This window comes from Notechis scutatus, chromosome 5 (genome assembly GCF_049901735.1).
Source record: "Notechis scutatus isolate UNSWTSFEM ecotype Mainland chromosome 5, rNotScu1.2, whole genome shotgun sequence".
NCBI lineage: Eukaryota > Metazoa > Chordata > Lepidosauria > Squamata > Elapidae > Notechis > Notechis scutatus.
The window spans coordinates 9,349,709-9,418,537 of record NC_142013.1 but is presented as its reverse complement, the minus strand read 5'-3'; the positions used below and the strand labels follow the sequence as shown (position 1 = coordinate 9,418,537).

Sequence of the window (68,829 nt, the reverse complement as noted above, 5' to 3'; positions counted from 1 at the left end):
TTGCCGTTAGGAAGTACTTTTGTTGCACACCCGGATATGGTGCTGCCTGCGTTGACCCTGATACTAAGTGCCTCACCCACGCCGAGGTCAACATCCAAGCTGTCGCCGCCCGACTGCCCAAAGATGCAAGGGCGGGGGGGGATTAAGTCACCCCCGAAAAGACGGCCTAGCCATTTTTTCGGGGCTCAAAAAAAAAAAAAGACCCGGCCTTATTATATGAGAAACACGGTATTACCGTCTGGCAGACGGTACAGGATAATAAAAACAAGGACAAATAGGCTGAGAAACAGCTTCTATCCCAGGGCAGTAGCCCTGTTGAATTCTACTGTATAGTGCAGTGTTGGTGCGGTGTTGGGGGTTTTCAATTCAATGTGTGGAGTGTGAAGGATGTGTGTTCTGGCCCTTAGCAAGCTTGTCAGTGCATTTAATCATGAATCATCTGTAGCCCTACAGGTGCCCACCCACACAGGTAGAAAATTTTCACTTAAGAAGAACTCTGCCTTGGCCAACTGCTGGCAGCTGCTTTGCAGACCAAATGGCTTGTGAGAAAGCTCCGGAGGAGCAGTGGGTGTAAAGTGGGGAGCAAATTGTGGCTTAATGCAACTCAACAATTCCCTCCCACACTGTGGAGGTTGTGCTTTGAAGCTCAGCCTGGATTGCTTGGCCTAATTACCCTGAATTCCTCTTGGCAGCTGAAATTTGTGCTCAGGCGGCGTGCCAGCACTTCTCCTGAAAGTTTGGACAGCTAAGGAGAGCTTTCTTTACAAAAAAAAAAAAAAGAAGAAGTCAGAATTTTAGCACATAAATGTATTTATAGCACTTAGACCTCCATATCTTATGGTTCTCCACATTCCAAGACGGCCCACCAGCCATACTTGGCAGCAGTGGTGGGATTCAATTTTTTTTTACTACCAGTTCTGTGGGTGTGGCTTGGTGGGCGTGGTGTAGGTTGGTGGGCGTGGCCTGGTGGGTGTGGCAGGGGAAGGTTACTGCAAAATCCCCATCCCCTCCCCACTCCACTAACCTGCTTTCCAGCTCCTTTCTCCTGTGTAGGGCAACCAAAGAAGACCCAGCCGATCAGCTGAGATTCGGGAGGCGGAGAATAGATGAGGGCGGGGCCAGTCAGAGGTGGTATTTGCTGGTTCTCCAAACTACGCAAAATTTCCCCTACCAGTTCTCCAGAACTGGTCAGAACCAGCTGAATACCACCATCTACTTGGCCGCTGATGTGAAGATCATCTACTCTAAGGCTGGTCTAGGACTTGTTATAACATACCTTCCTCGTACAGTGTGCAGAAAAGAGAGAGGATAACCTAAAATCGTAGGGGGTCTGTAGAGATTCTTAGTCATCCAGGTCATGGTTTCCCCAAAGGTGCTTTTATGGGAGGCAACTGGACTTTCTTGTTTTTCCTTTGAAGATGTTTTGCTTCTTATTCAAGAAGCTTCTTCAGCCCTCACTGGATGGTGGGGAATGAAAGGATTTATACTCCTTGAAGACAGCTGGTCATTTGCATCCTTTTTGAGGGTTGTTGAAGCACTTGGAGGTTTATCTGTGTCCTCAGGGTCAGCCGAATAGTGCTAATGATTCTGTAGTCTGCCATTTTTCTGGAAATCTGTTCATACACACCATTTGAAGGGTGTTCTTATCCCAACTTGCATAGCTAAAAGTGTTTCGAACACCCTTTGAATGGTATGTATGAATGGATTTCCAGAAAAATGGCAGACTACAAAAACCATTAGTATTACTTGGGTGGTCCTGAGTAGTGCTAATCCTGGTCCTCAGTTTACGACACAACTGAGCTGAACGTTTCTGTTGCCAAGCGAGACAGTTAACTTTTAGGATCCAATCTGGTTTGGTCACCAAGGCCAGAGGTTTTTCTTCCGTGCTTGTGATGGGGCCCATCTTCAGGGAACTTCTCTCTCAGTTAAGTGAATTTAGTTAAGTGAATGTTGTCCCATTTCACAACCGTTCTTGCCACAGTTCTTAAGTGAATCATTACAATTGTTAAATTAGTAACACACGGTTGTTAATGTCAACTCATAAAATCTTTCTATGGTCTTTTTAGGGTTGCCAACAGAAAGGGAAGGGGGAGCAGTGGGCAGCTTGCATTCCATAAATGTTTTCAAAGATAGTTGCTAGGTGACCGAAGTTTCTACTGTGCAAAATTCTAACTGGAGAGTATGATTGATGACTTTTGGCTATGGATGTGTCCCATTGGAGAATATGAATTACGATACATCCAGGTGGTGGGGGAAATCCAGGGTCAAGGGTGACAATGAATTATGTGTCTCAGAGTCGGCTACACCCAGGCAGCGCCGGCATGTTTACTCCTAATAAATCTTTAAGTTTGGAAGTTCGGCTAGAGACTCATGATTTAAATGAGGGTAACTGCCGGAGCCGTGACAGTTAAGTGAATTTTGATCACATGACCATGGGGATGCTGCAATGGTCATACATGTGAAAAACGGTCATAGGCCACTTCTTTCAGTGCTGGTGTAACTTGGAACAGTTGCTAAATTAACTGGTGATGACCCGGGGTGTGACACAAAAATAACTAAGCCACAAAAATAGAATAAAGTTCCTTTAATGTCTCCAACTTGGCCCCAATGTCCAATTATCCTCGGCTGGAAATCAAACTTTTAAAGAAAACAGTTTACGGAGGGAGTAAATGCAGTCTGCACCCAAAGTAAAGTTAATTCGAAATTAAAAAACCAAACACAAACCACACTGAAGGAATTACTACAGCAGGCAAGGATGATTAATTGCAGACTTCTACCAGATAACGCAGCCACCACAGTTGGGAGGAAGCCAAAACACAGATAAGCTCTGACAAGAATAATACACACTTTGCTTCCAGCACTGGGCTATGCGCAGTTTGTCCTTTAAAACAGTCCCCATAGCTGCAGCCCATGAAGGGGATCAGGGCCCCTTCCTCCCCCCGTAGACCACACCATTCACGTTTCTCCCTTATCCTCTCCACCCTGCAAGCCCTAGGATGAAGAGGGGATGGGCCTGGGTCTTTCTCTGACTGCCTGTGCCCTTCCCCAGTTTCCTCCACAACCTCCAGAGCCACACTTCCACTCCCTGTTGGCTGTTCCTCCTCTCCCTCGGAGTCAGACTCCAACAGGGGCATGACTGAACGGTTGTAACTCGAGGACTAATAATATCTGAAAATAATGTGTTCCATCAGCTGCTTTTTCCAAGGGTATGAGAATAGAGACAGACAGGGAGAACCCATCTCTTCCACGGTTACTGAACATACCTGCATAAAACATTACATTTTTTCCTTGCAAAATCTTTCCGGATTCAGTACCATCCTCCTGAAAAATTCAAACATGTACAAGTACAATTGCTGTGTTTATCCCAATTACCCTAATTGCTACACTGTGGGGTTTGGAAACAATAGCAAACTCTAATGCCACCTAATTATACCTGTTACATTAATTGCAAATGGCCCTGGACTTTAGATTTCTTCCTATTGCAAACCTGTCTATCTGAATCTGTTTTCTTCCTACTCTTCTCCAAAGGTCAAGAGTCCATACTAAAATTAGTATCAGAACTTCAGAATTTTGGAATGGACCAGCGCTTGGTGCAATAAATTAATCTAACAGGGCTTAATGGATGAGGGTGGTGTTGGAATTTTCTCTGACTTAATCGGGGGCATAACCTCCAAGTGACAGGAGGCAATTTTAGAAAGACAGGAGTTCAAAGGCAATTTTAGAAAGTATGAGTTCATACTTCAAGTGGTGGAAAGGAGTTGCCAACTTCGAGCGGAAGTTGTGGGTCAATCCTCAGTAACTGAGTTTACACATGCTTGGGATAAGCACACGCCCATCCTCCGACAAATATTAAAAATAATAAATACCTAAATTACAAAGAAAACAACCAAGGACAGATTCAGTGGATCACTAGATCTTTTTCTGTTATCACTTTTCTACGTTTCTAATCCTACCAAGACCAGGTGGGTGGAACGTTTGGTCTATCCAGATCTAGGGCTATTCCACCTCTGACCTTGGGTGGAGTATCATTTCTCCCTCCAAAGTTGATATGAAATCCTGCACTTTATATATAGGTAAAGGTTCTCCTAGCACATATGTGCTAGTCGTTTCTGGCTCTAGGGAGCGGTGTGCATCTCTGTTACAAAGCTAAAGAGCCAGCGCTGTCCGAAGACGTCTCCGTTGTCATGTGGCCGGCATGACTAAATGCTGAAGGCGCAGGGAGGCGCTGGGTTACCTTCCCACCAAAGTGGTCCCTATTTTTCTACTTGCATTTTTTACGTGCTTTTGAACTGCTAGGTTGGCAGAAGCTGAAACAAGTAACGGGATCTCACTTCGTTACGCGGCACCAGGGATTCGAACCGCCAAACTGCCGACCTTCCTGATCGACAAGCTCAGCATCTTAGTCCCTGAGCTTATATAACCTACAAAAAATCAGCATTTTCTCCTGATCTTCTGAAAGCCGGCTGGCTCACTTTGAACCAATGAGACAGTGAATTCTAGTCCTGCCTCAGGCATGAAAGCTGGGCCAATCACCAGGAGACTGTGAGTTCTAGTTTCATCATTGGCATGAAAGCCAACCGGGTGACTTTGGGCCAATCACTCTGTCTCAGCCCAACCACCTCACAGGGTTGTTGTTGTGGGGAAAAAAGGGCAGAAAGAAATATTAAACACATTGAGTTATTTTTAAAGTAATAAAGACAGGATAAATCAAATCAAATAAATATTTCTATCCAAACTGTCCAGTGACAAATCCTGCTCAGTAGAGTTACCACATCTAAGCTACACAAGTTCCCAAGGGCCTTTTAATCCGTCTCTTTGCTGAATGAAGAAAAGCCCCAACTGAGGTTATTCCTGCCTTAAAAGTATCTGAAAATACTAGTCAAGACACTAGAGTTATGAAGTTAAAAGTTGGCAAAACTTGCATATTTACGAAGCAAAAACTGGTTTTAAAAAGGCTACAGCTCTTCTTAAAGAAGATTGAAGAAGTATCTATTGAACATAGATCAGCCAAGCTCAATAAGCACATCATTTTTCCATTTTAAAAAAAAAATCCCTCGTTGTTTAGAATAGCTCTATAGAAAGGCCATTGAAAATTACATTTTTCCTCCCTGGCCACTTTCTTCACATAGAATTATTACTCTGTATTAAACTGCTTCTGGGCTAATGAAATTTGTACATTGGTTTTAATTATCCTCCATTTGTAGTGGTGATTTGCCAATCTGGCTGTTTACAAGCTTGCTGGAAATATTGGTTTCCAATCAGCGTTCAGCACACATCATCATTTTGGCGCCCTGGGCAACCTGCAATTTACGAGAGAAAAATGATGCTTTTTTAATATGTTATATAAAACGTGAGAGGCAGAAGAATAGCAATAGCACCTAGACTTATATATGCTGCTTCGCAGTGCTTTACAGCCCTATCTAAGCAGTTTATAGAGTCAGCCTGTTGCCCCCAACAATTTGGGTCCTCATTTTACCCACCTTGGAAGAATGAAAGGCTGAGTCAACCTGGAGCCAGTTAGGATCGAACTCCTGGCAGTCGGCAGAGTCAGCCTGCAACGCTGCATTCTAATGACTGCACCACCACAGCTCCTTCCTTCCTTCCTTCCTTCCTTCCTTCCTTCCTTCCTTCCTTCCTTCCTTCCTTCCTTCCTTCCTTCCTTCCTTCCTCCCTCCCTCCCTCCCTCCCTCCACTCCCCTCTTTTTTTCCTTTCTTCCACCCTCCCTCCCACTTTTCCTTCCTTCCACCTTTCCTTCCTTCCCTCTTCCCCCCTTCCTTCACAAGAGCACTTAGACTTATATATCACTTCCCAGTGCTTTTACAGAGGCCTATCTAAGCTGTTTACAGAGTCAGCCTATTGCCCCCAACAATCTGGGTCCTCACTTTACGCACCTCGGAAAAGATGGAAGGCTGAGTCAATTTTGAGCCTGGTGAGATCTGAACTGCCAAATTGCAGACAGCCGGCAGTCAGCAGAAGTAACTGTGGGAATTATTACCCTTTGTTCCTTGCGTATGTGCAAGGGCAACGGGCTTTTTAGTAGTTGCCTGTAACACGAAGCAAGGAACAAGGTCAGAATGTTGCCATTTCTTACCCAGGATTGTAGCAAACTTAGACTATACAGCTTTGTATTCTTATATGGCATGTTGTGTGATGTAATGCGTTTGTAAAAACACACTAACAAAAAATTGCAACGTTAACAAAGATTGCTTCTAATAAAAGGGGGTGTCAGAGTATGTTCTGTGCTCTCATCCCGATCTGGCTTCAAGACAACTGTCTCGGTGTATTTATTCATGAGAGACCACCACAAGTAACCTGCAGTACTGCACTCTAACCACTGCACCACTGAGGCTCTTAATTGAATACCGGGGAGGGGGATTTATTATATGCCACCACAGGATGGAAGTTTGGAGTCTCCCACAAGGGAACAATATCCTCGACTTACGACCACAATTGATTCCCCCAAATCTCCATTTGCTAAGCGAGACAGTTGTAAAATGAGTTTTGCCCCATTTTATGACCTTTCTTGCCACAGTTGTTAAGTGAATCGCTGCAGTTAAGTTGGTAACACGATTGTCAAGTGAATCTGGCTTCCCCTTTTGGACTTTGCTTGTCAGAAGTTCGCAAAAGAGAATCACGTGACCCCGGGACATTGCAACTGTGACAAATACATGCCAGTTGCCAAGTGTCCAAATTTTGATCACATGACTACGGGAATGCTGCAATGATCATTGTGTAAAAAACAGTCCTAAGTCACTTTTTTCAGTATCTTTGTAACTTTGTAATAAACAAATTGTCATGCCCCTTTTGGAATCTGATTCCAAGGGGGAGGTTGAGCAGCTGACAGGGAGTGGGAGTGTGGCTCCAGTGGCTGTGGAAGAAACTGGCGAAGGGCACAGTCCGGCTGGGCATTCAGAGGAAGACCCAGGCCCACCCCCTCTTCATCCTAGGGCACAAAGGGAGGAATGGAGATGGGAGCAACATGAGTTACGGGGTTTACGGGGGAGAAAAGGGCCCTGATTCCCTTCATTAGCTGCAGCTGGAAAACAGGATTTTAAAAGGGTGTTTGCACACAGCACCTTGCTGGAAGCAAAGCATGCATTATCTTTGTTTGTCAAGTCTTATCTGGGTTCTGGCGTCCTCCCAACTGTATGTGTTTCATTATTTTTTAAAGTCTGCAATGCCTTATCCTGCCCTGTCTCGTTAATTCCTGCAGCGTGGTTTGTGTTGGTTTTTATTTATAATTTATATGTACTTTGGGTTCGGACTGAATTTCTTCCCTTTATAAACTGTTCTTGCGAGAGCTTTTTCTCCAGCCGATGATAACTGGACATTGGGGGCCAAGTTGGAGGAATTAAAGGGACTTTACCTACTTTTGGGACTTTGTTGCTTTTGTGCCACGCCCCGGGTCATCACACAAATAGTTGAAAGTCACAAACTGGGCTTTTGTGGGCTGCAACTGGTTTAACAACCGTGTCAGGACTCCAGTATTCACCCACATTTAAATTATGAGCCTTTTAGAGCTTAAAGATTTATTAGGAGTGAACATGCCAGTGCTACTTGAGTATAGCTGACTCTGAGACACATAATTCATTGTCACCCTTGACCCTGGTTTTCCCCCACCCCCTGGATGTATCATAATTCATATTCTCCAATGGGACACATCCATAGACAAGAGTCATCAATCATGCTCTCCAGTTAGAATTTTGCGGTCGCCTAGAAATTATCTGTGAAAGCATTTAAGGAATGCACTACTACTGATCGTTGTTCGTCCCGGTTTGCTAGAACCGGTCCAAACCAGCACAGCCCACCCCTGATCTGTATGCTCCTCTGTTTTCAAAGGAAGACTAACCTAGAATCCACATGGCCAATTGCATTATGGTTTCATGTGTTCCATGCTAAACCAGGGAACTGGGTTAATTTAGAAAACTATGGTTTAAATAAGGATGAGTTAATTAAGAATGCCATTTAAGCCATTCTACCTTAATCTTGTGTTCTCAAAATGAGTTGAAAGTCCCAACATCTGGAAAACATCAGGGTTGCCATAAGGAAAAAAGTATCTACCTCTGTTCATCCATTTTGGATTCAGAAATGAATATTAAACTGCTGTTAATAATGATTCTAAAATTGAGCTTTTATTTTTTTCAGATATGATAAGAGTGCCACAGAATGCCCATATCTGGTCATGCTATATTAAATGTACTCAAACATTTAACTTTAATAGGTCCTATAAAATTTCTTTCCTGCAAGGCATCATGGATATTCATCTGTGCATTAGAAGTGGAAATCTACATAATTAATTTTCAGGTTTCCCAAGACTCCCTGTGGATGATGCAAGCCTGGGATTATTATTGCTGATGTTGTTATTTGAAGGGTGTGTGAGGAAACTGAATTTACTCAGAGAATGGTTGACGTTAGAGTCCAAACTTTAAGGAACAAAAGGCCCCCTGACCTTGTCAATATTTTCTTCCAACAAGAAAACAGTCTGCGTAAGACAAAAATAAATCATGTAAAGTGTGGATTTTATTTTCTCTAGAGAAAATATGCAAAGGATCAGCTACTTATGTATTTTTGCTCAGCATAGATGTTGCTCTGGGTGACAACGTCATTTTTTTGACTCCATCTTAATGTTATAAAGCCAGCCAATAGTGGCTTATTAATAAACGACAACTAAACACACCACGCTTGAATGTGAATTGAAGGCAGTGACCACGTCCTTCCATTTATGCTTTCTCTACAACCCCCAAATGCTCCTTGGTGTCATCAGGATCGTCTGTAGCAAGTGTGGTCAAAACAAGAATATAATGGGATTTTTTTAAAATGTCACTTTTAAAACTTTCCCTGTTGTTCCCCTTCCCCACTTTTCCTGTAATTTTATGTTTCAACTATTTTATTTTTGGGAATTTAATACAAGATTATTATTTTTTTAAAGTTACAATGCCAGCCACACCCATGCTGCTGACCCCTTGCTCCATTTTAATGTATGATGCACACAATCCCTGACCTAAAGTTTGTTAAAGCTGTATCTGATGAGTTGAATGCTAAAAAAAAAAAAAAAAAATCAACTGGCAAAGATGTTTGTAGGAATTGTACTTACATAAGTCCAGCTTCCTGGGCATTAATCTATTACTTTGTATTTATTTATTTATATTCCATTTTTCTATACAACTCAAGGTACCAATAATATATAATACTCTTCCTACAAGAACCCAGGTTGAGCTGAGAGAAAGGGACTGGCTCAAAGTCACCACGCTGGCTTTTCATACCTAGGGCAGTATTAGAACTCGTGGCTCTCCCAGTTTATTAGAGTTTCAATCAATCAAAATAGAGCTAAAAGGGATCTTCTAGTCCAACCACCTATTCAAGCAAGAGACCTATACCATTCCAGACAAATGGTTGTCCAATCTCTTCTTAAAAGCTTCCAGTGTTGGAGCATTCACAACTTCTAGAGGCAAGTAGTTCCACTGATTAATTGTTCTCACTGTCAGGAAATTGCTCCCTAGTTCTAGGTTGCTTCTCTCCTTGATTAGTTTCCATCTATAGTTTCTTGTCCTGCCCTCAGGTGCTTTGGAGCAGTGGTCGCCAACCAGTGGGCCGGGGACCACTGGTAGTCCCTGAGAAAATTTTGGTGGGTCACAGAGAAATGTCACACCCCCCAAAGCAATTAATCCAGGCTGCATGGGAACACAAGGCTGCGCCGCCCACATGGCCCACGGGAACACAAGGGTTGTGTCGCTTGCATTGCGACACAACATGAGGTAGTGAGGAGAGGGGGAAGGGCGAAGGGGGGGAACTTGCCCCACTCAACCCACATGCCTCGCCTGGCCACCGGACTGCTTCTTTCCGCTTCTTTCTTCTTCTGCTTTTGGCTGCACATAAGGAAAGCAGCAAAAGTCTTTCTTTGTCTCCCCCAAACTCCGCCAGAAATGAGTCTGGGACCCTGCAAGGCATCCTGCTCCAAGAGGCTATGCAGGCAAAGACTCATTTCTGGAGGAGTTTGGGGGAGAGAAAGAAAGACTTCTGCTGCTTCTGCTGCTTTCCTTGCATGAAGCCAAAAGTCTCTCTCTCTCTCTCTTTCCACCCCCCCACCCCCAAGAACGGAGCTGGAGACGATATCCTGCGATCCCAAATAAAGAATGATCGATTGGTAGAAAAACAGGGTGGGGAATTTTCCTGTAGACTTTTTTTAGGATTTTCCCGGGGTCTCTGCTGCTTTCTGCAGAGACCCTGGGAAAATGTCAGCAAGCCACCGTCAGTCAAAATTCATATTAGTGGTCCGCAGGATTTAAAATTATGAGTTTGGTGGTCCCTGAGGTCCAAAAGGTTGGCGACCCCTGTTTGGAGAATAGCTTGAGTCCCTCTTCTTTGTGGCAGCCCCCTGTGAGATACAATATAATGTTGTAATTTTCCACAATGTATATGCATTCTACTTTTCATCACAGATTATCTTGACCCCATTATCTGTAAGAACTGAAGTGACTAACAAAAAGACAACAAGGTCTTACGTCTAATGGTAAATCCAATTGTTAAACTTCCCCCATCTTTATCAACCTCCCATATTTCTCTGCCTTGGCAAGTTTAAGACGTGTGTGGACTTCAACTTCTAGCAAGCTTTGCTGGTTGGGCGATTCTTGGGAGTTGAAATCCACCCATCTTCAAGCTGTCAAGGTTGAAAAGCGCTGCTCTAAATAGAGAAACCTTTGCCTAATTTGAGTTCAAATATAGCTTGGCAACATTTCCCTGCAGCCACTGGGTCCCACTTATATCTTCAACTCATTCTTAACTGTACAAACTCTTCACAAATTATTTCCCCCCCCTAATTCAAGGACGCCATTTAAGGGCACCAAAATTGCCTGGAAACCCGGGTTTTGACAGTGATTAAGAGTTAAAAACATAACAACGGTGAGTAATTCAGACAGCTAATTTCATATACAGCTTTCTTGCCAGAGCAATTCAACCCAGCCCTGGCCAAAGGCTCTTAAAAGCTTTTTGCTCTTTTTATTTCTCCCATAATTTCAGATGCACTTTTCTGCTTTTATAGCTCTTGACCCTTTTCCTTTCCTACTGACAGTGCAGGTAATCCTCGACTTACAACCACACAACTGAGCCCAAACTTTTCTGATGTTAAATGAGTTTTGTCCCATTTTACGATCTTTCTTGTTGTTAAGTGAATCACGGCAGTTGTTAACTTAGTAACATGGCTGCCAAGGGAATCTGATTTCTCCATTGATTCTGCTTGTCAGAAGGTCACAAAAGGGGATTATATGACCCCAGGACACTGTACCCGTTGTAAATATGAGTCAGTTGCCAAGCTCCTGAATTTTGACTGTGGGGAGGGGGGAAATGCTGCAATGGTCATAAGTGTAAAAAACTGTCAGTGTGAAAAACAATCCTAAGTCACTTTTATCAGCACCGTTGTAACTTTGAACGGGTCACTAAATGAACCATTGTAAATTGAAGACTCCCTATACCCTCTCCTGGTGACTCTCTGATTCCCGCCGCTGTTGCAAACCAACTTGGGAAACCGATTTGAAGACGGATTGTCCCACTTCGCATCCCCATCGGCTGAAGCATCAAGAATGCTAGAGAGCCACAAGGACGCACCTACAGAGGAGAGTATAGATAGAAAAAACGTTAGACTGTGCAGAGATGGATAGATTAACATTCATTATAAAGAATAAGGAAGAAACAGAATACTTTTTAACATGGGGTATGTTTTATCAATGGTTGGATAAAAGAGGTGGAAACTAGATGAAAGATTAATACTATATATAAGAAAAGAATGCAAGAAGTTGTATTACATATAAGCAAACATTAATATTACAGTTCTTGTTATTATTATAAACTTTGATTCATTAAAAATTGATTCATTAAAGTCAACTGAACATTTAAAAATATCACAGAGACTGGCTCTGATGGTTGATAGGGGTTGCTGCCAGCATCCTAGATATCAACCAAGTATCTTCTTAAAATCTACGGTTATTATTAATATTATCTCTTTTACATATGAATATATGATCCGTATCAACCATCAGCACCAGTCAATAATATTTGTGATACATTTTTAAATGGTCAGTTGACTGTGTTTCATGTTTAATGAATAAGTTGTTGTTGTTGTTGTTGTTATCATTATTATAATTATTATTATTATTATATTCACAGACTTTGGGGCTGGTTGGTAGCTCAACAGCTCGAGTCCTAACCAAGGACCTAGGAACTGTTCAGGTAGAGTTGGAAGATATTAAGCTGTTCCAAGTAGGGTGGTTTTTTTGTGGAATCAGGGTATTCAAGTCTGATAAATTCAAGATTTCCAAATAGCGAGGCAGCCCTTTAGGTATTGTTCCAAGGGCTCCAATTACAATTGGGATAACACACAATTTCTTTTTCCAAAGTCGCTCAACTTGAATTTGTAAGTCCCGATACGTTGTTGTTGTTGTTGTTGTTATCATCAGCATTATAATTATTGCATATTAGCAAGTAAATGATGTAAGAATCACATTACAAAGAAGTAATTATTAGTATTTAAAATATGGTTGTTATTATTAATATCACTCTCACTATCAGTTTATTAACACTTTGTATGAACAAATGGATCCAGACTGCTCATTATGCATTTATGGAATTTAAAGAAGGAAAAATGTACAAATAAACAATTTCAAAAGAAGAATGCAAGAGAGCCAAACTCTCCAGCGGAAAGCAAACAGCCAGCTGGAAAAAAAAATATATCACCGGATCGATTCCGGGCAACCACGTGCAAAGTAGATCTCTGTTCCGGGAATCCACCCCGCAGTAGGCGAATAGTAGACTCACGCTGCAGCCGAGGCGCCATGCCAAACTTCTCAGAGCCCGGGGAGGGGAAGAAACAACCTCAGCCCTTTCACATGTGACACGCAAGGGCGGGCCTAGCCGAGCCCCGCTGTTCCGGTGACACGGAGCCCGCCGGTTGCAGACGACTCGGCAGGAACCCTCCGTGCCCGCCTCTCCCTCTCTCCTCTCTCCACCGTGCGCGGTGCCATGGCGCGCTTGGCAGCCTGGCTCTCCTTCTTCCTGGCCCTCCTGCTGCAATTCGGCCCGTGCACGGCCGACACTCCGGCCAACTGCACCTTTGAAGACCTGGAGGGCACCTGGGTATTCCAGGTGAGAAGCGGGCAGGGGCCCCCGACCCGGGAGATCGATTGTTCCGACGTGGGTAAGTCGCGCGTCTTTCTGCTCGCCGCCTTTTGACTTTTCCCTCCCTCCCTCCCTTCTATTCTTCAGGAAACAAAAAAGAAGAATGAAAACTTTCCAAAGGGAAACAAACACGCAAGTTCAACGATTCCCAATGGAGTTCCCATTTTTCCAAATGGCAACTGGATTTTCTTGGAGGGTTTTGTTTTGTTTCAAACGAAACTTTGTTTCCAAGTTTTTCTTTTTTTTGTTCTTTTTCTCTGGTCCAAGAAGCTTCTCACTTCACTTCACTTCACTTCACTTCATTTCACTTCACTTCACTATTTCTCACTTCACTTCATTTCTTGAGAAGGGAAGGATTTTTCAAAGAAAAAAAGCCAAAGAAAGTCCGCTTGCCTTTTGGAAAAATCACCTTTAGGACAATCATGACCTGGATGATTGAGAATCTCCATAGACAATCGACTTAATCTATCCTAATTCCTCCCCCACCCCCAATAATCAGCTCATTGAACACAACTAGAGAGGGGTAGTCATCTAATCTGACTCTCCCCACTGAATTACAAATCCCATCATCCCCAATTTGTATGAACATTGCTGGTTGGAAGTTGGTAACTAAACACAGTTCGGTGATGCCAAGCTGGGGCTTTTATCCATCCTGCTCAACCAAGTTAAAATGAGATTGGGGTAATTTGCAATTCAGCATTGTAGAAACTCAATGATCATCTTTAAGATGAAGTCAGCCACCCCCTTGTGACTCATACGGTTGATTGGTTTGGATTTTGCAGACTACGCAAACAGAAGAATTGTTTTGACAGTCTGGGTTGTGCAAACAGTTTTTCCTCCATTCCGACTCACTGCCCCCTAACTCACATTTTTCCACTTCAACTGAAGTGATATACAAACTTGGCAAATACGTTTAGGTATCAAACCACAAACCTGTTGCTTTTGAGAAATATTTCTAGAGCGGCCTTGCTTCAGCAGAGATGCTACTCTGAAAAGTTTTGTAGTTCCCTGTTTGGGAAGGAAAACTTAAAGTCGCTTGATAGTGAGATGGGCAGCATATAAATTTAGAATAGAATAGAATAGAATAGAATAGAATAGAATAGAATAGAATAGAATAGCAGAGTTGGAAGGGACCTTGGAGATCTTCTAGTCCAACCCCCTGCCTAGGCAGGAAACCCTACACCACTTCAGACAAATGGTTATCCAACATCTTTTTAAAAACTTCCAGTTTTGGAGCATTCAAAACTTCTGGAGGCAAGTTGTTCCACTGATTAACTGTTCTAACTATCAGAAAATTTCTCCTTAGTTCTATTTTGCTTCTCTCCTTGATTAGTTTCCATCCATTGCTTCTTGTCCTGCCCTCAGGGGCTTTGGAGAGTAGCTTGACTCCCTCACTTTTTTTTTAAAGGAATTTCTCAGGATATTGCAGGGCAAATATGACAGAGTTAATAAATATGTCTACACCATCACTCACACTGTTGCCACCACCCACCCCTCCTCTTCCTATCACTTTTCTTAATCTGCTTCCTTACCCCACCCCCAGTTAATGGCCTTGGCTTGGTTAATACTTGGCTTGCCAATCTTTAACTAGAGCAAAATCTTCCCTTTTTCAATACCCTAGCCAAACTAATCCCATCTTCAGGGATGTCCAATCTTGGCTACCTCAAGACCTATGGACTTCAACTCCCAGAATTCCTCAGCCAGCCATGCTGGCTGGGGGGAATTCTGGGAGTTGAAGTCCACTGGTTTTTAAATGGCCAAGGCTCAGCTCATGTTTCAATGCTAGTTCAGCACACACACACAAACACACAAACATACCAAAATCAGCTACCCATACGGTTTGTGTGCATAAGGCCGAATAGCTAATAATGTGCAACAGCACCTAACTCTCCGGTAAAGCCACATTTAACTCATTGTAAAACCAATGCCTTTTCTATGGCTCAAAACTTTTGCAACTGATATCCTGTCCCCAACTAACTTTTCTTTTAATTAGCATAGTCCACCTAAAGTCTGAATTTGGGGAATATTTACAACCAGGGGACAATTGCTTTGCAGTTTTTATTATCAGAGGTATGTTGCTAGTTCCAGAGTCACAGTTAAGAGCTGTGGTTTCTCTCGTAGTAGGATATCTCAAGCAGACATTTCAGTGGTTTTTGAATCAGTGTCATGCCTCTTAAACTTCCTCTTCTTCATACCTGCTTTTGCTATTTTTTTGTTTTGTGTTTGAACCTCCTTTCTGGATGTCTGTGCCCTTATTTGGTGCTTATTTGCAAAAATCAGCTTCTCAAGTCCCTAAAAATGACAGTTATCGCTTATAGCTATGAGAAGTGCATCCCCATTAATGCAAAATGAGTTAGCTTTGTATTTTTTGCAGGTTATTTTCCTCCAGAAGATGATGGGAGAAGGCAGTCCTTGGAGAGGAATATAAAAATAAATAGTATTTTCTTTTATTGCCACTCTACTGCCCTAAAAATAATAATAATTGAGATCAGCGGGGAGGAAAACATTTCCATTGAACAGAACTGTGAATTCTTTTTCTTGTATTTCTCAACTCTTTTTGGTTTTTAACCAATGCTCCTTATGGAAGTGTAGAGATAGTCTTCCATTTACAAGGACAATTGGGATCACAGTTTCTGCTGCTAAGCAAGGAGGTTTTTAAGTGAGTTCTGCACAATTTTATAACCTTTTGGGCCTTGGTTGTTAAATGAGTCACTGTGGTAAGTGAATCATATGGTTGTTAAGTGAATCCAGCTTTCTCCACTGACTGCTTATCACAAGGTGGCTGGAAAGGATGCTGCAATTATTGTAAATACAGGTGTCCTCGACTTACAACAGTTCATTTAGTGACCATTCAAAGTTACGACACTGAGAAAAGTGACTTATGACCATTTTCACACTTACGACCGTTGCTGCATCCTCATGGCCCTATTGATCAAAATTCAGAGGCTTGGCAACTGACTCATATTTATGACGATTGCAGCGTCCCCGGATTTACGTGATCGCCTTTTGCGTCCATTTGCCACGGCATGTCCGTGGGGAAGCCAGATTCACTTAACAGTTGTGTTACTCACTTAACAAACTGCAGCGATTCACTTAACAACGGTGGCCAGAAAGATTGTAAAACGGGACAAAATTCACTTAACAAAAATGTTTCGCTTAGCAACAGAAATGTTGGGCTCAGTTGTGGTTTGTAAATCGAAGGTACATGCCGGTCACCAAGCATCCAAATTTTAATCACATGAGTATGGGGATACAGTGGTAGTCGTAAGTTTGAGGGCCAGTCATAAGTCAGTCATATAAGCCGCTTTTTCAATGGCATTGGTTCAATGGCATTAAATGGTCCCTAAACAAACAATTGTAAGGTGAGGACTACCTGTATGAGCTATTACAGCAATATTTTATGAAAATAGTTCTTCAAAAAACATGAAAGATCGCCATTTACGGGTATGGAAAAATTTATTGTGGCTGCCTTCACTTTCTCTGCTAATTTTTGTTTCTAATAAAGAGAAAAATGCAAAGTAAAAACATAATATACCTCAGATGCAAACAGTTGTCTGTAACTCCTAAACCAAGTGTGACTTTTTTTGGGATTATGCTAAATTTGCAGGAGGCAACTATATAATCTCAGGTGGGGAAAAACACTGCTGCTTTAAGGAACAGACATTTAGAAACATTTTGTCTTCCTGCTGCGGGTTGCTCAACCAGACTTTCAAAAGAGGACAAAGAGGGAAATAAATGGTGGTATCGTTTAGGAACTGAACTGATTTTACATTTTTCCTTTGTAAAGTTTTTTCTTAAATTTGTGATCGCATGCCCTTTAACCAAGAGATCTAGGCAGTGGGATTTCCTCACCCTCAGAGGGCTTTATGAGGTGCAGTCAGCCAGCTGTTTCCATAAAAGAAAAAAATAAAAGAAAATAAAGTTGTACTCTGCAGCTTTAAGTAACAGAAATGGAACTTGCCTTGTTGAGCCTGAAACTTAACTATTGAGTCAGCTGGAATTTCAATCATGTGAATGTTTTTCTTTTCTTTTAAGGAAATGTAAGCAGATTTTTGTGCTTGCCTTTTCCTCTCTCTCTCTCTTTCTCTTTCTCTTTTTTCTTTCTCTTCTTTCTCTTTCTTTTTTTCTCATTCACTCTTTTTTCTCTCCTCCTCTCTCTTTCTCTTTTTTCTTTCTCTTCTTTCTCTTTCTTTTTCTCTCATTCACTCTTTTTTCTCCCCTCCTCTCTCTTTCTCTCTCTCTCTCTTTCTTTTTTCTTTCTCTTCTTTCTCTTTCTTTTTCTCTCATTCACTCTCTTTTTTCTCTTCTCCTATCTCTCTCTCTCTTTCTCTGTCTCTCTTTCTCTTTTTTCTTTCTCTTCTTTTTCTTTCTCTTTTTTCTTTCTCTTCTTTCTCTTTCTTTTTTTCTCATTCACTCTTTTTTCTCTCCTCCTCTCTCTCTCTTTCTCTTTTTTCTTTCTCTTCTTTCTCTTTCTTTTTCTCTCATTCACTCTTTTTTCTCACCTCCTCTCTCTCTTTCTCTCTCTCTCTTTCTTTTTCTTTCTCTTCTTTCTCTTTCTCTCATTCACTCTCTTTTTCTCTTCTCCTCTCTCTCTCTTTCTCTCTCTTTCTCTTTTTCTTTCTCTTCTTTCTCTTTCTTTTTCTCCCATTCACTCTCTTTTTCTCTCCTCCTCCTCTCTCTCTCTCTTTCTCTTTTTTCTTTCTCTTCTCTTTCTTTTTCTCTCATTCACTCTTTTTTCTCTCCTCTTCTCTCTCTTTTCTTTCTCTTCTTTCTCTTTCTTTTTCTCTCATTCACTCTCTTTTTTCTCTCCTCCTCCTCTCTCTCTCTCTCTTTCTCGCTCTCTCTCTCTTTACCTCTGTCCATTCCAATGGATCTGGCAGAAAAGGCTTGCTGTAGTTATCGTCCATTTTAGGCACTTACTTTTGGCGAGTCCCAGGTGGCAGGCCTTCTCTACTGTGGCACCTGCCTTCTGGAATTTTCTTCCCCCAGAAGTGAGATTGTTACCCTTAGAATTTGAAATTGGAGCATTAATACAACTCAGCCACTAACCATATTTAATTGGCATGGTTGATCTTAAACCAAGCTAAGCACGGTGATCTTGATAAATTCCCAGATTGAGAGATTATGGTCAATTTCTAGATATTAATCCAGAAAACAATCTGGGTTTAGATCAGGGGTGTCAAACACAAGGCTCATGGGATGGATCCGGCCAGTGGGATGCTTAGATCTGGCCCATGGAGCCACCCTGGAAACAATAAATGACCAGCCCGCAGTGCCTCTGCCAGTGAAAACAGAGGCTGTGCACGTCCCTCCCAGTCTCCATTTTTGGCTGCGACGGCCTCCTGCAGCTTCCACCAGCAAAACTAAGCTCGGGGCATATGCAGCTCCCCCGTGCTCCATTTTCACTGCAGGAGGGCTGCAGGAGGCCGTCGCGGCCAAAAACAGAGCTTGGGAGCCCATTTTCGCTGGCAGAGCGCTCTGACCACCACAGGCACCCCCTGACATTAGTGATATCCAGCTGGCCACACCCACCCCGGCCCTCCGAGGTCAAACACAACCCTAATGCAGCTCTCAGTGAAATCGAATTTGCTACCTACCCGTGGTTTAGGTGTTTGAGCAATAGAAGACAATATTGTAGCTCCCGGTTGAGCTGTGAAGTTCTTGGTGCGCTTGCTTTGAGACATTTATTTATTCTCTTTATTAAATTTAGAGGCTGTCCCTTTCGCTCACAGAGCAATTTCATTGCCCCACACTCATTTGCACTGACGATCCCAAAGTACTTTTTCAAGAGGCAACTGGACTTTTAGAGAGTCGTTGAGACCACTTGGAGGTTTATCTATGTTCTCAAGGTCACCCAAATAGTGCAAATGGGTGTGGAGCCTTGTTGGAATTGCTGAAAGTAGAAGGCTATCAAGAAGGCTCCACACCCATTTACACTACCCAGGTGACCTTGAGGACACAGATAAACCTCCAGGTGGCCTTAACAACTTGCTAAAAGAATGCAAATGACCAGCTGTCTGCAAGGAATATAAATCCTTCCATTCCCCACCATCCAGTCAGAGCTGAAGAAGCTTCTTGGATAAGAAGCTAAACGCCAAGGAAAAACAAAGAAAGTCCAGTTGCTTCTTGAAAAAGCACCTTTGGGATAACCATGACCTGGATGACTGAAAATCTCCATAGACTCCATTGATGATGTTATCTAGTTGGGTAATGAAACATCTGCAAGCAAACAATCAAGCTTGCAGAATACCAAGAACTGCATAAAATGTTGAGCATTTCAGCTCAACTAGAAAGGAGGTTTTATCTTTTTTTTTAAATGCCAAATTACATTTTAAAGCTTTGTTTAAAAAATAAAGAAAAGAAGACAATGTTAGTAGCATAATCTTTTTTTAAAAAAAACATCCTTTATAGATTGTAGGCGTCATTTAAAATAACACTGCAATATTAACTTCTAAAGACATCATCAAAAAGAAATATGATCAGAGCAAAAAGAAGTAAAATGAATAAAAGAAACATTTGATGTAAGGTCAAACTGAAAAGATGGTAATGTTCAGAACATTAAACTAGCCAAGCTTTACAATGAAAGATAAACTCACAAATACACCAAAAAAATAACAATTCTATTTTTCTATTAAAAACAGAACACAATAAAAAGGTACTAAACGTAAAAATGATACATAAAATTATATTATATTAAATATTTGATCAGAGTATTTTAGAGTGCTGAAGAATCTTCTTCTTATCTTTATCAATAATATTCATAAAAAATACCACATATCGTAAATACCTTTTGTGTCTGCCATATTAACATATTTTATGTGTTAATTTTTCTATAGATACTATACTGTACTTGGTTTAACCATATGTCGGGTTATGTGACAGAATCCAATTTCTGTCAAAGAGTTATTACCAATCTATCTACTATCAGCAGAGCAATTAATATATATTTTGATGTGGTTCTTCAGCTTAGATTCAAACAGATAGACAATAAAACTGTTAATGGACCAAAAAATATTCAAAATTAGAAAAGGGGGATTTATATACTTGCATATTTATTCAAACATTTAAAGTCTGCTTTTTTTTTTTTTTTTACCAATTAATTTCAGGTCTGAATTCAGTCAGCTAAAAATAAGGCCAGATAAAAACAGGTTTTTTAAAAATAATATTGCATATTAAGAAATAGGCAATTAACACTGTTACTGCTATGTCAGCTCTTCATCGTCAGTTACTAAAAACTCTTTGCTGTTTCGTTTTTAGGTCCTGTGGAGAAAAAAATAACTGTACATCTTCAAAAACTTGACGTAGCTGAGGACGATCAAGGGAATTACGGCTTTTTCACCATAATTTACAACCAGGGCTTCGAAATTGTCTTGAATAACTACAAGTGGTTTGCATTTTTTAAGGTAAATGAGGACTCCCTTTCCAGAAACTCATATGCCATTTATCCCAGAATGTATTGGCATTAAAATGTAGCTCCAAAACTAAAACCTTGCTGAGCAGAGTTGGTGAAAAATTCATTTTATGTTTTTCCCCCTGGCTGTGTAACAACCGATAGCTACATCTCCCCTTTGAAGAGCAAGCAAGGTGCAATCAATACTTAACCCTTGTAAAATACAGAATTGTATAAATAATTGAGGAAAGCAATCAAGCGCGATGTGTGACAATTTGCTGTTTAAGGTATTTCAGGGGAAACTTCATTGGTTGGTAATGAGCATAACGAAGTACATGGGGCGAATTGCCTTCTATGCTGTAAGCCTAGAATGGAAATTTCTTCGCTTAAAATCTGAAACTGTTCTAAGCTTAACCATATCAGATTGCATAAGCTTTAATATATTGGCAAAACTGCTTCTTCTTGGGTTTGGAGGGAGCCTGAAGAAGTGAAGCTTGTGTGTTACCATGTGTGTTGCAAGGCTTTGTGGTGGCACAGTGTTTAGAATGCAGTATTGCAGGCTAACTCTGCCTACACCCTGGCGTTCGATCCTGATGCAATAGCACTTAGACTTATGTAAGTCTTATAAGAGTCATGGTGGCGCAGTGGTTAGAACGTATTACTGCAGGCTACTTCTGCTGACTGCCGGCTGCCAGCAGTTTGATGCTGACCAGCTCAAGTTTGACTCAGCCTTCCATTCTTCCAAGGTCAGTAAAATGAGGACCCAAATTGTTGGGGGCAATAGGCTGACATTGTAAACCGCTCAGAGAGTGCTGTGAAGCAGTATACAGAAATAGCAATAGCATTTAGTCTTATATACTTCTCCACAGTGCTTTACAGCCCGCTCTATGTGGTTTACATACTGTCATCATACTGCCCTCGCAATAATCTGGCTCTTCATTTTACCAATTTCGGAAGGATGAAAGTCAACCTTGAGCTAGTCAGCATTGAACTGCCGGCAGCCGGCAGTCAGCAGAAGTAGCCTGCAGTAATACTTTCTAACCACTGTGCCACCATGACTCTTAGACTTACAAAAGTCTAAGTGCTATTGCTATTTGTGGGCCTATTCCGCACTCATCAGACCACGCTTGGAATGCAGTGTCCAGTTCTGGTCACCCCGTTATAAAAAAGATGTGACTCTAGAACGAGTGCAGAGAAAAGCAACAAAGACGATAAAGGATCTGAAGGCTAAATCGTATGACGAACGGTTGAGGAAGCTAGGTATCTGTAGCCTACTGAAAGGAAAGATTGGGGGGACATGATAGCTGTCTTCCAGTACTTGAGGACAGTGGTGGTATTCTACCAGTTTGGCCCGGTTCAACCAAACCGGTAGCTCCGAGGATAATCTGTGAGAGAACCAGTTCGCTCCGACGATCAGCTGCTGGACATGCCCAGTCGCCCACCCCGGCTCTATTCTGACCTTTATTTCCTGGTTTTGAAGCTCAGCTGCTTCGGGCGGCACAGCGGATTGCCGTGTGTCACCTGTTGAAGACACACAGAAAGTGCAGGAATGCAGGAGAAGGTCAGTAGCAAATCCTCTGCGCGCATGTAAAGCGTGTGTTTGGCGCATGCGCCTGCAAAGCGTGCCCACCAAGCCACAGAACTTGTGGTAAAAAAAAATTGAATCCCACCACTGCTTGAGGGGCTGTCACAGAGAAGAGGGGTTGGCTTATTCTTTGAAGAACCAGAGGATAAAAAATAATGGGTGGAAGCTTGTTAAAGAGAGATCCAACCTAGAAGTAAAAAGAAATGTTACCCTGGTGAGAACAATTACTCAATGGAGTCGCTTGCCTCCTGGAGTTGTGGTTGCTGCATCACTGGAGGTTTTCAAAAATGGAAAGGACAACCATTTGAGTAAAATGATCCTAGGTTCCTGTGGTTCTAGGTTGAACACCACCAGCACATCCAGTTTAATAATTTGCACCTTGTGTTAACAAACATTTAAATGCATTGTGTCAAAACAGGCTCAGGGATTCTGAAACTGGTGGCACCTTCATTTTAAACATCCTTCTGGGGGAGCTCAGAAAATAGATGTTCACTGCCACCATTTTGCTATCTTCTGTCCACTGGTTTTCTTTTTCTGGACACTGTGGTTTCTAGAGCAAACCATTCTTGGAGTTTAGCCTTGGTCTCCAATGCAGAGGTCTTGTTTCATGGCCCTTCTTTGCTTCAGAAGCATTTGGAAAAGTCAGAAATGTGATTTTAATCACGAGCACTAGAAAACTATTGCAAAATCTTGCGGCAAAGTCAGAGCCACTGAAAACACAACCTCCCCTTGTCCAAAGGTTGTGATTGAGTAATCAGTGTCCCGATCAGATGTTTGTCTTCTGAGGTCTTGCAAGCTACACACTTTAGGCATGGCTTGGATTCTGTTTTCACAGATGGTATTTGAAGTTACAAGGTATAAGGCACCAAACTAGAAAGCTGGGGAGACTGAGTTTTAGTCCCATTTGAGGCATGAAAGGCAGCTGGGTGACCTTAGGCGAGTCACTCTGTCAGCCAAACTCCCCGGTCACACTTGTTCTGTGGGAAAATAGAAGGAAGACTTCTATTGAATATGTTTGCCGCCTTGGATAATTTGTAAAAATAATAGACGAGAGGGGAGGGGAGGGGAGGAGAGAGGAGAGGAGAGGAAAGAAGGAAGGAAAAGAAGAAAGAGGAAGAGAGAAAACAAGAGAGAAAGAAACAAAGAAAGAAGAGAGAATACAGAATGCATAATTTTATGTCATTCTATTTTACATATTTATGTATTAAATTATTGTGGTTTTTTTATCCTATAACTATTGTATTTTTTCCTACTCTCATTTTAAATTGTTCGTTTGGAATTTTATTGGTAATATGTGTTATTACCTTTAGGTAGGTTGGGAAGGGGGGGGAGAGAGAGAGTTTAGTTTATTGTCATTGCATGTCGTACAATGAAATTAAATACCATCTTCAGTGTACATTATGACCATGAAAATAAACACAAACACACATCCTTCACACTCCACACATTGAACCGAAAACCCCCGATACCGCACCAACACTGCACTATACAGTAGAATTCAATAGAGTTACTGCCCTGGGATAGAAGCTGTTTTTCAGCCTATTTCTCCTTGTTTTTATTATCCTGTACCGTCTGCCAGATGGTAATCGTTCAAAAAAAGGGTGGCCAGGATGAGATGGATCTTTGAGAATGTTTTAAAATTTCTTAAGGCAGCGGGAGCTGTAAAGCACTTTCAAAGAGGGGAGAGGGCAACCCATGAGAGGGAGGGAGGGAGGGAGGGAGAGAAATCAGGTTTTCTCAACAAATTAATATTACACTAAGATGGAATGAGTAAACTTTGTAATGAAAAGAAAGAAAAAAAGAAAGAGGAAAGGAAAGGAAGGGAAGGGAAGGGAAGGGAAGGGAAGGGAAGGGAAGGGAAGGGAAGGAAGGAAGGAAGGAAGGAAGGAAGGAAGGAAGGAAGGAAGGAAGGAAAAAAAAAAATTTGGGCAGAGTTTTTCTCCTTGTCCCTTTTCCAAATAATTTTGATTAGTGGGGCCATGCAACAGTTCCAAGTCTGAGGACCGGTGGCAAGTCACTTTTCTCAGTGTGATCATAACTTCAAGTGGTCATAACTTCAGTACAGTAGATGGCAGACCCTGAGCCAAACCCGAAGAACATCAGAAACAAGCATAGCAGAGGTGGCTTTGGTATTACGTGGAGAGAAGACTACAAGGGAATGCAAAGACTGTATTAGGAAACTAGCTGGATACCCGTGTTTCACAACGAAACTTTGTGATTGGGCTGTGCAGGAGAAATCCGGTTTACAATCTGTTGGCTCAGTGGTGGTCAATGATTGAAACACATAAGGGAATATCGCTCCCACCGCCTTGAGTCCGTAAGCAATTCCATAGGTCGAAGGCGAAGACATTTTGGTGAGGTACCCACATTTAGTACTGTAAGGAGCCCCAGGCCGCTCCTGAGTGAAGGAGTGGAATATCTGCCGGTTTGAACTGAGGTAACGGAATGTGAGGCAACTGGCAGTTGAAACAGAGTTCTTTTCAGGTGGGGAGGGGGAATAGAACTCCTTAGCATCAGAGCGTGTTAATTACTGTATTAAGGAATAGTAATGATCTGATGGTCATTTTGAAAAACCCTTCTTAGCAAGCACCTAGAAGCCAAGAGGAACATACGGGCCAAATTTCAAGTTTGTAGGCTTTATGGTTCTGGAGATTTTGTGATGAGTGAGTGGTACTTGGCTTTTATATATAGAAAAGATTGTGCATAGGCGAGAAATACAAGAAGTCAGTGACAAATTCCTTCTGAATCGGTGGCCAGAAAATAGCAGGAACATGTCCATAAAGCCACCAGTAATTGAGAAGTCCCTTTTATCTCTGAAATATCTTGCCTTCTTCAATCCCAGAGCAGAAAAACAATCTTAAATCACTCCTTACCAGGAATGGTGAATGTTTGAAAAAGCTGTTATGCTTTCCAAACAAAAAGCCTAGTTATTTTCTGTGAAGCAGTTTTCTTTAATAATGAAAAAACGTCCTTATGGTATATAGTAGGAGCCTGGAAGAAGCTGTAGCTTTTGAACTGATCAAAGAACACGAAAGATTATCAGGATAGAATTTGTCAGAATTTGAGGAAGCTCGCCTGTTCTTGCTGTGTTCGTTCTAATTTTTCTCTATCCGCTTCCAATCATAAATGGAGTGACCGAGTACATTTGGGTGATTATTTTAGGGAGAGGATATTTTCTAGGTCGTTTATTCTGGATTCATCTCAGCATTGACCAGGGTCTGCAGGATTGTCAGGGATGCTCTACATCCTCTCCATGATCAATTTTCTTCGTTACCTTCCGTGAGGAAGCTTCGTGGTATCTGAAGTGGAACAACTAGATTCTATAATAGCTTTATGTCATGTAGCATCAACCTTGTTAACTCTCAAGATTCTTTTTCCCCTCACTATGTATTCTAAAGGGTTTGTGATTTGTGTGTGTGTGTATGTGTGTCCCCTAAGCCAGGGGTCGCTAACCTTTTGGACCTCAGGGACCACCAAACTCATAATTTTAAATCCCGGGGATCACTAATATGAATTTTGACTGACAGTGGCTTGCTGATGTTGGTGGGAGAGGGAGAGAGAGAGAGAGATCTGAGCTAACCTCTCTCCCTCCCTCCATCTCTCTCTCTCTCTCTCTCTCTCTCTCTCTCTCTCTCTCTCTCACACACACACACACACAGAGGCAGGGGTGGGATTCAAATTTCTTAACCTGTTCTGTGGGCATGGCCTAATTTGTGGGTGTGGCTTGGTGGTCATGTGACTGGCTAGGCATGGCTTGTATGTAAATATTATAAATATTTATATAAATATTGAATATTTTTATAATAAAATAGCAAAAGCAGGCAAAGCAGGCAGGCAGATTGACTTGCTCAAAGAATCACAGATTCATTCAGAGATCTGTGAGATCGGCTACCTGAGTCTGTCACATAAAATTTGCTTGCAAGCAAATCCATAAAATTTGCTAGCAAGCAAACTCACAAAATTTACCCACAATATGTAAATATTGAATTTTTTATTTAAAAAAGAGCAACTTTTACAGTTGCTCTTTTTTAAGCAAGCAGGCAGGCAGGCAGATTGAGTTGCTCATAGAATCACAGATTCACTTAGAGATCTGTGTTTCTGCCATCAGCTAGCTGAGTCTGCACTTCTTCAGTCCTAAGGAAGGTTCAGCTCTGCTTAAAAGCAGAGCTGAAGATCTAAAGATTAGCTAGAAAGCAAGAAATCCAACGATTTCCTGCTTTCTAGCTAATCTAAATCTCCTGGCACAACAGAACAGCTGATGGTCAGAAAAAGGAAAAATAGCAAATTAGCAGGCAAGTTTGCCATGTAAGGAATGAGTAGGTGGGGAGGGTTCCCACGGGCCATGTGGGCGGCGCAGCTTTGTGTTCCTGCGCAGCCTGGATTAATTGCTTTGGGGGGGGTGCTATGGGGTTGACATTTCTCTGCGGACCAACAATTTTTTTTCGCGGACTACCAGTGGTCCGCGGCCCACTGGTTGGCGACCACTGCCCTAAGCAACTAAGATGATTAAAGGCCTGGAGACTAAAACATATGAAGAACAGTTTCAGGATTTGGGTTTGAGTAATCTAGAGAAAAGTAGGACTAGTGGGGACATGATAGCAGTGTTTGAAGGGCTGCCACAAAGAAGAGAGTGTCAACTTATTTTCCAAAGCACCGAGGGCAGGTGAAGAAACAGTGGTTGGAAACTAATCAAGGAGAGAAGGAACCTGGAATTAAGGAGAACTTTCCTAACAGTGAGGACAATTAACCAGTGAAACAGCTTCCCCTCAGAAATCGTGAACGCTCCATCACTGGAGGCTTTTAAGAAGAGACTGGACAGCCACTTGTCTGAAATGGTATAAGATCTCCTGCTTGAGCAGGGGGTTGGACTAGATGACCTACAAGGTCCCTTCCAACTCAGTTATTCTGTATCCAGTTTTGATCTCCATGATATAAAGAAGACGTTGAGTGGGTTCAGAGTGCAGAGAAGAGCAACAAAGATGATTAGGGGAGAGAGAAAGAGAGAGAGGGAGAGATCATATGTATGTGTATGGGATATCTATCGATATACATACATACATACATATATACTTTTGAGAGTGGGCATCAGAAGTTCATTTTTAAGTACACAGTAAAAGTGACAATAAAGCTTATCTTATTTGATGGTTAAAAAACTAAGGTTTATTATTTTTATTTAATATTCTTAATTTATTTTAAGAAATGGTAAATCCAATAGATATTTTATTGTTCAGTCAAAACAATAGAACACACACAAAAGTATACAACTCAGTATAAAAAAATATCCTCTCATACCATCAAATAATCCATAATAAGCCAATTACAAGAATTGGAAAATCTCAAATGAACCATTGTATAGACAGGATTCCATGTCCTACTGCTACACTTGCCCAGTGGTGATTATGTACTAATGCATTGTTGATATTAAGCATGCAAATTAAATTCTTAAATCAACGTTAGAGAAATATTCAGTGGATTAACCAACTGTTATGAAATTGGCAACCTCACAGATTTTAACCACTTTTAATAAATTTGTGAAACTGGTCTTTGAGTTCGGCCTACAAAGCTTGTAGAAACCTGCAGAAGGCTTCCTTTGGGAGGTCGAAAAAGGCCTCAAACCCGCCAAAAATCATCTGTGAGGTGCACACATGCGCAGTGAGGTAAGTTTGCCCAGGGTTGCCATCTGGCTGTTTTTCCGGCCAAATTCGAGAAATCTGGCCGTATTTCTATCTGCTAGGCCGTGAAAAAATGATGTGTCCGGCCAAATCGGAAATTTGGCCGTACGAAAGTTGCTTGGCCATGAAATCGGCCAGATGGCAACCCAGCCGCTCTCCTTCCCTCGCGCATGCGCGTCACCATGAGCAAAAGGAGGACAAGCGCGTCCTCTGGCGCTCTCCTTCCCTCGCGCATGCGCAAAAAATAATTTGGCCGTATTTTGACTTGAGTTTGGCCGCAGAGCCAAACTGCGATCTGGCAACCCTGAGTTTGCCTGCAGCTTGCGTGCAGCACAAACGGCTCTGTGTGTCACCTGTGGCACGCGTGCCATTGATTCTCCATCACGGGACTAGGGGGTGACATGATAGCACTCTCCAATATTTGAGGGATTGTCACAGAGAAGAGAGGGTCAACCTAGTCTCCAAAGCACCTGAGGGGAGGACAAGAAGTAACAGATGAAAAATCATTAGAGAGCGATCTAACCTAGAACTGAGGAGAAATTTCCTGTCAGTGAGAACAATTAATCAGTGGAACAGCTTGTCTCCAGAAGTTATGGGTGTTTCATTATTGGAGGTTTTCAGAAGAGATTGAAAAGCTATTTGTCCAGAATGTTATAGGGCTCCTACTTGAGCAAAGAATTGGAATAGAAGACCTCCAAAGTCTCTTCCATTATTCTGTACTACGTGGCACAAAACGTACTACTACAGGGGTGTCAAAAATCAAGGCCTGCAGGCCAGATGCAGCCTGTGGGGTGTTTAGATCTGTCCCATGGGGCCTCCCTGGAAACAGGGGAGGACTGGCCCGCAGTGCCTCTATCAGCAAAAATTGAGCCCAGGGGGGGCTGCTTGCAGTTCTCCCAGGCCCCGTTTTTGGCTACAACGGTCTCCTGCAGCCCTCTGCCAACGAAAACGGGGTATCATGAGGGGCAGAAATGGAAAGAGGAAAGAAAAAGAAGGAAAGATGTGAAGAGAGCAAGGAAGGAAAAAGAAGGAAAGGGGAGAAGGAAGAAGAATGGAGAATGAAGAGAGAGAAAAAGGAAGGAAGGAAGGAAAGGAAGGAAGGAAGGAAGGAAGGAAGGAAGGAAGGAAGGAAGGAAGGAAGGAAGGAAGGAAGGAAGGAAGGAAGGTTATAATGAGAGGGAGAGTCTGAGGGAAGTCCTGCCTTAGGTGCCCCTGACACAAGTGACATTGCCATGCTCACCCTGGCTACACCCACCCTGCTGCCCTGAGATCAAACTCAACCCTGATGCGTCCCTCAATGAAATCAAATTTGATAAACCCCTGTACTAAAAGTTAGCCCCCATTCTTGGCTAACATAATATTGTATGGAATATCTGCAGATGGCTTCAGTCTGCTTTTCAAATCCATTAACAGAGAAGAGTTGGTATCAGCACTTAGATTTTCCTGCAAATTAGAATCCGGTCAATGCTGCTTAATCACTTTCCTTCTTTCTTTGATCAAGGAGACTATATTTTCCTTAGAGACCCCGTCGAAGGAAAGCTTATCTGACAAAATTCTGCCCTCGCCAGGCCTGGAATTATCAGCTACAATGAACAGATTGAGACAGGTCTGGAGGGGAAATCAATTTGGACTAGAGATCAAATAGATTTAAAGCCAGGCCTAAGGCTTTGTTGAATCTGGTCTCAAAGTGTAATAGAGCATTTGGGGCAAACCTAGGTAGAACTGAAATTGGTGGAAGAAGTTTAGTCTGGATATCCTCCAATGGACCCACCTTTAGGCATATAAATCTGAGCTCGGCATGAACTGAATTATTACCTCTCCTCCTCTCCTTTGAGAGCTGCGGGGACTTAATAATCACCTTTCCAACTCGAAATACCTGTGAACAGCAACAGCCTTTTCTCAAGACATTTTCAGTTCAATAATTGATGCCTACTCTTCATGCTGTTGAAGGTTGAATAATACCCCAAGATATTTATAGAAGCCTCGCTTGTTCATTCTGATTGCTACCCAGCACCTCCAGAAGATGGTATAACTATAAGATCATTCAAAGTAATCCGGTTCAACTTTAGGGGATGTCTGAATGTTTGATTGAAAGGAGGGGCTTGTGAGGCCCACAGATAACAGGTGTGCCTAAACCAGAGACTTGGCTATGGTGAAGGGAGAACATTTCACCTATTTTGAGTAAACCAGTCACAGCTCCAGTGGCTGTGGAGGAAACTGGGGAAGGGCACAGTCCGGCTGGGCATTCAGAGGAAGACCCAGGGCCACCCCCTCTGCACCCTAGGGCACGCAGGGAGCAACGGATAAGGGAGCAACGTGGGTTACGGGGGAGAAAAAGGCCCTGATTCCCTTCATTAGCTGCAGCTGGGGAAACAGGATAAAGAGGATGTTTGCGCACAGCACTTTGCTGGAAGCAAAGCTTGCATTATCTTTGTTTGTCAACTCCTATCTGGGTTTTGGCGTCCCCCCAACTGTATGTGTTTCGTTACCTTTTGAATTCTGCAATTCCTTATCCTGCCCTGTCTTGTTAATTGCTGCAGCGTGGTTTGTGTTGGTTTTTATTTCTAATTTATACGTACTTTGGGTTCAGATTGAATTTCTTCCCTTTAACAACTGTTCTTGGGAGAGTTTTTTCTCCAGCTGATGATAACTGGACATTGGAGGCCAAATTGGAGGAATTAAAGGGACTTTTACCTACTTTTGTGACTTTGTTGCTTTTGTGCCACGCCCTGGGTCATCACAACAACAGCAGAGAATGAATAGCAATAGCAGATTCGGAGAATAGCAATAGCAGTAGCACTTAGACTTATATACCACTTTACAGTGCTTTACAGCCCTCTGTAACAGTGGTGGGTTTCAAAAATTGTTCCTACCGGTTCGATGTGAGCGTATGTGGTTTGCACACCTGCAGCGTTTGCAAATTTCCTTCTGCTGAAAGCCCTGTGTGTAAAACAGCTGATGCGCGGCAATCCGTTGTGCTGCACTAAGCAGCTGAGGTTGAAAAGCAGGAAATAAAGGTAAGAATAGAGCTGAGGCGGGCAGGTGGGCCCAGCAGCTGATCATCACAGCGAACCAGTTCACTCACGGATGATCCTTGGAGCTACCAGTTCAGCTGAACTGGACCGAACTGGTAGAATACCACCACTGCTCTATAAGCGGGTCACTCTCAGCCTATTGCCGCCAACAATCTGGGTCCTCATTTTACCGACTATGAAAGGCAGAGTCAACCTTGAGACGGTCAGGATCAAACTCCTTCCTTCCTTCCTTCCTTCCTTCCTTCCTTCCTTCCTTCCTTCCTTCCTTCCCTCCCTCCCTCCCTCCCTCCCTCCCTCCCTCCCTCCCTCCTTCTCTCCTTCTCAATAGCACTTAGACTTATATACCACTTCACAGTGCTTTCCAGCCCTCTCTAAGCAGTTTATAGAATCAGCATATTGTCCCCAACAATCTGGGTCCTCATTTTACCAACCTCAGAAGGATGGAAGGCTGAGTCAACCTTGAGTCAGTCAGGATCAAACTCCCCTTCCTTCCTTCCTTCCTTCCTTCCTTCCTTCCTTCCTTCCTTCCTTCCTTCCTTCCTTCCTTCCTCCCTTCCTCCCTCCCTCCCTCCCTCCCTCCCTCCCTCTCAATAGCACTTAGATTTATATACCGCTCCACAGTGCTTTACAGCCCTCTCTAAGCAGTTTACAGAGTCAGCATATTGCCCCCCAAAAAAAAAACAATCTGGGTCCTCATTTTACCCACCTCGGAAGGATGGAAGGCTGAGTCAAGCCTTGAGCCTGGTGAGATTCGATCTGCCAAATAGTAAGCACCCGGCAGTCAGCAGAAGTAGCCTGCAGTACTGCACTCTAACCCCTGCACCACTGCCACTCAGGGCCTAACAGAGTTCTGTCTAGAAAATAAATCTTCCTGGTTAGTTGAGGATTTAACAGGTTGTCTGATTACCTGATCCATCAGCTTTCTCCCCTTAGCTAACCAAAAGATTCTACAGGTAATCCTCGGTTTGCAACAGTTCATTTAGTGACCATTCAATGTTACAACGGCACTGATCAAAATAGCCTAAGACCATTGTTCACACTTACGACCGTTGCAGCATCTCCAAGGTCATGGGATTGACATTGGGAGGCTTGACAACCGGTTCCTATTTTCTGACGGTTGCAGAGCCTCGGGGTTACGTGATCCCCTTCGATGACCGTCTGAGAAGCAAAGTCAATGAGGAAGCCAGATTGTTTAGTGACACGGTTGTTAAGTGAATCAGGCTTCCCCCCTTGACTTGATCCGCAAAAGGGGGTCCCATGACCCCTGGGAGACTGCGACTGTCATCAGTATAAATCGGTTGCCAACTGAATTTTGATCCCATGACCATGGGGCTGCCACAATGATTGGGTGAACATTTTTTCAGTTGTAGCTTTGGATGGTCCCTAAATGAACTGTTGTAAGTCAAGGACTACCTGCACAGGTAGTCCTAGACTCACACAACAGTTCATTTAATGACTTTTTGAAGTTGCAATGGCACTGGAAGCAGTGACTTAGCAACATGTTTCACACTTACGACCACTGCAACATCCCCACGATCAGGTGATCAAAATGCGGACGCTTGGCAACTGACTCATAATTATGACGGCGGCAGTGTCCCGGGATGACGTGATCCCTTTTAGCAACCTTCTGACAAGCAAAGACTATGGAGAGGGGGGGGAGTCAGACTCAGTTAGCAACTGGGTTACTAATTTAACACCTGCAATGATTTATTTAGCAAGAAAGGTCTTAAAAATGGGGCAGGTCTCACTTAACAAATGTTTCACTTCGCAACAGAAATTGTGGTTCTCAATTCAGAGGGGGTATTCAGCGGATTCTGACCAGTTCTGGAGACCCAGTAGCAGAAACTTCAAGTAGTTTGGAGAACCAGTAGTGGAAATTTTGAGTAGTTTGGAATACCGCCTCTGACTGGCCTCGCCCCCATCTATTCTCTACCTCCTGAGTCCCAGCTGATTGGCTGGGTCTCCTTTTGTTGCCCTGCATAGGAGAACGGAGCTGGAAAGCAGGTTAGTGGGGTGGGGAGGGGATGGAGATTTTACAGTAACTTTCCCCCAAGGAGTGGGGCGGGGGGGAATGGGGATTTTGTAGTATCCTTCCCAGTGGTGGGAGTCAAAAATTTTGACTACCGATTCTTTGGGTGTGGCTTGGTGGGCGTGGTGTGGCTTGGTGGGCGTGGCAGGGGAAGGATACTGCAAAATCCCTATTCCCTCCCCACCCTACTAACCTGCTTTCCAGCTCTGTTCTTCTTTGCAGAGCAACAAAGAAGGACCCAGCCGATCAGCTGGGACTGGGGAGGTGGAGAATAGATGGGAGCGGGGCCAGTCAGAAGTGGTATTTGCCGATTCTCCGAACTACTCAAAATTTCTGCTACCGGTTCTCCAGAACTGGTCAGAACCTGTTGAATACCACCTCTGATCCTTCCCCTGCCATGCCCACCAAGCCACGCCCACAGAACCAGTAGTAAAAAATATTGAACCCCACCACTGTCTCAATTGTGATTTTAAGTCAAAGATGACCTGTATTGGAGAAGCCGTACCCACCATATTCTCGCTTATTAAAAGTTTGGGCACTGTTAGCTCAGTATTATACAGACAATCACTGTACCCCACTGCTTTGAGTCTTTTCCAACTTGCTTGGAGGGCGATATCCTGGCATCTTTCAACTTGGTATATACGTTCCTGCCATCACTGTCCGTGGCAGCTGGGGATGATGGAAACAAGTTGCAAGATAGATGGGGAACATTGCAAAAAAAAAACCAACAACCCCCAAACCCTTTCATCGCTGTTTCTGCATACGGTGGCATTCTTCGGCTGTGTAAAACCTCGCATTCGTGCCAACATGATTAATCACCATCACCAGCCTATTCTCCATAAGTATAACTACCATGTCTCGAGGCAGTGAATTTCATGAATTATACATTGTGTGAAGATATAATGCCAGCGAACCGCATCTATTGCTATTCAATTGATTGGTCGAACAAGGATTAAACTCTCGGTAGGGTGAGTGGGGGGGAGAGAGAGAAATTATGAAATAAATTTAAAAAATGAATATAGGAAAAAGATGGGGGGGGGGGAATCTATCTGCTTTCTTCGGAGCCGTGCATAATTATCCAGGCTGCAATTACGTTTCACCCTTTAGTTCCTAGCTGCTATGATTTATCCAGGGGTACTGTGCATGAGGAAATGGCTTAGTGGCCCATTAAATTTATTTATGTATTTCTTCGAGTTTTATCCCGCCTTTATTACTTGATAAGTAACTCAAAGTCAGCAAACATATATAACACTCCATCCTCTTCCTGTTTTCTCCACAGTAACAACTCTGTAAGGTGGGTTGGGCTGAGAGAGAGAGACCGGCCCAAAGTCACCCAGCCTCAGGTGGCACTAGAATTCACCTTCTGGTGATTGGCCCAAAGTCACCTGGCTGTCTTTCATGCCTAAGACAGGACTAGAACTCACCATCTCCTGGTGATTGACCTAAAGTCACCCGGCTGGCTTACATGCCTAAGACAGGACTAGAACTCATCATCTCCTGGTTTCTAGACCACTATCTTAACCACTACACAAATTGGCCATCCGAAGAGAGATGTCTTTTATGAGCACAACGTTTGGGAAGTCAAAGTCAAATCATCTTTAAGGGCTGCTCTCGTAAAAGTAGGTGGGACAAGGATGAAGAAGAAGGCCTCTTGATTGTGAATGCCTGCCTTGTCTTCAGCCAAATGTTGGTCCTACCTGATCCAAAGAGACCCTCCCTCAGGGACCAGATATGCAGAACATCCTCCACTGGAAAAATCTGTCAGAATGACAGATACAGATTACTTTTCCTCAAATGTCCATAGCAGAAAAGGTACAATAGTTACATTAGGTTGTATCCTTGTGTGCGATGGACAGCTGTGGTCTCTGTTGCTTGCCGTTTCTTACTGTGTCTTTCCATTTCCTATCATTGCTGATCGTCTCAACCTTTCCTACCACCAACGTCTGTTTCAACTGAAAAGATCTTCATTTGCATTTCTACAGTAACATACAGTAAGATCATTCTCCTGCTATGACACAACAGACCTATTTTGGCCATTGAGAAACTTAGAATAACGAGTTAAACAGGATTAGGCGATTGAAGGCTAAAACATACGAAGAACAGTTGCTGGAATTGGCTATGTCTAGTGAAAAGAAGGACTAAAGGTGAGATGATAGCAGGGTTCCAATATCTAAGGAGCTGCCACAAAGAAGAGGGGGGTCAAACTATTCTCCAGAGCACCTGAAGGCAGGACAAGAAGCAATGGATGGAAACTAATCAAGGAGAGAAGCAACCTAGAATTAAGGAGAAATTTCCCGACAGTTAGAACAATTAATCAGTGGAACAACTTGCCTTCAGAAGTTCTGGATGCTCCAACACTAGAAGTTTTTAAAAAGATGTTGGATAACCATTTGTCTGAAGTGGTGTAGGGTTTCTTGCCTGGGCAGTGGGTTGGACTAGAAGACCTCCAAGGTCCCTTCCAACTCTGTAATTTTGGATTTGGATTCAGAACAGCCACCCACAATTAATAATGCTCCTGTAGTTGATGGATTATGAAGAAGGGCTGTTTCTTCAGTATTGGAAAAGGTAGAAAGTCACCTGGCAAAGATTTAGCTTGTTGGCTCATTTATCCCACCGTGTTTTTACGAAGCTTTCATTCCCTAATGAAATGATCTCCCATAGGGGATTTAGATAGTATAAGTTCTAGCATCCATGAGAACCAACACAGTTAGTAATTAAGATGTTGGATTAGAAGAAGTTCAAGTCCATTTTGTAGAGAATAAAGATGATTTTCATGGAGACAAGCCAGATCCAATCCCAGGGGGAAACCCCAAACTCAAAAACACTTTAAAAAAAGGATGAAAAAGCTCAGACAGACATCACCTTAGTTTCACAGGTGTATAGTGTGGAGAGAAATAAAGAGACATTAGACTTAAAAGATTCTTTTACTACAGCCAGTATAATAAAGCAATTTTAACTTCCTTTGGAGTTACTTTCTTGCTCTGACCTACCTGATAGAACCAACTTTTAGCCATGGATGACTTTGGGACTCTCAAACTCTCCCAGTCCAACTTATGTTAAGACGGCTTGATTGAATCAAAGCTATCAATTTAGTAAACACAAACAAATAAATCTGAGAGGACACTATTTTGTGAAAGTCTGGAAATTGGATAACCAGTAGCTGTGTTGTAGGATTTCACAGGGATTGAGGCCAGAATCTTTTGCAGGCAATCATCATCATCATCCTCTTTTTAACAACCCCATAATCCCTTCCAAGGTGGAGTCTGGACAACTGAATGGAGCTGGGTGTTTACTGGCCAGATGCCCTTCCTGTCACCAGTGCAAAGTTTCATTCAGCAGATATATTCTCAGTGTGCCCAGAGAGAGAAATATCTGCCTCTACCTAGGATCGAACTCACAGCCTCCTGATTGTGAGGCGAGAGCTCCAACTCTAGGCCACCGCACCACCCAATCATTTGCACGCAACGCCTTCTGTGGAATTGCTGGTATCCTGTCTAAAATCCTATCTATCTTCTCTTCCCTTTTCAGTATAAAACAGAGGGCTCTACTGTGACGAGTTACTGCAATGAGACTCTACCAGGCTGGGTGCATGATGTCCTGGGCCATAATTGGGCTTGTTTCACTGGACTCAAGGTCTCATCTTCAGGTCCCCACGTTCGTGTCCATCAACTGCCTCCTTGGAAGAGCTCGAGAAGGTGAGTCTTGTTTAGCAAAGTGGCTCAGAAGACCTACCTGTCCTGTTGTAATTTGGAAGAGTGCAGTCGACTCAACTGGTTTTCCTTCACGCCACTGTAGCAACAGTGATTCCACACACACACACACAATTTCAGTTAAATGTCTTCACAGCAGACAATCATCTTAGTCTAATACAGGGGTGTCAAACTCAATGTCATTGAGGGCCGCATCTGTTGTATATTAAACCACTGTTAATGTCTTAAGTCTCTGTGTGCTGTGTTTTGCTCCTGGGTTGTCCCATAAAGGTAGTCATGCTGCCAAACACTCAGACAAAATTGTTTCAACTCCTACCTTCAAAACAACACTATAGAGCACTGCACACCAGAACAACTAGACACAAGGACAGTTTTTTCCTGAACGCCATCACTCTGCTAAACAAATAATTCCCTCAACACTGTCCAACTATTTACAAAGTCTGCACTACTATTACTATTAATCTTGTCATGACTCCTTATCACCCATCCCCTTCCAGTTGTGACTGTATGACTGTAACTTTGTTGCTTGTATCCTTACGATTTATATTGACTGTTTCCTAGTATGATTTGATTGCTTATTCGTATCCTGTGACTATCATTAAGTATTGTACCTTACGATTCTTGACTCTTGATGAATGTATCTTTTCTTTTATGTACACTGAGAGCATTTGCACCAAGACAAATCTTTTGTGTGTCCAATCACACTTGGCCAATAAAACTATTCTATTCTATTCTATTCTATTCTATTCTATTCTGTTCTGTTCTGTTCTGTTCTATTGTATTCTATTCTAAGTTAGGGGGCTGAATTTGGGTATAGTTAGGTTGTAATTGTAAAAACTGGGCTTCAATTAAGTAACTGACAACCTCTTCCGTCCAGAATTCAACAGAGGTTCTACGTGACCAACTATGATTTTGTGAAAGCCATCAATGCTGTTCAGAAATCGTGGAGAGCAACTGCCTACAAGGAATATGACGGGCTTACTTTACAGGACCTCGTTTGGAGAGCTGGAGGATTGAGATCCAAAGCTCCCAGGTAAAGCAAGTTACTTGTCAACGGGTAGATTTAGGGGAAAAGATGGTGCCGTGGAGCCCAGAGACATTTTTGATCTTGACTCCTGACTTATTTCATGGTTTCCAACAAGGTGATGGTGTTCAATGTCCAGATAAACAAAAGAAAAGATTGTGGATTGTGCGTATCTTCAAGAGCAATCCTAAATTGCATTAACAGAGAGATACAATCGAGATCAAGTGAGGTACTAATACCACTCTATAAAGCCTTAGTAAGACCACACCTAGAATACTGCATCCAGTTTTGGTCACCACACTATAAAAAAGATGTTGAGACTCCAGAAAAAGTACAGACAAAAGCAACCAGGATGATTAGGGGACTGGAGGCTAAAACATATGAAGAACGGTTGCAGGAACTGGGCATGGCTAGTCTAGTGAAGAGAAGGACTAGGGGAGACATGATAGCAGTGTTCCAATATTTGAGGTGCTGCCACAGAGAGGATGAAGGGGTCAAGCTATTTTCCGAAGCACCCGAAGGCCAGAGAAAGAATAATGGATGGAAACTGAACAAGGAGAGGTTCAACCTGGAAATAAGGAGAAACTTTCTGACAGTGAGAACAATCAACCAATGGGACAGCTTTCCCTCGGAAGTTGTGGGAGCTTCACCACTGTAAGCTTTCAAGAAGAGACTGGACTCCCATCTGTCAGAAACGGTGTAGGATCTTCTGCTTGGGCAGGGGGTTGGACTAGATGACCTACAAGGTCCCTTCCAACTCTGATTATCTGTTACCTATTACATCTTTTTCTGGAGAAAAGAATAGGTATAGCAAGTCTTGTCAACTACATTTATGTACATTTTAAGCTGGAAGGGACTTTGGAGGTCTTCTAGTCCAACCTCCAGCTCAAGCAGGAGACCCTACTCTATTCCAAGACAAAGGGCTGTCCATTCTCTTCTTAAAAAGTGCTAGTGATGGAGCATCCACAACTTCTGGACGTAAGCTGTTCCACTGATTGTTCTGTCAGGAAATTTCTCCTTAGTTCTTGCTTGCTTCTCTCCTGGATTAGTTTCCATCCATTGCTCCTTGTCTTGCCTTCTGGTGCTTAGGAGAATAGCTTGACTCCCTCTTCTTTGGGGCAGCCCCTGAGATATTGGAACACCGTTATCATGTCACCCTGCTCCTTCTCTTCATTAGTTTAGACATACTGAGTTCCTGCAACTGTTCTTCCTATGTTTGACTTCACTTTATTTTATTGTCATTGCACCTCGTACAACTAAATCAAACACCATCTTCAGTGCACATCATGACCTTGAAAATAAACACAAACCCTTCACCCTTCACACATTGAACCGGACACCCCCCCCACACACACACACCATACCAACACTGCACTATACAGTAGAATTCAACAGAGCTACTGCCCTGGGATAGAAGCTGTTTCTCTGCATATTTGTCCTTGTTTTTGTTATCCTGTACCATCTGCCAGATGGTAATAGTTCAAAAAAAGGGTTCCCAGGATGAGGTGGATGTTTGAGAATGTTTTGAGCTTTCTTAAGGCAGCGGGAGCTATAAAGCTCTTCCAAAGAGGGGAGAGGGCAACCAATGATCTTCTGAGCAATGACATGAACCCTCTGGAGTGCTGTCCTATCTGCCACAGTGCAATTGGCAAACCATACAGAGGTGCAGTATGTTAAAATGCTCTCTATGGTGCAGCGGTAGAAGGTCACCAGCAATTTTTCATTCGGTTGTTGCTTTCTGAGAAGTCTCAGGTAGTATAATGTCTGCTGGGCCCTTTTGACCAAGGCTGCAATGTGGGCACCCCAGTTCAGGTCCTCTTTTAGGGTAGGACCCAGAAACTTAAAACTGGCCACTTGCCCCATTCAGTCTCCCTTGATAAGCAAGGGCTGGATGTCTGATCTGTTCCTTCTATAGTCCACTATAAACTCCTTGGTCTTATTGGTGTTGAGAACCAAGTTATTGTCTCCACACCACGAAAGAAACCAGTCCAACTCATCTCAGTAGGCAGACTCATCCCCCCCGAGATAAGTCCTACCACTGTTGTATCATCTGCAAATTTAGCAAATTTTAGCCTACAGTCCCCTAATCGCTTCAGCTAGAGGCACTCAAGAAGCTACTTAGCATTAAGTAGGCAATGACAAAGCTCAGTCATCACCTACTCACTAACCACTGGTGGAGTTTTTTGTTTCTTTTTCATGCCTGAAACACGTACTTGAGCACATGTGAAGGGTGGGGAAAACATTCCGTGGGATGGAGGCATTCGTTATCATTTCAGTTCCTTGGTCTCTGCAGCTCAACTCTATCCGTAGCGGAGGCAGTTTTGTGGTTGTGGCATTGAGCTGTTCAAAATCCTCCCACCGCTTTAAGCACTCCACAGTCATTTTAAAAAGAAATGTTTGTGACCAGCGTTACACTCCTTGTTGGGAGCTATGTTCAATTTTGCTAAGGGCTTCTTACTTTAGCCTCTAAAATGAAGTGCTTACTCGGGAGGGCAAAAGTGCTGATAATCTTCCTTTATAGGTTTGTTATATTTTTATTTTACCTCCGCTTATAACAAGAGAGTTCCTCTGGGAAACTCTTGAAAGGAGTTTATCGCTACACGAGTAAGACCTCAGACAAAGCGACGCAAAGCTCATAGCAATTAATTGTTCCATTTGTCAGACTTGAAGAATGCCAAGGTACACGTTGGGGCGGGCGGAGGGGAGTTAGTGGTCTAATGGTTAAGACGTTGGATTTGTCGACCGGAAAGGTCAGCAGTTCAAGACCCGAGCACCACATGATGGAGTGAGCTCCCGGTATTTGCCCCAATGCCCCAGCTCCTGCCAATCTAGCAGTTTGAAAGCATGCAAATGCGAGTAGATAAATAGGTACCAACCCTAACCTACGCTAAGACGGGGATAGCAACAGTAATACGTATTTATTCCATGTATACACAAGAGGCTGTTAGTATCATTTCACCTGTTGGATTGGAAAAGCATGTAATAATCCACAAGCCAGAACTGAATATTAATATGGCATTTCCTACTTGTTTTGTTTTAGTATTGGAACATTTAAAGGATAAAGATGCTGAGAAAGCAAAAGGTTGAGGGAAAAAATTAAAAATGATTGAACTAGTGGGGTGATGGTACTATTTTCACGTAACAATAGCACTTAGACTTATATACCACTTCACAGTGCTTTACAGGCCTCTCTAAGCAGTTTACAGAGTCAGCCTATTGCCCCCCAACAATCTGGGTCCTCATTTTACCGACCTCTGAAGGGTGGAAGTCTGAGTCAACCTTGAGCTGGTCAAGATCAAACTGCTGACTGTGGGCAGAGTTAGCCTGTATCTTAGCCTCTGCACCACCACAGCTCTTAGTATGACTATGTGTTGTTTTATTTTCTTGATGCTTTGAATTGAGACAAGTATTTATAGATTTTTAGGGGGCGCGATAGCTCAGCAGTTAAAAGATACTGAGCTTGTCAGTCTGACAGCTTGGATTCGAGACCTGAACGCTGTGCAATGGAGTGAGCTCCCATTCCTGCTTTGGCTCCTGCAGTTCAAAAGCATGCACATGTGAGCAGATAAACAGGTACCACTGTGGTGGGAAGATAACAGTACTCTACACTTTGGCGTATACACTTTGCCAGCCACATAACCACCAAACTATCTTCGGACAATGCTGGCCTAGGGGATGGGGAGATGCGGATGAACACTGCCCCCTAGTGTCAGACCTGATTGGACAGAGGAAACTGTTGTGGTCCACCGGCAATCTGCAGAGAAAGCAGCAGAAGCAGACAGTGGGGAGGAACTTGGGCCAGTCCAGGACTCTGGGGAGGACTTGGACGAGGGTCCTGCGTCCAATACAGAGATGGGGCCAGGGCCATTGGGGAATGATGTGCTGACTCCGGAGCCTCCGGAATCTGACAGTAGCAAGGCAGAGGAACAAGGGGAGCCTGTTCTCAGTGCGCACGTGTGCAGAGCTGCCAGAAGGCAAGAACAGTTAAGACAAAAGGGGCAACTTGGGAGTAAGATAATTGGCCTTATTGGCCTTAGAGGTGATTGGCCCTCCCATAAGAAATAAAGGAGGAGCAAAGGGACAGGAACCTTTGCAGGAAGCAACTTTGTTTGTACTGATCTGTTTGAAAGCTGAAGCTCTGTGTTGAATTTGTGCTCCAGTTGGCCTTGTATAACTAATTGGAAATTTAGTTGTTGGCAGCATTTCAAGGAAGATAAAGGTGTGTGCTTATCAGACTTATCCTGAAAGACTTTAGCAGACTTCCATGGAACTATTACAAACTGTTTGAGACTCATTATGGGCTGTGAATGACTAAAATTCACAGCCATTGAAATAAAGAAAAAAGGGTTTTGGGACTAACATGTGTTTTTGTTAGTGTCTCAATAAGCCTTGGTCAGAACAGAAACCTTTACTTTTTAATGCCCACATTCCTTTTATTTCTTGTAGACCCAAACCTGCGCCTCCCACTTCTGAAATACTCAAAGAAGCTTCCAATCTACCAGAATCCTGGGACTGGAGAAATATGAATGGTGTTAATTACGTCAGTCCAGTACGAAACCAAGGTCAGTTCAGTTTTCTTCAGCCCTGTTAGACTTAACTGTGTTGCAACGCTTTTACCACAAAAAAAAAATGTCATGGAGTTCTGTGATTTGGTTTGTGTGCCTGTGCAGTTGTGTGTTTGGGATAATTATCAGCCTCATGAAAAACACTGTGAATAACAGCAAAAAAAAAAAGGAGCTTATATGTTCATTTCTGGCAATGTTAGTCTGTGAGTGGCAGAGAGAATTCAGCTCTAAATAGCATATTTACTGTGTTGGAAGTAAGCGGTAGACTTGAGATAATATTAGTGATTTTGTTCTGACCCAGGAAACAGATTGTCACATCCCAATTTCTTCTCCCCTCTCTTATACTTGTCATTTGTCCTTTATCATATACCTGGACATACTAGGACCATATTATAAATTATTTTAGTGGCAGGATCATGGCATCCGGCCCTCTCAATTCCTGGCAAATAAATGGGGAAGGAAATGGAGGTTGTGACAGATTTTATTTTCCTGGGCTTCAAGATCACTGCAGATGGGGACTGCAGCCAAGAAATTAAAAGACGCTTGCTCCTGGGGAGGAAAGCTATGGAAAAGCTAGACAGCATACTAAAAAACAGAGACATCACCCTGCCAACAAAAGTGCGTATAGTCAAGGCTATGGTTTTCCCAGTGGCAATGTATGGCTGTGGAAGTTGGATCATAAGGAAGGCTCAGCACCAAAGAATGGAGGCCTTTGAACTCTGGTGCTGGAGGAGACTCCTGCGATTCCCTTGGACTGCAAGGCGATCCAACCGATCAGTCCTAGAGGAGATCAACCCTGACTTGCTCTTTAGAAGGCCAGATCCTGAACTTGAAACTCAAAGACTTTGGCCACCTAATGACTCACTGAAGAAGAGCCTAATGCTGGGAACGAATTAGGGCAAAAGAAGAAAATGGGAACGGCAGAGAATGAGAGGGCTGGATGGAGCCACTGAAGCAGTTGGCGTGACTCCAGAAGGTGGTCGAGGACAGGAAGGCCTGGAGGAACGTTGTCCATGGGGTCGCGATGGGTCAGACACGACTTCGCAACTAACAGCAAAAGTGGCATGTAGGAATGACCTTGAAAAACAGAGTCAAGAGACACAACCAAGGGAGCAGTCAGATAAAAGGCAACTTAGCCTACAACGGGAAAACGAGTAAGGCGAGCATCCTATAAGGCAGGGGTCCCCAACCACCGGTCCGCGGACTGGTACCGGTCCGCGGAACAACTCCTACCGGGCCGCTGGTTGCTGGCGCCGCCATCTTTTTGATGAAAAAGTGCTTCTGGTGAGCTTTTCCGGGTAGAAAGCTCACCGGAAGCACATTTTAATCAAAAAGATGGCGGCGCCAGCGCTCCGGTGAGCTTTTCCGGGTAGAAAGCTCACCGGAAGCACTTTTTCATCAAAAAGATGGCGCCATGCGCTTCCGGTGAGCTTTTCTGGGTAGAAAGCCATTTCTACCCGGAAAAGCTCACCGGAAGCGGTGGCGCCGCCATCTTTTTTGATGAAAAAGTGCTTCCGGTGAGGTCACGGGAAGCACTTTTTTATCAAAAAAAGATGGCGGCACCCAGCTGATGCCGGTACCGGGCCGCGGCGTCCAGTTGATGCCGGTACCGGGCCGCAGCATAAAAAAGGTTGGGGATCACTGCTATAAGGGACACTCCCTAGTTTCTTAGGCAGTAAAAAGGGGGGAATGTAATTTCAGGCTTGCTAGATTCTGATAATGAAACTTTACCATAAAGTAGAATTAGTTCAATTGGCCGGGTTTCCTTTCTGGGCTACGTCATAAGGCCGAATGAAGAAGTGGTGGGATTCAAAAAATTTTTTACTACCGGTCCTGTGGGTGTGGCTTGTCTTGGTGGGCACTGCTTGGTGGGCATGGCAGGGGAAGGATACTGCAAAATCTCCATTCTCTCCCCACCCCACTAACCTACTTTCCAGCTCCGTTCTCCTGTGCAGGGCAACCAAAGAAGACCCAGCCAATCAGCTGGGACTCGGGAGGCGGAGAATAGATGGGGGCGGGGCCAGTCAGAGGTGGTATTTGCCGGTTCTCCCAACTACTCAAAATTTCCGATACTGGCTCTCCAAGAACTGATCAGAACCTGCTGAATACCACCTCTGGAATGAGGCCTCGGCTGAGTGACCAGTTGAAGTTACAACATACCTGGGTAAATGAGTGGGTACTTAACTCAGTTCTGACAGCTGCCAATCCATCCTCATGATAACATGGCTGCATGTTGGGTGCATGGCAACCACTCTGCATTTATGGCCATTTGCAGCATCCTGCAGTCATGGAGCTATCTTTTCACAACAGTTTTGCCAAAAAACCAGCACAGGTAGTAGTCCTCTCCTTATAATAGTTCACTTAGTGACCGTTCAAAGTTACAAGAAAAAACTGACTCACGACCGTTTTTGACAATTGCAATCTTTGCAGCATGCCCATGATCACGTGATCAAAATTCAGATGCTTGGCAACTGACTCGTAGTTTTGACCATTTTCAGCTTCCCAGGACCATGTGATATACCCCGTTTTTGTGACCTCCTGAAGAGCAAAAATAAATGGAGAAACCCAGATTCACTTAACAACCGGGTTACTAACTTATCCACTGCAGTGATTCGCTTAACAACGGTGGCAAGAAAGGTCGTAGAATGGGACACTTTAACAAATTCTCACTGAACAGCATACATTTTGGGCTCAATTGTGGTCGTATGTCGAGGACTACCTGCATGTACTTCCAGTAACAAAACAGGCCCACTGGAAGCCATTTTTCACTTTAACGACCGCAGCAGAAAGGGTCGTAAAATTGGGTCAGTCATGAGGGTGACAGTTACTACTTATGACCCTAATGGACAGACTCTATTATGGTCATAGGTCAAAGACAATTTGTGTTGCGCTATTTCTCAGAAGTACATGGTGTTTGTGTTGTAACATACCTTTTGGGGGGGGGGGGAAGTGACCGTTTTTCACACTTATGACCATTGCAGCACCCCTGTGGTCACATGATCAAAATGAAAAGTTGGCCGATGGGAGCAAGGTTCCTTGTATACAGGTAGGCATCAACGTACGACACCCCCCCCCCCCTATTGAATCCCAAACTTCCATCACTAAGCGAGACAGACGTGAATGAAGTTTCTGGCCCCATTTTATGACCTTTCTCGCCACCGTTTCTTAAGTGAATCACTGCCGTTGTTCAGTGAGTAACACAGTGGTTACAGTGAAGCCGTAAAGCTTTTCCATTGGATTTTGCTGGTCAGAAGTTGCAGTGGCTGATCATGTGACTTTGGGACACTGCAACCGTCATAAATATGAGCCAGTGGCACACATTCAAATTTTGTGTCAACTCATAAAACATTTCTATGGTCTTTGTAGAGTTGCCAACAGAAAGGGAGGGGGAGGAGTGTGACAGTTTGGAAACCAAAACTGCATTCCATAAATAGTTTTTCCAAGATAGTAACTAGGTGACCGAAGTTTCTGGCGTGCAAAATTCTAACTTGGCTATGGATGTGTCCCAATGGAGAATATGAATTATGATATACACAGGGGGTGGGGGAAAACCAGGGTCAAGCGGGACAATGAATTATGTGTCTCAGAGTTGGTTACACCCAGGCAGTGCCGGCATGTTAACTTCCAATAAATCCTTTTGAAATTTTGGAACTTTGGCTCAAGACTCATGATTTAAATAGGGGGTAACTAACTACCAGAGCCCTGACATTCTGCACATTTTACAACAGGAGTAAGATGATGACACTAAAATGGTACCGGTATATACGTATAATTTTTTTGAGTAGGGAAAATGCGTTTTCCTCCTGGTTGTTCACACCTTTCTTTCCTCAAGAGGCAATTTGGCTTCTAAATATCTCCCTCAGTCCGTGGTGTCCTTCCTTTTTTTTAAGGTACCTGGAATAAGTCTTTGGTGAGAGAAAAGCACAATTTAGCTGCCTTTGGGCCAGCAGGAAACGGCATTGCTCCACCACAACATTTTGTCAGGTTTCAAAAACTCTGACTCAATTACCAGAAATTCCAGTAGCGAAGCAGAAGAGGACGAATAAACTGATTTTGCCTTTCCTTGTGTTGCTAAGCAGCTGACAGCAGCAACAGCAGCATTTCAGGACTTCTTAAAAAGCTGGGGTATTAGGCAGGCCTCTTAGCGCAGTTAAGTGTATTTTACTTTGTTTATTGCAGAAAAAAATCTAGCGCCCACGTATCCGTTCAGGGTGTAAGAGACCTGTAGAGCAGGTTTGGACAAATGGTTAAGGCACCAGGCAAGAAACTAGGAGACCGGGAGTTTTAATACTACCTCTGGCATGAAAACAGGGTAACTTGTTTGGGCCAATCCAGGGGTGGGATTTGAATTTTTTTAACAACCGGTTCTGTGGGCGTGGCTTAGTTGGTGGGCGTGGCTTGGTGGTCATGTTATTGGCTGGGCGTGGCCAACTCAACATCACTCACATCGAGGCACGCATCTCCTCTCCTGGCCACTCATGACTGTGGGGATGCTGCAACAGTCGTAAGGGTGAAAAATGGTCATAAGTCACTTTTTTCAGTGCCATTGTAACTTTGAATGGTCACTCCACACAAGCAAAGTACCAGCAAAGGAGGGGGGGAAAAACTCCAGAGAAGTTCCTGAGACAGGAAGTCTAGTCCTGCCAAGAATGTAATAAGGGTTAACGGAGAGGCAGTTTCTGTAAGCAACACCAGAATGTTTCCTTCCTGCCTTCCTTACAGGATTAGTCCAGTAATTTCTTCTAACAACCGGTTCTTTGAACTGCTTAGAATGTTAACAACCAGTTCTAGCGAATAGGTGCGAACTGGTAGAATCCCACCCCTGGGCCAATCCTCAAGAGACTGTGAAGTCTCATCCTGTTTTAGGCACGAAAGCCAACTGGGTGATACTCTCTTAACTCTCTCTTAGTCCAACTCATCTCTCAAGGTGATTGTTGTTGTTTTTTTTTTGGGGGGGTGAAATAGGAGGAAGAAGGAATATTACATACATTCTCTGACTTGAATTGTTTATTTAAAAGGGGCATATAAATAAACATTAAATAAATAAAATAGAGGAGATTGTTATTTAGTTCGATTAAAAAGCCTTAGAAGGTTTTTCCTGCTCTTCCTCTTCCCCCCTCCCTCCCTCTCTCTTTCTCTCCCTCTCCCTCCGTCCCTCTCTCTATTTGTCCCTCCCTCTGTCTCTTTGTCTCCTCCTCCCCCCTCTCTCTCCGTCTCCCTCCTTCTCTTTCTTTCTCTTTCTGTCTCTCCCTCCCTCTCTCCTCCCTCTCCTCCTCCCCTCTTTCCCCCTCTCCCTCCTTCTCTTTCTCTCCCTCTCTGTTTCTCCCTCCCTCCTTCTCTCTTTCTCTCCTTCTCTTTCGCTCTCTTACTGTCTCTCCCTCCCCCTCTCCCCCTCCCTCCCTCTCTTCTTTCTCTCCCTCTCCCTCCGTCCCTCTCTCTGTCTGTCTGTCCCTCCCTCTGTCTCTTTGTCTCCTCCTCCCCCTCTCTCTCCGTCTCCCTCCTTCTCTTTCTTTCTCTTTCTGTCTCTCCCTCCCTCTCTCTCCCCCTCTCCTCCCCTCTTTCCCCCTCTCCCTCCTTCTCTTTCTCTCCCTCTCTGTTTCTCCCTCCCTCCTTCTCTCTTTCTCTCCCTCTCTTTCCTTCTCCCTCTCTCCCCCTCTCCCCCAACTCAGAGCTAAGGAGTTTTCTGGTTTCAAAGGAGCTCGGTGGTTGGCTGACCTTATTCCTGCATTCTTCTCCACAGCCTCCTGCGGCAGCTGCTATGCGTTTGCCTCGATGGGCATGCTGGAAGCCAGGATTCGCATCCTCACCAACAATTCTCAGACTCCAACACTGAGCCCTCAGCAAGTTGTTTCCTGCAGTGAATACTCCCAAGGTAAAGTAGGGTGGGTGGCGTCTGGATTTTTTTGGGGAAACAAAAACAAAAACAAACAAACCTTGGGGCCCATTTTGAATGGACCATCGACTGAAGGTAAGCAGTAGATGAGGGTAGGGAGGCCAATGCCCGCCCATCGTGTTGGTACAAGTATAGAGGCGGTAAACCTTCTAGCATGCAAGAACACTACAACTGGTACGTAGAACTACTTAACCAAGTTGACCATTGTGATGGAGGTAGGTATTAGAGCCATTTTGGATTGAGGTTGGAAGACAAGCTTCAAAACGCCTAGATCACAGGTGTCAAAACTGGTGGCCTGCGGCCCAGATGCATCACGCGCAGGCTGGGCTTTTACCCCATGGGGGAATACGTTACAAAACATCACGTGAAGACAGTGTGACACCACGCATTTGACCCCCGTGATCTAGAGGTATAAATGAGCACCTGCCTGCAACTCATTAAAGCAGCCACGTCTGTCTCTTGGATTTTATTCATTTACGGATTCGATTTCTATGCTGCCCATCTCACCAATAAAGCCAACCTGGAAGGCCTAGAAATGGCTTAAAAAGAAAAGATTAAATTAAAATTCAGAAGAGTGACATTAAAAAACTAGCTCAATACCCGCCCTTTGCTATGAAACTATGTAGTCGGGCTTAGTTTTGGGGGAGGAAAATAAGGGGGGGAAATTATGCCTCTGCCTACCAGCATCCATCGGTAGTCATCTGGCTAGCGTCCTGTCAGTGTGTGAGAGAGTTGAGGGCTGTTTAGAAACTCAAACAGTATTTGCTGTGTGAGCAAGGAGACAGCAAGGAGCCTGGGCATGGCTTAACTCAGCTGTTCTGTACTAAAGCTGCTTACTGCTGTGAAACTAAAACTGAAACTCCTCTCCTCTGCTTGTGTTTTGCATTTGGAACAGATTTCTTTTCAGGTGGGGAGGGGGAGTAGAACTCCTTAGCATCAGAGCGTGTTAATAATAATAATATAGGAAATGCTAATGCTCTGATGGTCATTTTGAAAAATCCTTTCTTAGTGAGCACCTAGAAGCCAAGAGGAACATACGTGCCAAATTTCAAGTTTGTAGGCTTTACGGTTCTGGAGATTTTGTGATGATGCATGAGTGGTATTTCGAATATTATATATATATATTATATTTTTTTTTTTTTTTTTTTTTTTTTTTTTTTTATATTATATATATATATAGATAGATAGATAGATTAAAACCAAGAAGATAGATGGTATGGGGTGAGATCTTTTTAACCTCATCAGCAGGAGCTGTGTTCCTCGTCCTGCTTGATTATGAACCATGGGCTGATGTTCAATCATGGATAATATAAATGTCTATTCAGATTCTCGATCATCGAGGCCATGGTTGTCCCAAAAGCCAAGTGGACTTTTCTTGATATTTTTCCCCTTGAAAACATTTCAGGTCTCATCCATGAAGCTTCTTCAGTTCTGAAGATCCGATGAAGCTTCGTGGATGAGAGATGTCTGTGGAGATTGTTAGTCATCCTTGTCCCAAAGGTGCTTTTTCAAGAGGCAACTGGACTTTCTTATTATTCTTTGAAGACATTTTGCTTCTCATCCAAGAAGCTTCTTTGTGGATGAGATGCAAAAGGTTTTTAAGGAAAAACCCAAGAGAAGTCCATTTGCCTTTTGAAAAAACACCCTCGGGGCAATTCTGCTGGTTTTCAAACATCTCTCCCACTATCAACTCTGACTCCTTAGTCAGCAGGTACTAAAGTAGAATAGAAGAATTGAATGGAAGTAGAGTAGAGTAGAGTAGAGTAGAGTAGAGTAGAATAGAATAGAATAGAATAGAATAGAATAGAATAGAATAGAATAGAATAGAATAGAATAGAATAGAATAGAATAGGAATAGGAATAGGAATAGGAATAGGAATAGGAATAGAATAGTTGGAAGGGACCTTGGAGGTCTTCTAGTCCAACCTCCTGCTCAGGCAGGAAACCCTACACCATTTCAGACAAATGGTTGTCCAGACTCTTCTTAAAAACTTTCAGTGTTGGAGCATCCACAACTTCTGGAGGCAACTTGTTCCACTAATTAATTGTTCTAACTGTTAGGAAATTTCTCCTTAGTTCTAAGTTGCTTCTCTCCTTGATTAGTTTCCACCCTTTGCTTCCTGTCCTGCCCTCAGGTGCTTTGGAGAATAGCTTGACTCCCTTTTCTTTGTGGCAGCCCCTGAGATATTGGAACAATGCTATCATGTCACCCCTAGTCCTTCTTTTCATCAATTTAAGAATAACCGAAGTTCACCTGAAAACACCAGAGGACAGGAATGGAAAGACAAAAACTAGAGAGTGATGACCTTACACATTCTTATATCCCTGTTGATTCAAGTTTTCATTCTGAAAGATGCTTGCTTTCTATTCTAGTAGCCTTTATAATAAGAACCTAACCCTTTGAGACTTCTTAAAGTTGTATAGTTAACTTTCCAGGAATTATTATTATTATTTATTATTTCTTCCTTTTTTTTTAGGTTGTGATGGTGGATTTCCTTACCTCATCGCTGGAAAATACCTGCAGGATTTTGGCATCGTTGAGGAGGCCTGCTTTCCTTACAAAGGCATGGATTCACCCTGCACTCTTAGGAGTGACTGTTACCACTACTATACCTCCAACTATTACTACGTGGGTGGGTTTTACGGGGGCTGCAACGAAGCCTTGATGAAACTGGAGCTCGTTAAGCACGGACCGATGGCGGTGGCTTTCGAAGTCTATAATGACTTCATGCACTACTCGGGAGGAATCTACCACCACACAGGTCTGATGGATCCTTTTAACCCTTTCGAGCTGACCAATCACGCCGTTTTGCTCGTGGGGTACGGCAGCGATCCCCATTCTGGTGAGCCGTTCTGGATTGTGAAGAACAGTTGGGGAACCTCTTGGGGTGAGGATGGTTATTTCCGGATCCGGAGAGGCTCTGACGAATGCGCTATAGAGAGTATAGCAGTGGCTTCTACACCTATACCTAAGATATAATTGTGGGATTATCTCAGAAGGCCTCTGTCCAGAGAGCAGGCATGTCCACCCAAGAAGTGCAATGAATGTTCCTTACAGCTAGTCCTTGACTTATGACTGCAATTGAGCCATTTCCGTTGCTAAACAAGACGGTTCAGTGAGTTTTCTCCCAGTTTATGGCCTTTTCCCCCCGCACTATTAAGGGATCACTGCAGTTTTAACATGGTTGTTAAATGGATTCTCCATTGACTTTGCTTATTAGAAGGTTGCAAAAAGTGATCACATGACCCCAGACATTGCAACCGGCATAAGTACATGCCAGTGGCCAAGTGTCCGAATTTTGATCTTGTGATGGCTCGGAGATGCAATGGTCCCAAGTGTAAAAACAATCATAAGCCATCTTTTTCTGTGCCGTTGTAACTTTGGACGGTCACTAAACAAGTTGTTGTAAATCGAGGACTCCCTGTATGTATTGAGAAAATTGAACGGCCTTGCGTTCCCTGCAAGTTTTGTTTTGCCATTTTTCAAACGGTGTTAAAATGAAAGCCATAGTGATTAGAAGATAGAATCAAAGGATGGTTGACTCATCCAACCACTCTTGATTCAGATCAGCAATAATTTGGGAGGAAGGAACTTTGACAACAGATTCATGTTCTTAACTTTCAAGCCACAATTGGCAACCATGATTGGAAGCAAGCTTACTCATCATGATCGGTGTTTTTTCGGTTTGGACTGATAAAATGGCCAATCATGATTGACACTCTTCTATTATTACATCAGGAAAGGATAGTGATTAAAATAGACTTGGGGAATGGCTAGTTTGGAATGGAAGCTCAACCGTGACCTTATGTTTTCAACCATGGTTAGTTTAATGTCTGTGGAGGTTCTCAATCATCCAGGTCAGGGTTGTCTCAAAGGTGCTTTTTCCAAAAGGCAACTGGACCTTGTTTTTTTTTCTTTGAAAATGTTTTGCTTTCCATCCAAAAAGCACCTTCAGTTCTAACCTTTAGAACCAAAGAATTAACATTTAGAACTAATTCAGTTCTAAACTGAACTGAGTTATAACTGAAAAAGCTTCTTGAATGGAAATATTTTAAAATAGAAAACCAAGAAAGTTCAGTTGCCTTTTGGGGGGAAAAAAACCACCTTTGGAGCATGGATCATGTGCCTGAAAATTTCTTAACCACATTAATCAGCTTTCTGAGGATAAAGTGGTACACCCCATATTTTCTCCCCATGGAAGAAAATGGTATATTTTAATGTTTACAATCTAGCTATCAATTCAATTACAGTGTATGAAAACGGAATATTAAGTGTGTTATTCTCCCACACTTTCTTTCCTTGTTCAGCTGCCTTTTTTCCTCCTTTGATTTTTTTTCCTGAAATATTTTTCTAATCTGCAATAGTATTTTTTTAATTGCTGTGCCTTAACAAAAGAAATGAAGAAACTTGAATGTAGAAGGGAATGCCTTGCATGCAAAATGATTATACTTTACTGTGATTTTTTGTGTGTGTAAAAAAAGGGAAAGTTATAAGTATCTTTTGAACCAAATACCTGGGATGACAACATTCATTTGATCCACAATTTGAGCAGTGCAGTAGAACCTTATTGTTTCCTTCTTTTGAAGATCATCTGGGGTTTTTAAATATATATAATTCTGAAATAAAGAAATGTTTCTCTGTTGCCTTGGGAGTTCTTTAAATAAAGCGTTCTTATTGCCTCTTTTAAGACTCAGTGGGAGGTTGAAGAAGGGACATTATTATTTTGTGTGGGAACCACAGAGAGTTGCTGCGGTGGAATGACATTTTTAAAATAGTTTTTCTTCCTTGCAATACACCATCTAACAAAATTTGGGCCTTTAATGCAATTTCTTCCTAAAGCATCATAAATTAAGATGTTGTATAGTCAATATGATTGGAGTATAACCTGTGATGACCCGGGGCGTGGCACAAAAGCAACGAAGTCTCAAAAGTAGGTTAAGTCCCTTTAATACCTCCAACTTGGCCCCCAATGTCCAGTTATCTTCGACTGGAGAAAAAAACTCTCCCAAGAACAGTTTTTAAAGGGAAGAAATTCAGTCCGAACCCAAAGTACATATAAATTAGAAATAAAAACCAACACAAACCACGCTGCAGCAATAAGGATAAGGATAAGGATAAGGATAAGGAATTGCAGACTTCAAAAAATAACGAAACACAAGTTGGGAGGACGCCAGAACCCAGATAAGCCTTGACAAACAAAGATAATGCACGCTTTGCTTCCAGCAAGGTGCTGTGTGCAAATGCCCTTTTTAAACAGTGTTCCCAGCTGCAGCTAATGAAGGGAATCAGGGCCCTTTTCTCCCCCATAACTCACGTTGCTCCCATCTCCATTCCTCCCTGCGTGCCCTAGGATGAAGAGGGGGTGGGCCTGGGTCTTTCTCTGAATGCCCATCTGGACTGTGCCCTTCCCCAGTTTCTTCCACAGCCATCGGAGTCACACTCTCAGTCTCTTGTCAGCTGCTTGGCCTCCCCCTCCGAATCAGATTCCAACAAGGGCATGACACCTGCCTTGAGAGATAGACCAATCTCACCAGAGATAAACAAAACCAAACTTTTTTTAAAAAAAAAGGTAGAAAAATGTTGAAACTTACAGAACAAAACTCAAGCTGTTGAATGAGGAGAGGTGATGGTGGTGAGTAGATTTGAGTTACAAAAAAAAAATCCCAATTAAAAAAAGAGCCCCATTGCAAATCACGACTAAAACTTACTATATATCTCCCTGTATACAAATAGCAGTACTAGAGGGATAACTTTATCTGAGTGTTGGCTTATATCCTTCTTAGGTTAGGCACAGAGATAAATAGCATCTCCACAGCATTAAAAGGAGACAATTCAAAGCTAGAAAGAACACGTCTCCAGCAGCCAACCCTCAGTTAAGCAGTGAGTTCTTTATAAAAATAATAATAAAGGCAGGATAAAAATACAAAGTAATTATGTAATGCTTGGATTTTGCTGCCAATTGCACATTTCCCTTTGCAATAGGCCGTTTAAATATAGTAACCGATCTTACCCAATTTTTAGATAATCAGCTGCAATTCCTCTTCCCTTCCTTAGGGCTTCTAAGATAAGATACCCAGGGATTTGAACTCCGAGTAGATCAGTAATAGCAAGAGTAGCCATCTACCGTAGTTGTGCAGAGAAAACAATTGCAATGAATAAACTGGACAGTTAAATCACATTAAGTCTCAACTGTGGGAAAATAAAATGCAATATATATTTCCTCCCTATAATGTGTGCTGAGAATTTTGGGGGAAAGGTTGATTAAATGATTTGCAACCAATTGCAGGTCTGCCTTTATATCACTCAGGATCTGATTTTATTAAAAGATAATAACACAATATATTTTTTTGCAACTGTTTGTAGAAGTCATAGCTGTGTTGGGCAATTTTTTGAGCCACCGTTCTCAATCAATGTCATACAGGAACAGAATTCATACAAACAATGGTATGTTTGTTCCGATCAAATCCAGTTTTGCCAAAGGAATTTTTAACATTAATTTTTATGTATGGTCTCCACATCAGAACATTTGGGTTTATGGGACCTAATGAACACAGACAAATCAGGCAGCTTCTGGATCATGCGATCTACTTAATTGAGCCATGGAGAAGTGAGGAACAAAAATGTTCAGGATACCAACAAGATTCCTACATTTGTGGTGTTTTATAAAAACCCTTCATGGACGTAATCCTACAAATTATCCAAGAGATGCAGTTGCAACATGGATGCAATGAGGCCATGCTACCTGCCAATCTGTCAGTACAGGTATTCCTCAACTTGAGCCCAAAATTTGTGTTGTTAAGTGAGACATTTGCTAATTGTGATGTTAGCTTGAGGACTGCTACGTTAAACAAATGGCTGAAAGTTTAGGACTGCATGTAAAGTTTACTCAAAGCTGGAAAAGCTACGCAAGAATTGAGAAAGAGGGAAAAGGGCTAATAGAACTAAATTAGGTTTAATGCATACACAGCAAACATTGCATATTTAAAACGTGTGTATAGGGCTAGCTGAATAAGGTGGAAAAATGTATTTCTAGCATGTAAACTGCACATATGACAAGAATTTTCCAGATTTTCTTGGATGTTTTTGTTATGTAATTAGATCCCACAGAAGGATCCTGGAATGCATGAGGCCCAGAGGCAGACTGGCTGTATACACTTAATGACAAGAAAATGCAATCAATACTTATTCAACAGTGAGGCTATAAATACTTCGGTGTTTTTAAAAAAATGTCCACCGTCTCCTTGTTGACAAATGCAAGGAATGGCAAGAAACTCTCATTAGTATTTTTTCTCTCTACATCTGGCTTATGTCCCTTTCCAACATGTGCAACCAGAATCCGTTTTCCAAGCCCAGCCTGTGGGAAACGAAGCCTATTCTTTATTTAACTAAGCCTGCCTGAAATATTTCTAAATTAAGATGCACTAAATTGCAACCTGCTCCTCAGTGCAGGGGAAATAGGAGGGGATACAAAAGCTTTTTTCTCCGCAGGTATAAAACTCTCTCTTTCTTTCTTGACCTTTCCTTGGCAGGAAGTAATAATGATCTTTTCAAATGGCACCTCGGAATAGTCATCTAATGCACTCCGTGGGCCAGTTTGACATCATGGACATCAGGACAAACTATGGTGTTGGGTTTTTTTTCCCACAAGAGGTGGAAGCAATCCTTGCGTTCAAAGACTTCTCCTCTTTCGTGTTCCTTTAGCGCAGCCTTGCTGCAACTGGAAATGTTGATTTTGCCATGGCCATCCATACAGTACGGCCCTCCCAAGCTCCATTTTCACTGGCAGAGGGGTGCAGGAGGCCATGGAAGCTGAAAATGGAGCTCATGAGGGCTCCTAGCAGCACTCCTGACTCCATTTTCACTGGCAGAGGGTTGCAGGAGGCCGTGGCAGCTGAAAATGGACCTCGGGAGCCCGTTTTTGCTTGAAGAGCGTTCGGGCCGCCACAGGCACCCCCGACATGGGTGACATCAAGCTGGCCATACCCACCCTGGCCACACACACACATACACACACACACACACAAGGTCAAACACAACTCTGATGCAGCCGTCAATGAAATCGAGTTTGACACCCTTGTTTTACAGGAACAAATGGTTTACAATCTCCTAGGTACTTTATCACCTTGTTCTTTGACTGGTTCCCAGAATATTTGCTTCTTTCTACAAAAAGAAAAGCATACTGAAGGTCCTTTTCAGCACTGCATTGCATTGCATTGCATTGCATTGCAGATAAGGCTCGTGCGGGCTGCATTCTGAAATTGTAAAAAACAACAACAACCATCCATTAAAGCATGATCAATGTTAGATAAAAGAGAGATTTGCAGGGATTCCTGGCCTCGTTTAGTATTCCACCTTCTGATAAAGGTCTACCAAGCAAGCCAAACTTTAGAACAGGATGCTATCTGCCAAGGTCGTGTTCTTTGGCCATCAACAAAATGTTGCTTCCCCTGCCCTCAAAACGCGATGCATATCTCTATGTAGCAAATTATTTATGAAACTGCTGCATGTTTTTGGAGCATGGCTTTACATTAGAGGAACTTCCTTTCGAAAGGCATCTTGAAATATTTGTTTGAGCAACCACTAATGGTAACCCTCCACTTACCACCACAACTGAGCCCAAAATTTCTGTTGTTCAGTAAGACATTTGTAAAAAAAATCAATTTAAAAGCACGATCAATATGAGGTAGAATAGAATAGAATAGAATAGAATAGAATAGAATAGAATAGAATAGAATAGAATAGAATAGAATAACAGAGTTGGAAGGGACCTTGGAGGTCTTCTAGTCCAACCCCCTGCCCCACACCACCTCAGACAAATGGTTATCCAACATGTTTTTTTAAAAATATGTTTTTAAAAATCCATTCAAATCTATTTAAAAGCATGATCAACGTGAGGTAAAAGAGAAATTTGCAGGATTCCATTGTACAACCTTTCTTCTGCCTGCACCAACTCAGAAAGCTCAAACTGCCCAAGGAGCTGCTGATCCAGTTCTACAGAGGAATTACTGAGTCTGTCATCTGCACCTCTATCACTGTCTGGTTGGGTTCTGCAACCCAACAGGACAGGCACACACTTCAGAGGATAATTAGGACAGAAAAAACAATCACTACCAACCTGCCTTCCATCGAGGACCTGCATACAGCACAAGTCAAAAAGAGGGCTGTGAAAATATCTACAGACCCCTCACATCTTGGCCATAAACTGTTTCAACTCCTTCCCTCAAAACGACTATGCACACCAGAACAACTAGACACAAGGACAGTTTTACCCCGAAAGCCATCATTCTGCTAAACAAATAATTCCCTCAACACTGTCCAACTATTTACAAAGTCTGCACTATTACTATTAATCTTCTCATAACTCCTTATTGCCCATCCCCTCCCACTTGTGGCTGTACGTCTGTAACTTTGTCACTTGTATCCTTACTATTTATATTGACTGTTTCCTAGTATGATTTGATTGCTTATTGTACCCTATGACTATTATGAAGTGTCGTACCTGATGATTCTTGACTCTTGATGAATGTATCTTTTCTTTTTTATGTACACTGAGAGTATTTGCACCAAGACAAATTCCTTGTGTGTCCAATCACACTTGGCCAATAAAGAATTCTGTCTATCTTGCCTCAATCTTTAAGTGGATCACTGCAGCTGATAAGCTAGTAAGTCAGTTGTTAAGTGAATCGGGCTTCCCTGTGGATTTTGTTTGTCAAAAGGTCGCAAAAGGGGATCCCTTGTTCTTGGGACACAGGAAAGGTCATAAATATGAACCACTTGCCAAACATCCAAATTTTGATCACATGATGATGGGGATGCTGTAAAGGTCGTCACTGTGAAAAACGGCCATAAGTCACTTTTCTTCCCAGGGCCGTTGTAACTTGAATGGTCACTAAAAAAAAACTGTTGTAAGTTGAGTACTACTTGCATGTGTTTGTGATGACCCAGGGTGGAATACAAAACAAACACAGTCACAAAAACCCGGTGAAGCCCCTTCGTTTTGCTTTTAAGCTCCAAATATCCTTGACGGAAGACAAAAAACTCCCACACAAACAGTTACAAGAAGGAGGGAAAAAACAACACAAACAGGCAAGATAAGGGCTGGAGGATGTCTGCAGATAACAAAACACACACTGAAAAGGACGCCAAACTCAGAGAGGAACCATAAACTAGAGATATTTCCACTCTTTGTTTCCAGCGTTCACCCGTATGCATGTCTGTCCTCTTATTCAGTTGTCACAGCTGCAGCCCATGAAGAGGATCAAGGCCCTCTCCTCCCAAGTAGACCACATCTCTCCCTGATCCTCTCCTCCTGCGTGCCCTAGGATGGGGAGGGGATGGGCCTGGGTCCTCCTCTGACTGCTCAGCCGGCTTCTGCCCTTCCCCAGCCTCCTGCACAACCTCCTGAGCCACACTTCCACTCCCTGTCAGCTGTTCCTGGTCTCCCTCGGAGTCCGACTCTAATAAGGGCATGACAGTGTTTCTCTTCAGATTCTTGTTTGAATCAATTCATCAGCCTAACAGAATAACCGAGTTGGAAGGGACCTTGGAGGTCTTCTAGTCCAACCCCTTGCTCAAGCAGGAGACCCTATACCATTTCAGACACAATTGTCTCATCTCCACTAATGAAGCATCCACAACTGCAGCCCACAACCCTCTTAACTGTAACACAATGCTGCACAAGACCTTAAATCTGGTGTGTGTGTGTGTGTGTGTGTGTGTGTGTGTGAAGAGAAAAATGTTTTCTAAGGAAAGCGACAATGGCAGATTTTCTTTTCTTTTTTCTTTTTTGATTTTTTTTAAAAATCTTTATTGAAATTCAAATTATTAAAAAGTTTACAAAAATGTCTATAATAGAAGATGTGTCAATACCTTTACATCATTTTCCTGACAGTACAATAAATAGTACAATTAATACTTGACAGTTATTCATAGCATTAGTAATACTTATTCACAGTGCCTTAATAATATTAATAAAAAATAATTCATGTATATAGGTCGATGATTCAAAGGGGAAAAAAAAATCATATTAACACTAAGTACATATATATGTCTAAAAGAAAAAGAAGAAGAGATAAATCTATATAATTATAGTCTATTTACTGTGCTCCATATTCCATAGCCATAAGAGGAGATAAATTATACATTTTTAAGTATACAATATAAATATAACTACATAAATATTATAGATTAAATATGAATATTTATATAAATCTCCATTTTCTGGCAGTTTCTCAATTTCAACAGCTTCTCAGACAGATTTTCATTTGCGGTTGTCTTTGGGCAACAGTGAAATAAAAAAATCCCATTGGTAGTGAAAATGAAAAGAGGGTTAGGGTTAGAGCAAGCTCTACTTGGAGTTATGACCAAACAGTATTGTTAGGGATATATTTTTAGAAAGAGACATTATTTCTAGTTTAATGAAAAGAAGGGCAAGCGGAGACATGATGGCAGTGTTCCAATATCTCAGGGGCTGCCACAAAGCAGAGGGAGTCAAGCTATCCTCCAAAGCACTTGAAGGCAGGACAAGAAGCAATGGATGGAAACTAATCAAGGAAAGATCCAATCTGGAACTAAGGAGAAATTTCCTGACAGTTAGAACAATTAATCAGTGGAACAACTTGCCTCCAGAAGTTGTGAATGCTCCAACACTGGACGTTTTTAAAAAGATGTTGGATAACCATTTGTCTGAAGTGGTGTAGAGTTTCCTGCCTAAGCAGGGGGTTGGACTAGAAGACCTCCAAGGTCCCTTCCAACTATGTTATTCTATCTAGTTGCACACTCTTGAATCAGACTGTTCAATTGTATGAATAACAATCCTTTTTTGCTTCAGTTTTCCTGGTGGTTAAAGTCGTAAATGGCCCAGTTCATTCTCTGAAGGACTAGAGAATGTAACAGCTATTTCATGCTTTCCATTAAAAAAAAAAACTTATTATTTATGGGATGTTAATGTTGTTTTTCTAAGATATCACCCTGAGCAGCCAGGAAGGTAATCAGTTAGGCACTTGACAGGAAACTTGGGGGATAACCCAGCTGGAAAGTTGAAAAAATATATATTGGAAGCATCTGCCATCATCAGGCTTCTGTATTGTGTTCGTCTGTGAGTCAGACTTTTACAGTGGTTTCAGTTTTAAATTTGGGGCTAGCCTATTGCTGTGCCAGAATGGTTTTTTCTTCATCCTGATTGGTTGGGAGTCTTGGTCTGTGTTTATTGGTCTTGGAGTTTGCTGTGTTCTGCTTGATTGGTGTTTCTAATATCTTCTGTCTGTTTTGTGGCTCTTTTTGTGTCTTGATTGGCTGGCAACATTGTGTTCCTTTATTGGAGGCCTTTAGTGCAGCTTGGCTCCGAGTGACAGTCTGGTGGAATCATCTCTTCTATCCATGCTTTCAGGTCTTTTTTCAATCTCTATGGTTTCTCTGATGATTCTGTGGCTGGGGTTTTCTATAGTGGCTAGGGTTTTGTATAGAAAATTTTGTATTGTTTTCTATAGAAAACCCCAGCCACAGAATCTGTTAAATTTCTAATGCTATCTCAGTCAGCTTGGACCACAATAGATTAGAACAGTTTTCAGCAGCTTCAGAAAAAAGCTGGAAGAATAGGAAGTTATTTATTTCTTTATTTAGAAAACATATACGGCTGCCAGGACTGTCAATAAAATGTTATAAGTGCACACACAGACGCACAACAGATGTGTGTGACAGAGAGAGATACAGAGAGATGAGATAATAGATGGATAGATGCAGAGGGAGTATTCAGCAGGTTCTGACCAGTTCTGGAGAACCGGTAGCAGAAATTTTGAGTAGTTCAGAGAACTGGCAAATACCACCTCTGAATGGCCCTGCCCCCATCTATTCTCCTCCTCCCGAGTCCCAGCTGATCGGCTGGGTCTTCTTTGGTTGCCCTGCACAGGAGAATGGAGCTGGAAAGCAGGTTAGTGGGATGGGGAGGGAATGGGGATTTTGCAGTAACTTTGCCCCAAGAGGGGTGAGAATGGAAATTTTACAGTATCCTTCCCCTGCCACGCCCACTAACCCACGCCCACTGAGCCACACCCACAGAACCGGTAGTAAAGAATTTGAATCCCACCACTGGACAGATGAAAGAAAGAAAGAAAGAAAGAAAGAAAGAAAGAAAGAAAGAAAGAAAGAAAGAAAGAAAGAAAGAAAGAAAGAAAGAAAGAAAGAGACAGATAGAGATAGATAGAAATAGATAGATGATAGATGATAGATGATAGAGATAGATAGATGGTAGATAGTGATCGATAGATAGGATAGATAGATAGATAGATAGATAGATAGATAGATAGATAGATAGATAGACAGACAGACAGACAGACACAGCACCTCTTCACTTGAGATGGGCAGCTATGGAAACTGGATGAATCAATTAATAAACACTGAAGCGATGAGCGCAAGTCATTACCATAGAAATTATTCTGAACGGATCATCCTGCATGGCTTCACCCTTGTATGGCTCTGACCTTTGTCTTCTAACTTATGATTCCTTCTCATGATTCTTCGCGGCATTGAGGTTGGCTTTTGTCCAGCGCAAATGTCAGGCAGAGGTTTGGCAAAAGATTGGAGACATTTAACACATGATGAAGATAGCAGATGTTTCAAAGAATATCTTTTTCCCCCCTACCCTTCGTACAGTGGCCTCTGGTCAGAGCATCTGATGTTGAGCTGCTGGATCTGCTGATACGCTTATGTGCCAAGCAAGTCATAGCGTAACCTACAAGCTCATTATTTTGTTTGTTGCTGTTGTTATGCAGTTGTTAAGTCAGGTCTGACTCTTTGTGACCCCCATGGACCACAGCACGCCAGGCACTCTGTCTTCCACTGTGCCCCAGAGTTTATGTTCATTGCAATGATGATGCTATCTAACCAGGAGTGGGATTCGAATGATTTAACAACTGGTTCTCTGCCCTAATGATTTCTTCCAACAACCAGATCACCAAAACTGCTCAGAAAGTTAACAACCGGTTTTCCCGAACTGGTGCGAACTGGCTGAATCCCACCACTGTTATCTAACCATCTCATCTTCTGCTGTCCCCTTTTTCTTTTGCCTTCAATCTTTCCCAATATCGGGGTCTATTCCAAAGAGTCATCTCTTCTCATGGGATGGCCAAAGTATTTGATCTTCAGCTTCAGTATCCGTCTCTCCAAAGGGGCTGCCACAAAGAAGAGGGAGTAAAGCTATTCCCCAAAGCACCTGAGGGTAGGATAAGAAGCAATGGGTGGAAACTAATCAAGGAAAGAAGCAACCTAGAACTAAGGAGGAATTTCCTGTTAGTTAGAACAATTAACCAGTGGAACAACTTGCCTCCAGAAGTTGTGAATTCACCAACACTGGAAGTTTTTAAGAAGGAGTTGGACAACCATTTGTCTGAAATAGGTTTTCCCTGCTTGAGCAGAGAGTTAGACTGGAACAGGGGTTGGCAATCTGCAGCTCTGGAGGCTCTTTCAATGTGGCTCTTTCAATCCCTCTGCTACAGCTCCGTCGCCATTTGGCTCCACAATTGACAGGGCTTTGGGTTAGAGGACAGTCGGTAGAGGAAAAAGGAGTCCACACTAGGAGACTCTATGATAGGAGAACTGGACTTCCAGTTGGCTCCAGAATTGAATGGGGGGCTTCCAGTTAGGATCTTTGTGGCTCTTTGAGTGTTTAAGGTTTCCAACCCCTGGACTAGAAGACCTCCAAGGTCCCTTTCAACTCTTCTCTTCTCTTCTCTTCCTCTTCTCTTCTCTTCTCTTCTCTTCTCTTCTCTTCTCTTCCCTTCTATTCTATTCTATTCTATTCTATTCTATTCTATTCTATTCTATTCTATTCTATTTTCTCTTCTCTTCTATTCTATTATTCTATTTTCTATTCTATTTTCTATTCTATTTTCTATTCTATTTTCTATTCTATTCTATCCTACTCCTATTCTATTCTATTCTATTCTATTCTATTCTATTCTATTCTATTCTATTCTATTCTATTCTATTCTATTCTATTCTCCATTCTATTTTCCATTCTATTTTCTATTCTATTTTCTATTCTATTCCCGAAAGCCATCACTCTGCTAAACAAATAATTCCTCAACACTGTTCAACTATTACAAAGTCTGCACTACTATTACTGTTAATCTTCTCATCACTCCTTATCACACTGGCTTAAATAGGATGAACTTTTGGCCTTATCCATACATTCAAGGGCATGCAATGAGGATCATTATTATCCACAAAGTCAATTTATTGTAAAACAGTGTCAGGGTGCTGCTCTCCCCATATCCATAAACCCTCCAAAAGTATTTCTTTTTAAAAACTATAAAAACAAGACTGCGTGAAAATTATTTTACTCCGACATAATCTTCTCTTTGTACAAGAGCTAACTTTTTTCAAGCTGGCAATGAAAAAAAGAAATCCCTCTGAATTATATTTGATTTTACTTTCTGCTCAACTCTTCTTCCCTGTTTTAAGAACATGATTATTACTTGAAAACTAAAAATAAAATATTAGTAAGACTATCCTCCTATCATGGGTTCGGTGGGAGCATTTTCCGCCAAGTTGAAAAAGAATACAAATTATATTTGGACTGAACAAAGAGACCCACTGTATATTTATGAATGCAAATTCCTTTAACTTTCAGCCAAACAGCATTATGAGTATTTAGTGACTCAAAAGCTGTTTGATTATACATATGTTGGATGAATCTACAGGCATTACCCAATGATGAATGTCTTGATAAAGAAAAAAGTACTGAAGAAGATAAAACTTTTTAACTGAACCGGGCTGATTACATCTATTTGTCCACAAGGCCATTACTGGAGGGAAAGAAAACTCTTCCTTAAACTCTACATTTCCTGGCACGTGCCTGAATTCTTTGGTGCTAAAGTCTCAAATACTTTGGCCACCTAATGAGAAGGAAGGACTCACTGGAGAAGAGCCTAAGGCTGGGAATGATTGAGGGCAAAAGAAGAAGGGAATGGCAGAGAATGAGGTGCCTGGATGGAGTCATTGAAGCAGTCGGCGTGAACTTAAATGGACTCCAGAAGATGGTAGAGGACAGGAAGGCCTGGAGGAACGTTGTCCATCGTGATGGATCGGACCAGACTTTGTAACTAACAACGACAACAGAAGCCTCAAAGTCAGCGATCATGAAATCATTGTAACAAGCTGACATACCTTGTGATCCATCGAGTCAAAATGCAGACACAGAACCTCTGATCTTTGAAACAGCTGCTATAGCCACCAGAATATCAAACACAATAACGTAAAGCAAGAAGCATAAATAATCTGCTGACAGAAATTTCATGGCTGGTGCCTTCTTCTTTTGGGTGGTGGTGGGGGGGGTATGTCCAATTTCATAAGATGTTAGAAGATCTGCAATAATAAAGCGAGCGAACCAGAGGGGGGTATTCAGCAGGTTCTGACCACTTCTGGAGAACCGGTAGCGGAAATTTTGAGTAGTTTGGAGAATTGGCAAATACCACCTCTGACTGGCCCCTCCCCCACCTATTCTCTGCCTCCTGAGTCCAGCTGATCGGCTGGGTCTTCTTTGGTTGCCCTGCACAGGAGAAGGGAGCTGGAAAGCAGGTTAGAGGTGTGGGGAGAGAATGGGGATTTTGCAGTATATCCTTCCCCTGCCACGCCCACCAAGCCACGCCCACCAAGCCATGTCCATAGAACCGGTATTAAAAAAATTTGAATCCCACCACTGGAGCAAACCATTTTAAACAGGAACCACATCAAGAGATGCACTTAACTGAAGAGACCAGGGAGATATAACTTTTCATTCTTTTTTTTTTTTTTTCCTATTTGAAGGAAGCTGTTAAATTTGGTGGATTCGCAATTTGGCGGCATCACCAATGAAGGTGGAGCCAGACTCTTCACTAATTAGTTGGTTTTGGGTTATGAGTTTATAATTAGGATGTGTTTCACAAGTCTCCCTAGCCAGAAAGGGCCGCCGGGCAGTGTCAGTGGGCTGAGATTGCTGAAAGTCTCAGGCCTCCACAGGTAATCCTCAACTTAGGACCATAATTGATGCCAACATTTCTGTTGCTAAGCAAGGAAGTTGCTAAGTGAGTTGCATTCTGTTTTATGACATTTGTGCCACCATCATTAACCGAATCACTACAGTTGTTAAATGAATCATGCAATCATTAAGCAAAACTGGTTCTTCCCCCTCCCGCCCCCATTGACTTGCAAATGACAATCCCAGGAGTCTTGGATTCTGCAACCATCAAAAATACATGCCAGTTGCCAAGAACCCAAAATCTAATCCAGTGATCCTATTGGTGCTGCAACAGTCATAAGTGTAAGAATTGGTCATAAGTCACTTGTTTCACGGCCGTTGTAACTTCGAATGGTTACTAAAAGATGGTTGTAAGTTAAGTGTTCTGACCAAGGCTTCCTGAGACAGTAACAATCACATGCTGTTCCCAAAAACCTTTTGTTTTATTTCAACAGCTGTGAATTATATGCATTCACAACCTGTAATGAGTCCCAAACAGTTTATGAATGGTCCAGCAGAAGTCTGCCATAATCCTTCAGGATAAGGCTGATAAGCACCCACTTTTATCTCCCTTGAAATGCTGCCAACGACTAAATTGCCAATTAGCTGTACAAGGCCAAATGGAGAACAAAGTCCGCATGGAGCTTCAGAGTTTAAACTGACCAGAATGAACAAAGTTGCTTCCTGCAAAGGCTCATATCCCTTTGCTCTTCCTTTATGTCTTATGGGAGGGCCAATCACCTCCAAGCCTTATTCCTGAGTCGCCCCTTTTGTCTTAACTGTTCTCACCTTCTGGCAGCTCTGCGCAAGCGCGCACTGGGAACAGGCTCCCCCTGTTCCTCTGCCTCGCTGATGTCAGATTCTGGAGGCTCCAGAGTCAGCACATAATTTTCAGATGGCCCCGGCCCCATCTCTATGTCAGACGCAGATCCCATACCAGAGCCCTCCTCAGACTCCAGGACTGGCCCAAGTTCCTCCTTACTGTCCAACTCTGCTGCCAGCTCCGCAGGCTGCCGGCGGACAACATTAAGGACGACTTGTATAGTACTTCATCCCCAATGCTACTGCTACTGTCATGGCCCTGTGGTGAGGTACCCCAAGTACCCCAAGTACGCACAGGTACAGTATATGTGGTACCAACCTTGCTCAATAGTAGTAACTGTGACCATTGTTCGGTGAATTTTGCCCCATTTTACGACCTTTCTTACCACCGTTAAGTGAACTGCTGCAGTGGTTGTTAGCAACACGCTTTACAAAGTGAATCTGGCTTCCCCGTTGACTTCGCTTGCCAGAAAGTCCCAACTGGTGATCACATGACCCCAGGGCATTGCAACCATCATAAATATGAGTCAGTTTGCTAAGCATCCGAATTCTGAACACGTGGGGAAGCTGCAATGGTTGTAAGTGTGAAAAGTGGTCGTAAGTCACTTTTTTCAGTGCCATTGTAACTTCGAGCAGTCACTTAACTAACTGTTGTAAATTGTTGTAATGACGAAACAGTCGAGTTGTTTGATCATGATCAACTGAATCATGATGATCTTTATTGGAGTCTAGTCTTGCATTTATACACATGTTTAGTTATCCTCCATCATTGGTTAACTTTGGTTACTGCTTAACTTTCATTACTGTTTAGCACAGTAATTAATACAATTAATTATCTCTAGTTAAAGTCTAACATATGTTTACTTCCTCTCTCTAATCCTCCTTTAGATTAGTGACTTTGTTTACCTGAGTTGTATTTGCTTGGAAACATTCTTTATCTCAGGTTTGCCATCTGAGATTGGAACATTCCTGCAATTACAACTCTACAGTAAATCAGGGTTGTCCAGTCATATGCACTTAAATACACACTGTTCCAAACGGAAGGTGCCAGTCATGGGTTAACCAGTCACTTAATCCTGCTTTAATACAAGAACGAGGGAAGCAGAACCTCAAATCGATTCAGAATAATAGAATAACAGAGTTTGAAGGGAGCTTGGAGGTCTTCTAGTCCAGGGTTCGCCAACCTTTTGGACCTCAGGGAGCACAAAACTCATAATTTTAAATCCCGCGGACCAGAAACCCTGGGAAAATCCCCCAAAATGTCTGCAGGGAAATTCCCCACCCCGTTTTCTTACCGATCGATCATTCTTTATTTGGGATCGCAGGATACCATCTCCAACTCCGTTCTCAGAGGGAGAGAGAGAGAAAGGCTTTTGGCTTCACGCGAGGAAAGCAGCAGAAGTCTTTCTTTCTGTCTCCCAAACTCCACCAGAAATGAGTCTTTGTGAGACTTGTCATGCCGGTGCAGCCTCTTGGAGCAGGAGGCCTTGCCGGGTCCCAAAGACTCATTTCTGGCAGAGTTTGAGGGAGACAAAGAAAGACTTTTGCTGCTTTCCTTGCGTGCAGCCAAAAGCAGAAGAAGAAAGAAGTGGAAAGAAGCAGCCCAGTGGCCAGGCGAGGTGCGTGGGGCAAGTGGGGCAAGTTCCCCCCCTCTGCCCTTTCCCCCTCCCCTCACTACCTCGTGTTGTTCACAATGCAAGCGACACAAGACTTGTGTTCCCACGGGCCATGTGGGCGGCACAGCCTTGTGTTCCCACGCAGCCTGGATTAATTGCTTTGGGGGATGACATTTCTCTGCAGACCACCAAAATGTTCTCGTGGACCACCAGTGGTCCCTGGCCACTGCTCTAGTCCAATCGCCTGTTTGGGCAGGAAACCCTTTCAGACAAATGCTTATCCAATCTCTTCTTAAAAATCCCCAGTGTTGGAGCATTTACAACTTTTGGAGCATTTACAACTCCTTAATTGTTCTTACTGTTAGGAAGTTTCTCCTTAGTTCTAAGTTGCTTCTCTCCTTGATTAGTTTCCACCCATTAGTTCTTGGCTTGCCTTCAGGTGCTTTGGAGAATAGCTTGACTCCCTCTTCTTTGGGGCAGCCCCTGAGATATTGGAACAGTGCCGTCATTTCTCCTCTAGTCCTTCTTCAAAATGCAAAATCTACACCAATCCCATGGAAGCCAATGGTCTCATTCTACAGGGAAAGAAACAGCCCCCTCCAAACTTCCCTCACACAAAACTATTCACACAGGCAAAGGACAAAAACAAACTCTTACACTCTCGAAAACTCCCCCAAAAGTCTTAAAAAGGACCTGTGAATTTAATTGAAATGAACTGAAATAAAATTGCCCAAATAGAAATGTCTCAAGCAACATTCTGTCCCATTCAATGTGTGTCACCACTTACATGAGTAGGGGTGACATTATAGCAGTGTTCCAATATTTGAGGAGCTCCCACAAAAAACAGGGGGTCAAGCTATTCTCCAAAGCACCTGAAGGCAGGAAAAGCAGCAATGGAAGGAAACTAATCAAGGAGAGAAGCAACCTAGAACTAAGGAAATTTCCTTGAAAGTTAGAACAATTAATCAGTGGGAACAACTTGCCTCCAGAAACTGTGGCTGCTCCGACACTGGAGGTTTTTAAGAAGAGGCTGGACAGCCATTTGTCCGAAATGGTACAGGGGTTTCCTACCGTAATAGAGAGAAGCAACCTAGAACTAAGCAGAAATCTCCTGACGGTTGGAAAAATTAATCAACGGAATAGCTTGCCTCCAGAAGTTGTGGGTGCTCCATCCCTGGAAGTTTTCAAGAAGAGACTTGACATCCATTTGTCTGAAATGGTAGAGGGATTCCTACTTGAGCAGAGGGTTGGACTAGAAGACCTCCAAGGTCCCTTCCAACTTTGTTATTTTGTTATCCTTCCAGATTAAACTTTTAAAAAATGAGT

The 68,829-nt window shown here is 42.7% G+C and overlaps 1 protein-coding gene across 1 annotated transcript; it reads left to right on the top strand.

The window, feature by feature from the left end:
* Positions 1 to 12,784: 12,784 nt before the first annotated feature.
* On the top strand, positions 12,785 to 52,714 carry CTSC (cathepsin C). Its single transcript, XM_026679942.2, has 7 exons — positions 12,785 to 13,187; positions 20,426 to 20,571; positions 36,408 to 36,574; positions 37,467 to 37,622; positions 42,060 to 42,175; positions 47,919 to 48,050; positions 50,549 to 52,714. Exons 1-7 carry the CDS (start codon positions 13,013 to 13,015, stop codon positions 51,049 to 51,051), a joined length of 1,395 nt encoding a protein of 464 aa, XP_026535727.2. The 5' UTR covers positions 12,785 to 13,012; the 3' UTR covers positions 51,052 to 52,714.
* The last annotated feature ends 16,115 nt before the right edge of the window (positions 52,715 to 68,829 follow it).

Coding starts and splice junctions, on each gene's coding strand:
- CTSC (XM_026679942.2), top strand. CDS start 13,013: ATGGCGCGCTTGGCAGCCTGGCTCTCCTTCTTCCTGGCCCTCCTGCTG. Junction 20,572..36,407: donor AGTGGTTTGCATTTTTTAAG/GTAAATGAGGAC, acceptor TTCCCTTTTCAG/TATAAAACAGAGGGCTCTAC. Junction 42,176..47,918: donor CAGTCCAGTACGAAACCAAG/GTCAGTTCAGTT, acceptor TCTTCTCCACAG/CCTCCTGCGGCAGCTGCTAT.